The 72,089-nt window shown below is 44.1% G+C and overlaps 1 protein-coding gene across 1 annotated transcript; it reads right to left on the bottom strand.

The window, feature by feature from the left end:
- Nucleotides 38,804-65,721, bottom strand: LOC110430429. The gene is made up of 3 exons (XM_021448105.1): nt 65,534-65,721; nt 65,355-65,443; nt 38,804-39,009 (listed from the first exon to the last, which is right to left on the bottom strand). Exons 1-3 carry the CDS (start codon nt 65,719-65,721, stop codon nt 38,804-38,806), a joined length of 483 nt encoding a protein of 160 aa, XP_021303780.1.

Below are 72,089 nucleotides of genomic sequence, written 5' to 3'. Positions count from 1 at the left end.
CCGGAGGGCGGTACCGCTGGTTAGGCGTTGGAGCACGGAACGGTGGCCTAACTGCCACTGGAGCCTTGGACTGAGATGACCCTGCCCTGGCCTCAAAAGCGCTCTTGCGAGTCTTGGTCGCAGTGTACACAGTGTTATAGTTCTCTTGGGTGAGAGCATCACTGACAAACTCATTTAAAGTTGCACACTTAGTGCGCCCCATAGTCTTCAGCAACTTGGGACCCAAACCCCACTTGAAGCTAGCAATCTTTTTTGTCTCAGTGTTCACAAACTCAGGAGCATACCTAGACAAATGATTGAAAGCATGCAAATACTCCTTCAAAGTTTTGTTACCCTGAGTCAACTGGATAAACTCAGTATGCTTCATCTCCATGACACCAGGAGGAATGAAATGCCCTTTAAAAGCATCATGGAAAAGATTCCAGTCAAGCACCGTGTCGGCTGGAAGAGCTTCCCGATACTGATTCTACCAGATGTCTGCTGGGCCCTGCAGTTGATGAGCTGCATACTCTGCCTTCAAACCTTAAGTCAACCGAAGCAAACAAAACTTTTGTTCCACCGTGTTCAGCCATTCTTCAGCTTCTCTGAAAGGTGGGGGCTTGGTATCCATGAAGTCCTTGAAGCTACTGTACTGGTTAGGAGCTGGCCCTTCATGTGCATTACGACCACCCTGATTCGCCATCCGATTGATGGTCTCAGTGAGCATCCTCTGATTGTCCACCATCATTTGCATTAACTCAGCAGGATTGGGTGGTGGAGGAGGAGGAGGTGGGTTCATGTTTGCACGCTGTTCCGCACCTCGGGTGCCACGAGACATCTGAAAAGACACAGTCAGTGAGCATTGATGATGACAAGATTTGCCGCAGAAGAACTTATATTTATGCCTAAAAGTATTCGAGAGAATAGCTTTATAGAAAAGGCACAATAATTCAATTCCACAAAACAACATCACCAATCCAACACATGACAGAGATATCCGCAATATGCACCACAACGGAAACATCGTCATAACATAACAAACATGTTAAGATTGCACATTGGGTCCATAAAGTTATTACACCATCACAGTACATGCCATGAGTCAAGGTCAAAGTTCCGGATTACAACATGGTTACAAAAGCACCACTACTGACTGGCATACTACAAAAGATCCTCACAAAACACTACTCCCTACACTCCAGGCTCGTCGTCCGAGTCAGCGTCGAAGATCGCCTCTCCATCCTCGTGGCTAACCGGCTCAAGCTCCTCGTCCTCCACATCCTCATGCAAAGGTGGTGCAGCCGCCACTGGTCCATCGACCTCCATACCATCATCATCGGCCACAATCACCTGAGGTCCCACCTCTGGATACACGGGTATAGGGCGAGGAATAGGATGTAGCAAGTTGTTGAGACGGTGAATCTCCACAAGACCAGCCTCAATCTGATCCTGCAGATAGTTCTCCCGCTCAAGAGACTGAACTCGGTGCATCTCCCATGCCCGGCGCCTATTCTCTGACACGCGGAGTGCAATGTCCCTCTCACGAGTGATCTGCACCAAGCGCTCCTGCACAGTCTCCTTCTCTCTAGCTAACTGACTCACCTGATCCTGCTTATGATCTCTCTCTCTAATGGCCTTCACCCACTGCTGCCTACGGTACTCCGCAATGTCTTCCCAGTCATTGCGGTCCTTCTGAGCTTGCTCCAGGAGTCTAGCTTGCTTGCGAAACTTGCGGGCATGCTTTTCGGCCTTCCGTTGCATCTCCTGAGCCTGGCGAACGGCCACCATCACCTGTGCATAGGTGTTCTCTCGCTGACTGATCAGCTTGAGCACAGCCATCATAGCACTCATAGCAGGACTAGAACTCTCAGCCCTCTCTCCCCTGCCTCGAACCAAAGCATAACCATCAGCCTGTTTCCACTCTGCTGTTGTTGGGTCAGCACGGGGAATGGAGGCCGCTGGTCCTCCTGTCAGCTCATCACCACACCTCTGACAGATATCGAGCAGGATAGTCTGGGCTGCAACCTGAGCTGCCTCCCAGGGAGTCTGCCCATCTGAACTACAAGTCCAGCCTATCCATGCAGGCTTGTCCCCATATGGAGGGACAACTCCCTGCACAGCAAACCACTGTATCCCTCCTGTGCTCTCCAACTCCCACCAAGAATACTGAGGTGGCTCAGTATACCCGACAGACTGAAGCACCCTCCAGAGCAAAGTAGGAGTGCCAAACTCACTCAAGAAAGTGTCACTGGAACGGGGTGAAGCGGGTGCGTCCATCTGTGGAAAGGAATAGGAATACCATGGGTAAAAGAGGATTAGTTTAAGCAACATTTATTTAATTAAAAGGGACGACATTGTAAGGGAAGGAGTAGACAGAATGTATGTATGAATGCGACATGATGCATGCACGAACCGTACGTCCTCACAAACTTAGAAAATTAATATTCTAATGGATATACGGTGGCATACATTCGTCTCTCGATACGATAACTATCGATTTACACGTGCGCTGTTAGAGTACCTGCAGAAAACTTCATTTCAGCCCAACAATTCCCAATATATCACTCAAGAAAGCAGTAAACTAAGTGCACATTGCTTGGACATGCCCAACATGCACAAACAATGACACCACAGCTATCCGAGAAATTAAATGCTCCCCAATTAAGTTTCTTTCGCGGTTCCATAGTTTTGACATGTAACCACTCTAGAAAACCACCGCGAACACTCCCCTAGACCGCCGTTTGGACGATCATGCTCTCACAGCTCACACTTACCAGAGCGTAGGTGCGACGTTGCATAATTTAAATCTAGCGACATATGTGGCTAATTCACATATGAAGGCTACCTCCACCATTAGACCACAGGGTAGCATAGTGCGGTCATCACACATCCATACCTCAGTACTGCCGGAGATGCATAAATAAAAACCCCCCAAGTTAGTACTTAAATAGCCACCTATAGTCCTTATGTGGGCAAGGAGGATTCGACCACTGGCATAATTTAAATATTGATTTACACCATTTCATTTTAAAAACTCTTTTGTTTTTAAATACACAAACGCTGCATTTATAATGCTAAACCTGCTCCGATGCCAGCTGTCACAGAACCGACCAAATTATAAGAGTTCAAGTGTAGAAACGATCGACAAGCAATCAAGTTTCCAAACTTGAGCCCATATAATCCCGGTAGTCAATTGAAATCACGAAGGACTTCAAACCAACTCGCAACAAACCAAGATCGTAATAGTTCAACATAAACACAACGAATGTTACATAGTCATTCATTGTCGTCGAAGCGGCACCACATCAGAGTTATTAAGTTATTACAACACAAGTTCGAAGTAGCGGAAGCAAAATAATTACACACACTTGTTCAAAGCTCAGTTCACAAGTTTTTGGTTATTGCCAGAGTCTACACCATCCTTCCAAAAGCAACAGGTATGAGGTTGTTAGAGAATCGTGCCCAACGGTTAGTCCTCATCCCCGGCGGGATGGAGACAGGTCTTGCAGAAACCGTCATAAAAGATGTCATGTGCAACAAGTGGGAATAAACCCTGAGTACGAGAATGTACTCAGCTAGACTTACCCGTCTAGGAAAACATAAAAGAGACCAAGGATCATGCAAGGCTAAGATATAAAAGTAGAGCTGGTTGACTCGACATTTTGCCAAAATCCTTTATTAAGACTACTCAATGTAAGAGCATCATATTTAATTATCATCAGCCTACCACTAGATTAGCACCTGTACTACAACACATCACTTGATTATTACAAGCAATAATAACCATATCAAGTTCATCATATGTTCTTCTTGCTATCATCATTATCATGCACCAAGTTCATTAGTGGATGCTACATTTGCCGCTGCTCTGTCAAGTTCTCACTGACCGAGAGAGACGACGGTTCGAATCGAATTCCTATCCAGCTGGAGGGTTATTCCTAGCACTCACCCAAGCATCCCCCGTCGGAGAGCCAACGGGTCACCTTTGGTACAACTCAGGAATCGCGGCTCCGATCAGCGCCGCACTCCCAGGGCTACCACTCTGCCAGGGAGGTCAGGAATTTTAACTCACCTGCCTTTGGGCTTACGCCAATGGTCCCCCGCACACCGCACTTCATCCGGTAGTGCGCACTTTATACTTGCCGGTCTTCCGGCCTGAGTCATACTACTCGGCTTCGCGGTCAAAACGAGTTATCCGGCCAACTAAGTGTCAGGCATGCGTTCAACATGACAAGAGGACGTACAACAATCGGTCCTTAGCTGCCACAGACGGAGTTACTACAATCTTGCAAAACTCCGCCCGGCTTAAGTCAAATTAATCAGGTTCCAGCCACGATAGCACATATAGACCATCGCGATCCGACATAACCCTATATCGCGCAGGTGACAGGAAATCACCCGACTTCTACCGTTTAAGCATGGCTAAGCTGCTACTCGATCCTAACTCTACAACTAGGGTGTGGTGAGTTATCTGGACAAGGATGGAGTAAAATGCAGCAAAGGTTTCATCACAACTCCTATACTTAATGCACCAATAGATATAACATATTACGTAAACTTTCAAAAGTAAAGAGAGGCTTAGAATGCTCCGGGGCTTGCCTTTCACGAACGAGGCTGGCTCGTGACTTGGGCACTCAACCTCTTCTTTTAGCTCCTCTGGTCCAACTTGCTGGACCTCCACCTCCTAGCTACCCTCCTGGCCTTCGGGATTCGCTTGTAGATCGAAGGAAACTGCCATGTCCGGTGCACCTATTGCATGCTCGGTGAATAAGAAGGTGTGCATACAAAAGAATGAATGCTTGACAACATAAGTAACTCACTGGACACTCATTTATGGAGTACCCCACTATAACAAGTTCTCACAAGTTAATAAGTTACCCTAACCAAAACCTTCCATGCTACTAAAACAGCAAGCAACATAAAGCAGAAGTAGCTCAGTAAACAGATCATAACTAGTGCTAGGCAGATCCAACACACACGAGTGAGGACATTCTGGAAAGCTTATGAAATTGTCTACAAATCATCTTTGAACATCATAGCAAGATGCATAAATTAAACCAGTCATTTAAACAAATTTCCAGGTTCTGTCCCAGAAAAACAGAGAGCACCTATTTCTGGAACCCAACTTGGAACAGCTATAACTTTTAAACTACTAGGCCAAATGATCCCAAATTTAAACCACAGCTAGCTCAATAAGTCTACAACAACTTTGATTTAGACAAGTTGCCCAGAAAACCAAATTATCATTAAGCAAAAGTTAAATTGCTCCCTTGCTGTCCAGAACAGCCTTTAACCCTATAATTAATTATTTGATGGCATAACCAAAACATAAACCATGCCAACCACATGGCTTATGAGCATAAGCAAATCACCAGGTTACCAGAACACTAGATGATAACCTTCAAACATTTACTTAACAAGGCATTTATTAATTAATTCTAGAAAAGAGCATAATTACAAAATACTAGCCAAGGTGCTCAGAAAACTCTACAAAAATTACAGAAACACAAGGATAGCATCAAAGCATCACCATAAAAATTTCAGAGCAATTGCACATACCAAATTAAAGATATGCATTTAACATGTAACTAGGTGCTTATTTCATAAATTGGAAAACATGACTTATATGGTGCCAAACAACAGATTTCAGATTATTTACACATGAGGAATGCCATAAACAGGTTTACTACCAAAGTAGAGCACCAGCATAAGTACCAATTATTTTATATAATTTAATCAAGGAAACAAGCCACATTTAAATCATAAATTACATATCAAAGTTGCATTACTCCAAAAATCATGAAATGTTTATCATATCATTCTAGTATCACACAGAGGCTACCACAAAATTTTCATGGCAAACTAAGCAGTATAACCAGAGATGTGAATTTATTCATGAACAACAAGATTAAATCCTTAATAAATATTTTCCCAGAAAACATGGTTCATTTTATATTTTTATTAAAAACTAGCCGTCTCAAGGAATACCACAAAATTGGTTTCACAATTTTTGGATCTCAGAAACAGGAGATATGATTTTTGCAAGAAAGCCAAAAATCAGGATTTTGAATAAAAGAAAAGGAGGGAAAGAGGTGACACTAACAGTGGACCCCAGCTGTCAGGTTCTTCTTCCTCACGGCCGAGGCGACTTTCGCCGGCGATTTCTCCGTGACGGCGAGGTCTCCGGCCAAACCAAGGGCACCAAAGTGATCGCCAGACTCTAGCGACTCGATTGACCCCCTTTTCCCCACGGCGGAGCCACCGGAAGGGGCTCACCGTCGACGATGGCGGCTCGGCGGAGGTGCTCGGCGTTACACCGGAGCCCTCAGGCCGGTAGAGCGTGACCTAAGACCTTCTAAAGCACCAGCAAACTAGGTGAAGCTTCCTAGGTACGCGGCTTGGCTTGAAACCTCGTGGAACACGCTGGCCACGAGAGCACCCATCTCCGGCGGAAACACGGCGGCGCTGCGCATCGTGTCCGGCGACGGAGAGCTCGGTAGAGCGTCCACGAAGTGGCGCAAACGCAAGCTAGGAACCTAAGCAACCTCTAGGACCAAACCAGAGATGACGAGAGGCTTCACAGGGCTCGGCATTGGGCTCGCCGGAAAAGATGGTCACGGCGACCCGATTTTGGGAAAGAAAGGAATGGCGGCTCACCGGTGGATTTCTCGGCGAGATGATGGGTGGATATTGGAGAGCGGTTCACGGCAAAGCTTTGGGTGAAGTTTGGTGAGCAATGGCGCAGCAAGGAACGCGCGCGAGCTCGCCGGAGTACGCTCGCGACGGAGAGCTCACGGCGGCCGCGTTTCTGGCGAGAGGAGCGAGGCAGAGCGGAAGTGGACGCGTCCACTCTGCTCGGGGCGTCGCCGTGGACGTCATGCGCGCGCTGGGAGCTGACGAGCGGTGCCATCGCCGGCGTATGGGCGACATCTGGCGGACAGGTGTCGATCGGGATATCCACGCCGTCGAGCTCAGTTCTGAATCGAAACGCGCGATCACCGACTGACAGAGCAACTTCGTCGACGATTAGCTCCCAAACCAGAGCGAGTTAGGAGATGACGTAATTGACAAAGTTGGAGTACTAGCCGAGATCTACAACTTTGTCAACTGGAGCAAGAGCTAGATCGGCCTGGATTGAGAGTTATAAAGTTTTCAAAATCGATCGAGCAAACTGGTTTCGTTCCAAGACTTAGAAAATTTTCCAAGTGTTGGAAACAGCCCCAAATTTGCCTTGTGGGTCACTTTTGAGCTATCTGTGATCATTTTCATGAGATGGCCATAAAACAACTTTTGTTCCTTATAAAATTTGCTACAACTTTGCTGTAGAAAGTTTTGACATGCAAACATTTTATGAAAGACTTTTTAAAAGTCTAAGGAAAAGTGGTTTCTAGGGCCTATTTACACAAGTATGACTTAAAGGCATATTTTGGAGAAGTGATCAACATGAACATTGTTCCCAAGGTTAAGTTAAGCATAGATAAACTAATTACCAAGGCATAGAGCACAAACACAAGCATGGTTCACTCAACCATAAGCATAGGAAGCCTATTTAAGCAATTTAAAACACAATTTTGCATAGAATGACATGGCTCAAGATAGATGATGATCATGATATGCTTTGAGTGGATGATGATGTTCATGCTATGCACATGATCAATGCAACCATAACACTGGGGTGTTACAGAGAGTCTTTTATCTTCTCTCCTGTTGGGTAAGTCTAGCTGTGTACATTCGAGTACTAAGGGTTGATCCCACCATGTTGCAGGTGAAGTTTTCAGTCTGCTAAGGATGGTGTAACCGCCGGTGGGCTCGGTGATTCTATATAGTGTTCTCATCTACATGCTTTTGTCCAAGGATGTCACTTATGCTAGCAATGTATTTGGAACTCATGTTATTGTAATCATTTGAAAGCTATGTTGTTTTCTAATCGATTTGGAAATCCAAACTTGTATTATTATTTGTGAACTCTTTTGTAATATTAATTGTGCTGCAAATCTCCGTGTATGTGATGTGTATTTGCTTAATCATGCGATCTTGGTGTAAAGTTGATTTACCGAGGTCCTTCGTGACACTCGGCAGACTACCGGGTTTATATAAGTGATAGTATTGTTGACGGTTCTTAAGTATCAATTTTAATTATCAAATAAACAAGGGAAAGGACTAATATACAAACAACACCTAGAATTAGGGTTTGATCTGACAGAATTCCACGAGTTTTGTTGTTTATCTGTTTTTGCAGGGGGTTATCAGGAAATAGGGAAGAAAGGGCCACGTGTCGGGATTACATAGAGATATTAACGCACCGCACAATTTTCTACCATTTAGAAAACTCCAGAAGCCACTGGAACGAACGGGAAGGCGATCAGGCCCGGGGGCAGGGCGTCCGCCCTCTCCCCTAGGGCGCCCGCCCTGGAGTTGTGCCCAATCACGTCCAACTTTGCGGATCGCGCTCCACCGACCTAAAGGATCAAGGATAACCGTTAAATCAATGTCGGTTTGATCTAACGGCCTACGTTCACCTGAGGGGACTATATAAGCAGACCACCTGGCCCCTGGAGGAGAAAAAGTTCATCATAGAGTTGAGAGGTGCACTCGAAGGATAAGCTTTCCTCTAAATAGACTTAGGGCTTAACATCTAATGTGAGTAGACTAGATCTACTAGATTGAGAGAGATAGAGTCGAGGTGTAGATCGGAGGAAGCCCGGCTTGTCGGTGTCTACTCCGAGGTTGTACCTGCGGGATCAAGTTCTCCTAACCCGAAGCTTGCTCCTAGGATTCTTAAATATTTCGACTTCTAAATACTAGTAAGTTCTTGTTTTATTGTTCTTTGGTTTATGAGTTTACTTTGATCTCTTCGCGTAGAGTTTAGAGTAATCATCTCTAGCGTAGACGTGGTGTTTGGGCTAGGATACTCATAGATATCCCCTGACTAGCTGGACCGTGGTAGTAGCGAGGAACGTGACATTTCCAAGTTACCTTTGCAGCCCATATCCCGTTAGTAGGATCGATAGGGTCTATAGGTGCAGGTTGAACATCCTCTGTGGTGTCTAGATTCTGTGAGCCTCCCCAATAGAACAGTAGATTATCCTTACCACGGTTAGAAAGAGTTGTAGTCTTCTCTATACATCGCTCACATCGAGAAGCATTCTTTGTAGCCTAAAGGTTAGTAGTAATAGACCGGGTTACTCAGATGCACTCTTTCTCCTAGTGGTAAAAAAATAAATACGATACTCTGGATAACCTCCCGGGTGAAGTGCTCACCGATATCCGTGCGCTTGCGGATCAATTCCTTAGTGCGTTCCCAAATATCAACAAGCATTTCTGGCGCCGTTGCCGGGGAGAAAGACGGTTTGCTGAGATAACCTTGAGTCCTACTACTAGCTTGTATCTATACTTTTATCTTTTCTTATCTTTTTATATTCTTTATTTTCTTTATTCTTACCTTATGGAAAACCAAGATTCTAAATCAATCTATCAATTTGCAACACCTTCGAAAACTGACCTTTTACCATGGGAGTCATCACAGCCTATCCAAACATCCCAGTATAGGTTAAGTTCGAGGTTAATTGCCATGATTGAAAACCTATCTTTTTCAGGAAAGGAAGACGAAAACCCTTACCTTCATATTAGAGATTTTGAGCAAACATGTGATTATCTTCGCATTGAAGGCATTTCTGATAAAACTTTATGTTGGAAGCTTTTTCCTTTTTCTTTAAGGGGAGAAGCTAGACAATGGTATAATCAGAAGGTAAGTCAACAATGAGATGAATGGGGAGTTTTACGAGCCAAGTTTTGTCTAGATATTTATCCCCTCGACCGTATCGGCGACCTTAGACTCAATGTCCTATCTTTTAAACAAAAGGATAATGAAACTTTGGGAAAATCCTGCAAACATTTTTCTGATCTTTTAGAATCTGGTCCAAACCTTAATCTTGAAGACCCTGTTCTTTTATTTCACTTTTTTCGAGGTCTTCAGAAAGATTATAAACAAATGCTACATACAATGTCCAGAGGTTCTTTCTTTCGCATCCCTACTGATGATGCTAGAGTGTCCTAGATAGAATCTTGGAAGCTGAGATGGATAATACCCTTCATGATGAAACCCATGAAGCCGAAGTAGACACTCTGCCAAATTCTCCATCTACTTTAGCTATCCAGGTTCTGACAAAGTTGAAGGATAATAAGATCATGAGTGTAGCATTCAAAACATTAGTTAGCTCAGATCGCTCAACCTGCTAGAAAGATAATCTATCTATACGTATGTTTTTTTTATATATCTTCTAAAGATTGAGTGTGCAACATTTTAGCTCATAAGATTAGGAGTGTGGGATCACAAAGGTTGAAGGACTAAACATGTTGAATCGATTGGGTTGGTTAATCTAGAGTTGTAAATCATACATGTTTGTCTCTTTTGTTCATGTGAACGCCAGAACCAAGGAGAAGCTTATAAAAGTGATAGTCAAGTACCTTAAGATGTTACCTTACTTGAAGAGTGATGGTACAATATCACCTTGTGGAAGCTTTCCTTTCTTAGCGTTGCGCATCGTGTTTGTGGCACCCTCCATGGATCATCTCTTGTGAGCTGTGCCTTCCTTGTGTAAATTGTTAAACTTCATGTGTCTCTCTCTTTGTCTCCAATGTGAGTTTATCTCAGGACCTCCCAGGTTGATATTGAAAGTTTTCCTGCAGGGGTTAGTCCAACAAAATATCCAATATCTACTATAGCATACTATCGGCTAAAAAATCAACCTAGACACCATGTCTAATTTGATTTAGGAGGGCATTTTATCCTAAGCATCATGCTTAATTTAAACTCCCTTGGAAGTAAGATCACCAGCCCTAAACTAAGCACCTTGCTTAATTAAGAGATAAATGAAACTACTCCAAACCTAGGCATATACTAAAGCAAATAAAGGTAGCATGAGAGCATTTATAGAGATCTACTCAAGTGGATATGAAGTAGTGTGATTAGTATTTAACAAATTGAGCATGCCTAAAAGGTAGGGACAACCAACATATCAACATGGCAAAGGATGTTTTTATCTAAAGTACTCCCCCAAGCTTGAATTTTGCAAAATTCAAGTTTGGATGAATTTAACTCAATGTTGTATGATGATTGGTTGGACATACCTTGTGCTTGTCATTCATTCGATCTTCTTGCTCCAATTCTGGAAAGCTTAGTGACAAGAATACCTGAAGGAATATTTTTACAATTATCCTTATATGCTCAACACACAAGGTATTGTTGCAAATAATTAAAAGCTCATGTTACAATCTGATCAGTGCTTGTTTTAGTACACTAAGCTTGTCCTTGGGAAACCATCAATTTATGTCGGCGAAGTGGTTTCCCCTCCAACGCTGACCTATATCAAGATCAACTCAACAAGATCTGCAATATTTAATATAGACATATGCATCAACAACCACCCTTTTAAAGTTTTTATAAATAGAAAGGATGAGGGGGTTGGAGATCTCGAATGTGGTGATGTTGGAAAAACCAACGGATTGGGAAGATGTTGCATATGAGCATGGAGTAAATGAAGTGGCTATGAAATAAATTCCATGCTCATTAATGTTTGGAGTGAAATCCATGTGGTATGGTGAAAAAAAGAAAAAGAAAAGGATACGCAGACGACTTGGTTCGAAACTAGCACAACTACTGTTCCCCGGCAAGCGCACGGATACCGATGTAGCCTTCACCCAATATGCAACCATCACCTAGAATTAGGGTTTTATCTGACAGAATTCCACGAGTTTTGTTGTTTATCTGTTTCTGGTGGGGGTTATCAAGAAATAAGGAAGAAAGGCCCACATGTCGGGATTACATAGAGATATCAACGCATCGCGTAATTTTTCATCATCTAGAAGACTCCAGAAGCCACGAAACCGAAGCGGAGGCGAAACTGGGCCAGGCCCAGGGCGCCCGCCCTGGTAGCCTGGGCGCCCGCCCCCCTGTTAGAGCCAAATCAGGACTCTTTCGCTCGGGATATTCCACCGACCTATTGGATCAAGAAAAACATAGTACCACCTCGCCTATCGACCCAAAAACGCATAGAAGGGGATGACTATATAAGCAAGGTCCCCTAGCCCCTGGAGAAGACATGAAGAAATTATCATAGAGACTGAGGGGTGCCCTCGAAGGAAAACCTCTTCTCTAATTAATATTTCTTTTTAGGCTTAGCAATCAATGTAAGGTAGAAATAGATCTTCTAGTTTCTACTAGATTGAGAGAGATAGAGTGGAGGTGTAGAGTGGAGGAAGCCCGGCCTGTCGGTGTCTACTCCAAGCTTGTACCTGCGGGATCAAGTTCTCCTAACCCGAAGCTTGCTCCTAGGATTCTTCAGTAATTCGACTTCTAAATTCTAGTAAGTTCTTGTTTTATTGTTCTTATGGTTTATGAGTTTACTTTAATCTCTTCGTGTAGAGTTTAGAGTAATCATTTGCTGGCGTAAACGTGGTGTTTAGGCTGGGGTACTCATAGATATTCCCTGACTAGCTGGACCGTGGTAGTAGTGAGGAACGTGACAATTCCGAGCTACCTTTGTAGATCACATCTCGTTAGCAAGAAGGATAGGGTTTATAGGTGCGGGTTGAACATCCTTTGTGGTGTCTAGATTCCGTTAGCCTCCCCATTAGAACAGTAGATCATCCTTACCAAGGTTAGAAGGAGACTACGGTTGCAGTCTTCTCTATTTATCACTCACATCGAAAGACATTCTTTGTGCCTAAAGGTTAGTAGTAATAGACCGGTTAGTCAGATGCACTCTTTCTCCTAGTGGTAAAAAAATAAATACGATACTCTGGATAACCTCCCGGGTGAAGTGCTCACCGATATCCGTGCGCTTGCGGATCAATTCCTTATTGCGTTCCCAAATATCAACAAGCATTTCTGGCGCCGTTGCCGGGGAGAAAGACGGTTGCTGAGATAACTGTTGACACTAACTAACACCACTTAGATACTAGGTTGTCATCCCTAGCATGGCGCCAGAGTGTACAAAGGTATTTATAAATGTAAAGGCTCTCTAGAAAATAATCTATTCTATCCGCAAGCGCACAGATAAAACACCTCATTGTAGCATTTCACCAGGATAAGTATTCTAGGTATCGTTATTTATAATTTTGCTCTAGGGATCTCAAGAAGATGGAATTAAATCAAGGGACAAAATCTATCAAGGCATAGACTAGAGATAAACTTGCAAGAACATGATTACTAATGAGAAACTCGTCACACAGTCACTTACTTTAGCAGGGGGTAAACCATAAAGATAATGATAATAAAGTATAAGTTCATAGGTAGATAGCACATCGATTAGAAAATAGACTACTCATAAATGTAGGTGATGTCGGATTAGCTAGAGAATGGATTCTAAGTTATCTACTAACTACTAAGTCATAATCTACTCTAGTTATCTACAAGATCATATATAGCATAAAAGACTCTTCATTCATGTATAAGGAACATTGACAAAGTAAATCAGAACATCGCATGACTTACTCCACAATACCGGTTCTGCCTGTCCTATCAACGGAGGGTGGACTATATAAGAATCAACGAAGCTGTCACTATCACGAACTACCACACGACCCAGCCAATAGGATACATTTGCAGATAAATAACATCTAAGCACCACGCTCACATGTGATCTATCACTTAACTCCCTCGCGACAAGAGCTAAGCGCTTTGCAAACTTATACATAAACTCATTATCAATTAGAACTATATCAAATATAGAACTAGAGCAAACTAAGAACATAATAATTAGAGACATAATGCAATTAGAACAATAGAATTAGAGAAAGATATGAATAATACCAATCTTTATTACCAAAGATCCGAATCCAGAGCGTAGTGCTCTACTTCTCTAATTGCTATCTAATCAACCTCTAAACTTGAAGGATTAGGGAGTAGCTAATTCTAATTCTCTGTGGGAGAGAGATCTAAACCCTAACTTTGATGGCTACCTCTGAATAATGATTTCTCCTCTCCTCCTCCAGGGGCCAGGGGGTCTGGTTTTATAGTCCACTCAAGTGAACGTGAGCCATTGGATCAAACCGACATAGATTGTATGGTTTAGATTGATCCTTTAGGTCGGTGGAGTCTTGCCCCGAAGCAGAGTCCTGATTGGCCTCTTGGCCAGGGCGGGCGCCCAAGGGGGGTGGGCGGCCGCCCAGCTCCCGAGCCCGATTCGCGTCCCGTTCGTTCCCGTGGCTTCTGGATCCTTCTAGATTGAGGAAAATTGCGCGGCACGTAATTATCTCGTTGTAAACATGACATGTGGACCTTCTCTCCATATTTTCTGATAAACCCCTGCAGAAATAGATAAACACCAAAGCTCGTGGAATTCTGTCAGATAAAACCCTAATTCTAGATGTTTGTTTCATATTGATCCTTTTTCATGTTTATTTGATTATTAATTTTAGTACTTAAGGACCGTCAACAAACTCCCCCAAGCTTACCCTTTGCTCGTCCCTGAGAAAATAGCTAAACTTAGACGGATCAGGAGTTGCTTCGATGTTTTCTTTCCTGACAGGCACACATGCTTTTACATAAAAATTCTTCCAGATTAGAGTGAAGTGTTATGGAGTTTGGTACCTGCACTTAAATCTTAAGTAATCAAAAGACAAAATAGTTAAGTCAAGCACTATCCCTCTTGTCTATACTTCACCTTTGTTCTAGAGTTTTTCATAAGTTTTCAAAATAAAACTCAGAGTTCCCAGCAATGATCTCTCAAGTCTCTCTATATGTGGTATTTGTGGATCCTTACCATAATGTCACTTACCTATAGCTAATAGAATATTTAAGTGGAGCTCATAGGAGTGGAAAACAGCTCATACATATGTTGTCTAATCGAGCCATGGATCCAAAGGAACTCAGCATATAATTAAATCAAGATGTGCATGTGTGGTGGAGTAAATGATAGTGATGGTGAAAATGCAATAGTGTTAATAAATCATAGTTCTCATTGCTCCTCATATTGCTATCTCTCATCTTATTTTTGATCTTTGCTTTGGGAGGACATGGGCTATCTTTTTCTTTCTTCTTTCTTCTTCTTTTTTTTCAGGTGGGTAATAGATACCCCTAATTCTACTGTCGGACACTTGTCCATTTTTTCCGCTCAAGTGGGCATCTTTGTACCCCTAATTCTACTTCGGACACTTGTCCATTTTTACCTCTCGTCTCACTCTTTTTCTTTCTTTTCGAGGTTCCCGGGCACTTGCCTCTTTTTATTTCCTCGTATATATTTTTGCATAACCCATGCCTCTTCTGCATTGAATCTTTTTAGAGAGAGAGAATAACAATATTCAGGACAGTGAGTGATAATATTTTTAGCAATTTTAATGATTGATGATGAATGCTGTGGTAGATGTGTGCAAGTGAATATCTTAATTTAACCACATGAAAAGCTCCTAAGGGTCTACACAGCTCGATCAAACTCAATGTAAATATAGTAAAAGATGTTATAGCAAGTATGGCTGTGGTAGGTAGTTTGTTATGCTAGGAACTCATCATGTGACTTGTAAGTTTTCAAAATAAATCTCCAGAACTTAGTGTAGTAGAAACAAGATAAACAGTAGCTCAACTTTATATCATGCCTTTGTCTTACCTAGACTTTAGTTTTATGCTTCCCAAAGATAGTAATTTTAGTTTTAGTAATTCCTGGAAGAATTCTAATATAAAAGCTAGGTACTTGTAAGTAAGCAAACAGAGCAACTATTCATCATTTCCATCATGCATATTTTTGGTCTTTTTATTTTTTTAGAGATTAAACTTAGTAGAAAAATAAAACACACTTATCTACGCACTCTTTTTATTTTGTTTTCATGTTTATAAAGTGCAGTAAATTAAAGCAAGAAAATATTTATTTGGTTTTCTAAGTTTTTTCTTTTAAGATAAATAAAATACTAAGACAGAATAGAATAAATAAGAAGAGCAAATAAAAACTTACTTGATAAATTAGGGAGGAACTCTCCCAAGCTGGATGTTGACGTGGGTCTTACCCGATGTTCCAGAACCGCATCATGGTTGTGATGTTATCGTTCATTGTTGTTGTATCTTGTCTCAGCTCTTGTACCGCAGCGGCATGGTCCTGGTTCCATTTTTGTTGCTCTTCCAGGAGTCTCCATGTTCTGCTTGCGTGTTCTGGATGTCGAGGAGGGTGTTATCGGTACGAGTGAAGAAAGCACCGGCCTCTTGATAGTAGTCATTCGTGAAGGCGAAGGAGGCGTCGGAGTATCGTCCTGCATCAAATTGGGGTGGAGGTCTGGATCCTGAAGCTCCATATGGATCAGTGGAGTACCTGCCCGTATGAAAAGGCGGGTTTGTCCACTGGTGATCTTGGCTCTCCGGCCATGTCTCTTCTGTTGGCTCTTGTGGTTGTGCATGACGAGCCCATGGGTCTCGAAGGACTCGTGGATTGTAATCGCAATAATGCAGGTGCGCTGCTTCTTCTGGTCCAGGGTCAGCTCCATACCAAGTGCGTTCTCGGTGAGTGGTTATCCTTTCAGAAGCCACTCACTGTGGAGTTCTCTGGTTCACTGGTGTTGCTGCAATCTCAATCAAAAAGTTTTGCACAGAGTAGAGGCCAAGGTTCGGGTTAGGTAACCGAATCTTGCCTTTATCATCATATAGCATATACATTATATTCCCCTCTTTCTTTAACATCCGAGCTTGTCTAAATGTGTCATAGCCATGATAAATTCTTAATTCTTCTATGAAGTCCAACAATGAGTTTTCTAGTAAGTGAAGATTAGTGGCTAGACGAGTGATAAGTGAAGTACATCCTACTGGTCCCTGAAGACTAGGTATACTAAGCCAATGTGAAACTAATAGTGTAACAGGTGAAGTAGGTACTTTACTAATAGCAGCATATAAAAGTTGTAAATCTCCTACTCTTACTTTCCTAATATCATCGCGATAGAAAAGATTGTACCCAAGCCATTTGTGGAACATCCTAAGAGTGGGGTGTTCCATGTCACTGGTTCGGGCTTGACTGTAAAAATTATCTCTAGATATTTCTCTCCAAAACTGGTGTCTCTCAAAATTGGGTAAATCGGAGTCAATGTTCAGGATGCATCTTGAAGAGAAACCAAGATGGTCGCTCAGCTCTCTCCAAGATAACATAATTTCCTGTTTAAACATCCGAAAAACAATTCCCCCCTCATAGTATTGTAAAGTGCAAAGAAATTCGAGGGTGAGAAGACGAGAACCCAGCTCAGTTATATTCCAAAAATTTGTCCAACCCATCATCTAAAAAATTAAGTCAAATTCAGTGTCCATACCTGTTTCTCGTAGTAGGATTGGATCGATAGTAGGGGTGTGAATGAAATCCTTGTTCTTCAATTGCTGATAAACTTCCTTCTCTCTTCGGGTCTTCAGTCCAAGGTCTCCTATCTTGAGAAGGACCTTGACTTGCTGGCCTGATGAAGATGATGGAGCTTGTGTGGGTGTCGGGTCGACGCTCATCTCTAATGGCTGTGAGGAGTGTCGGGTTGAACTCCTTGTACCAATGTTCTTGAGAGCCTTCCCTGCATTCTTCACCTTCTTAAACATCCTGCAAACAAAAGTTGGCAAAAACACAACTGGTGGAAAATGTGAGATAAAATGTTAGTGGTCAGCTGTCCGAGTGTCAGTAGTCCAGGGGTTAATCGTTCAAGACAAGTTTCTATTTTGGTAGAGCCTCCCCCTAAACAACTTTTACTTTCGCTTGGACAACGGGATCACTACTTGCTAGGTGACAATCACTCTCTCAAAAGAACTCCAACCTTCCCTTCCACTCTCCTCTTTCTCTCTACTCTCTTCTCTTCACTACAAAAGCTCCTTCTCGGGAAACTGAGATTTGTGTGGTTTTCTGAAGTGCTTGTGTGAAGAGAAGGGGAGCTGGAGGTGGCCTTTTATAGGCTGAGCAGGGGACAGGGCGGGCGCCCAAGGTAGGTGGGCGGGCGCCCACCCATGGTGTCCATCCTGGGTGTGCCTCCTCCACATGCTTCCTTGCTTTGATCTCACGCAGAATAATATTGTGTTGGTGGTGGTTGGACGGTGGAAAGATGTCAAGTGAGTGGAAACATATTGGTGGATGAGTGTGGGTCAAGCTTCTAGAAGATTTATATGATTAAATATAATGCAGGAAAATCTATGAGAATCGAAACTTAATGAAAATGATATTGGAAAATATTTTTGTGCCTCCATAATAATTAATAAATATGGGTTGTTACACACCACGAATATTATTTATATGGGGCTTTTTTTATTATTATTATAATAATGCTATGACTAATGCAAGAATTAATTATGCAAGAAGTTAAATATGAGAAAATTATTAATGCGGATAAATACCGATTTACCTCCCGGTGAGGGTTTGGGATTTTTAGGTCCCCCAAGCTGGACCTCCAAATCTTTTAATCTTCTGAGTTTCCTTCCTCCGGAGATGGTGTCTCCAGTGGTTCTTCATAAACTTCCTTCACTGTAGAGTCTCTCTCTAATCTGGGTTTGAATGTGAAGTGTTCTTCTTGACCGTTTATGTTGAACTTGATTTCTCCTTTTCCGACATCAATGTGGGCATTGGCAGTGCTCAGAAATGGCCTTCCAAGGATGATGGACACTTTTGAGTCAGGACTCATGTCCAGTACTACGAAGTCTACTGGCACCAGGAAATCTCTGATCTTGACTGGAATGTTCTCGGTGATGCCCAACGGGTGTCGAACCGATTGATCCGCTAGTTGTAGGCACATTGATGTTGGTTCTAAGTTTGCATGATTAAGCTTTTTGTAGACTGATGCTGGCATCACACTGACACTTGCTCCGAGATCACAAAGTGCATTGTTGAAGTGTTGGTTTCCGATCGAGCAGTCAATAGTGGGGCATCCTGGATCTTCCTTCTTCTTTGGTGGTTTGTTGAGGATGGCCGCACTACATTCTTCTGTCAGCTTGATAACCTCAGTGGTGGGCAGTGGTCTCTTTTTGTTAAGAATATCTCTGATGTACTTTGCATATGTAGGTACCTGTATGGCATCGAGCAGAGGTATGTTGACATATAATTTCTGAATGACCTCTACAAACTTACCAAACTGCTCATCCGACTGCAGTCCTCTGTTTCTTCTGGGAAATGGCAAATAGTTGGTGTCGTAAAAATCTTTCCTCATTTCTCTAGTTCTTGGTGGTTGGAGCAGATCTTCTGCTTCAACTGGACTTTCTTCGTCCATCACTGCTGGTTGCACTGGTGCTGATGTTCTTTGTTTCTCTTTTGGGTATGGTGGATCTCTGGTAGCTTTACCTCCTCTAGTAGTTATATTCTTTACCGGCTCAATGTTAGTAGCAACAGGCAGTGCAATAGCTATCTTTATTAATTTAAGCTCTACCCTTTTATTAAGAGTGTTTTGCTCATCAAAGGTAGTTAGTAGAAAATCTATTTTATTGTGTATTTCTTTTAGAGATGATTCATTTGTATCTAGCCTTTGTTTAACTTCATCATTAATTTTGGTTTGTTGAGCAATTATCTCTTTTAATGAAAGTTGCTTGAAAGTATTACCTGAATTCATACCTTTGCTATTGGGTTGACTCGAAGTTGGTCGATATTTGTATGCTGTCTCAATGGCCCTTTGATCTTCTTTGAACTTGGCCCTTTGGTCAATCCAATGGAGCAAATTTTCCATCTTAGTTGATAATGCATTTACTTCTTCTGGTATTTCTTCAGTTTGATGACATTGTTGAGCTTTAGCTTGGAACCAGCTTTGGTTTTCTGCTATCTTATCCAAAAGTATCTCTGCTTTTCCAGTTGTAAGCTCCAAGAATGATCCTTTAGCAGATGCATCTAGGCACTCATGAGCCTTCTGGGTTAATCCATGGTAGAAGGTCTGCATAAGTAACCATGTGGCCATTCCATGGTGAGGACAATCTGATATGTATCCTTGAAAACGCTCCCATGCTTCTGAAATGGCTTCTGTCTTCTGTTGTTGGAAACTGACAATATTTTCTCTTAAGGCAGTTGTTTTGCCTATAGGGAAAAACTTTGATAGAAAGGCATCTAACAAGTTCGTCCAGTTGTTGATGTTATCTTGATGAGTGTAGAACCACTTCCTCGCTTTTCCTTCTAGTGAGAATGGAAAGAGGCGAAGCAGTATGACGTCTTTGTCAACTCCGTTGATGTGGATTCTGCTTCCAATCTCTAAGAAATTCTGCAAGTGTGCACTGGCGTCTTCATGTGCCTTTCCACTGAATTGTGTAGCTTGTACCAAACTGATGAGGCTTGACTTGAGCTCAAACTCAGGTATTCCTTCTTCTACTGCAAATCTTGGACCAGTTAGAATGTTGTCAAGACTTGGAGCAGAGAATTCTTGCAAGGTCTTTTGTGCCATAGCTTCAGCAATTGGTAGCTAGCTTCTTCTTCTCTTGACTGCTTTGGTTCTGATGATGAAGAGTTGAATGTACCCAAAGTCAATCCTGTTATACCCTGTATAAAAATATAAACATAGAAAAACAACAGGGTGAACCTGCCAAAGCAGCGGTGCCTTGTTATGATTTCTCACTTAGTAGCTGTTTTATGCAATTTTTTCTCTATAGTCTAGTCTAATATTTTATATGAATAACCTTGATTGATTTTCTGGCTTTCCTTAATATTACCCTTTTGTTCCCTTTTATGACTTATTCCTGAGGCTCATATAATTCCTATAATTCCTATAAGATCCCCTGCAACGGCGCCAGAAATGCTTGTTGACACTAACTAACACCACTTAGATACTAGGTTGTCATCCCTAGCATGGCGCCAGAGTGTACAAAGGTATTTATAAATGTAAAGGCTCTCTAGAAAATAATCTATTCTATCCGCAAGCACACAGATAAAACACCTCATTGTAGCATTTCACCAGGATAAGTATTCCAGGTATCGTTATTTATAATTTTGCTCTAGGGATCTCAAGAAGATGGAATTAAATCAAGGGACAAAATCTATCAAGGCATAGACTAGAGATAAACTTACAAGAACATGATTACTAATGAGAAACTCGTCACACAGTCACTTACTTTAGCAGGGGGTAAACCATAAAGATAATGATAATAAAGTATAAGTTCATGGGTAGATAGCATAGTGATTAGAAAATAGACTACTCCTCATATATGTAGGTGATGTCGGATTAGCTAGAGAATGGATTCTAAGTTATCTACTAACTACTAAGTCATAATCTACTCTAGTTATCTACAAGATCATATATAGCATAAAATACTCTTCATTCATGTATAAGGAACATTGATAAAGTAAATCAGAACATCGCATGACTTACTCCACAATACCGGTTCTGCCTGTCCTATCAACGGAGGGTGGACTATATAAGAATCAACGAAGCTGTCACTATCGCGAACTACCACACGACCCAGCCAATAGGATACATTTGCAGATAAATAACATCTAAGCACCACGCTCACATGTGATCTATCACTTAACTCCCTCGCGACAAGAGCTAAGCGCTTTGCAAACTTATACATAAACTCATTATCAATTAGAACTATATCAAATATAGAACTAGAGCAAACTAAGAACATAATAATTAGAGACATAATGCAATTAGAACAATAGAATTAGAGAAAGATATGAATAATACCAATCTTTATTACCGAAGATCCGAATCCAGAGCGTAGTGCTCTACTTCTCTAATTGCTATCTAATCAACCTCTAAACTTGAAGGATTAGGGAGTAGCTAATTCTAATTCTCTGTGGGAGAGAGATCTAAACCCTAACTTTGATGGCTACCTCTGAATAATGATTTCTCCTCTCCTCCTCCAGGGGCCAGGGGGTCTGGTTTTATAGTCCCCTCAAGTGAACGTGAGCCATTGGATCAAACCGACATAGATTGTATGGTTTAGATCGATCCTTTAGGTCGGTGGAGTCTTGCCCCGAAGCAGAGTCCTGATTGGCCTCTTGGCCAGGGCGGGCGCCCAAGGGGGGTGGGCGGCCGCCCAGCTCCCAAGCCCGATTCGCGTCCCGTTCGTTCCCGTGGCTTCTGGATCCTTCTAGATTGAGGAAAATTGCGCGGCACGTAATTTTCTCGTTGTAAACATGACATGTGGACCTTCTCTCCATATTTTCTGATAAACCCCTGCAGAAATAGATAAACACCAAAGCTCATGGAATTCTGTCAGATAAAACCCTAATTCTAGATGTTTGTTTCATATTGATCCTTTTTCATGTTTATTTGATTATTAATTTTAGTACTTAAGGACCGTCAACAATAACTTGTGTCTTGCTACTAGCTTGTATCTATACTTTTATCTTTTCTTATCTTTTATATCCCTTATTTATTTTCTTTATTCTTACCTTATGGAAAACCAAAATTCTAAATCGATCCATGAGTCTACAATCCCTTTAGCAACTGACCTTTTACCATGGGAATCATCACAGCCTATCCAAACATCCCAGTATAAGTTAAGTTCTAGGTTGATTGCCATGATTCAAAACCTATCTTTTTCGGGAAAGGAAGACGAAAACCCTTACCTTCATATTAGAGATTTTGAGCAAACATGTGATTGTCTTCGCATTGAAGGCATTTCTGATAAGACTTTACGTTGGAAGCTTTTTCCTTTTTCTTTAAGGGGAGAAGCTAGACAATGGTACAGTCAGAAGGTAAGTCAATAACAAGGTGAATGGGGAGTTTTACGAGCCAACTTTTGTCTAGATTTCTATTCCCTTGACCGTATAGCCGACCTTAGACTCGAAGTCCTATCTTTTAAACAAAAAGATAATGAAACTTTGGGAAAATCCTGGAAACGTTTTTTTGATCTTTTAGAATCTGGTCCAAACCTTAATCTTGAAGACCCTATTCTTTTATTTCACTTTTTTCGAGGTCTTCATAAAAATCACAAACAAATGCTTCACACAATGTCTAGAGGTTCTTTCTTTTGCATCCCTGCTGATGAAGCAAGAGTGATCCTAGATAGAATCCTAGAAGCTGAGATGGATAATACCCTTCATGATGAAACCTACGAAGCTGAAGTAGACACTCTGCCAAATTCTTCATCTACTTTAGCTAATCCAAGTTTTGAGCCACAAGAGGAAGAAATTCCACCACCGGACTTCATGCTGGATATAGAATCCGATCTTTTTGCCGATTTTGGAAACATTTCAAACTACCATTCTATTGACAAACCCCAAAACGGCCAGTTTAGCATTTATTTACCAAGTGAATATCAATTGAGAGAGCTTATCTCAGTCATGAGTAGCGAATGGTTGGAGGAATCAGAGCTTTCCTCTGATGTGATCCGTTTGGACACACCCTCTATAACTATACGCTGTGCCTATAATTCTGATCGATCTAATGCTCTTTATAATCCTGTTGTGGGGATCAACATTATGTCTGAATCTTTTGCACTTAAACTATTTAAAAATATTATCTTAACCCCCACAACAAAGGTCATAAAGGAATCTTTGGGATGATTAGTCCCCAGTCTTGGAATTATTAATATCCTACCTCTTACGGTAGAAGGCTCCATGGTTCATTTGAACTTCTATATCTTTGATACATGGGACTTCGACCTATTGTTAGGACAACCTTTTAGAAGACTCCTTTATGAAGGTCATACTGGAAAGCTACACATTTCTTTTGGAAAAACCTTTAAATTCCCAATAATAATTTCACACTCCTTAAACAATAAGGCCGAGTCATATCTTTTGCCTGATCCTATGGAGGAAGTAAAGGCTGCATCTCCAGAGCTTTTAGATGAACCAGACTTAGAAGACGAAACTCCTTTCTTCACTGAAGAAGAAGACGAACCTTCCGAGCCTGAACCCTTGGATGAGTTTGCAGAAACACCTAGACCTCCCATAGAGCTTAAAACTTTACCACCCGGTCTTACCTATGCTTTCCTAAACAATAATCCAGAGTTCCCTGTGATCATTAGCGATAAACTCACTCAGGATCAAACTCTGCGATTAATGACCATTCTTGAGAAACATCACTCGGTTTTTGGCTACTCACTTCAAGATCTTACAGGAATCAGTCCTATGATTTGTACCCATCGTATTCCAACAGATCCTTCTGTTACACCCTCTCGAGAACCCCAACGTAGACTTAACAACACTATGAGAGAGGTAGTTAAAAAGGAAGTTATAAAGTTGCTGCATGCAGGGATTATATATCCTGTGCCGCACAGTGAGTGGGTAAGCCCAGTACAAGTTGTGCCCAAAAAGGGAGGCATGACAGTTATTATGAATGAAAAGAACGAGCTAATTCCGCAACGCACCGTCACAGGATGGCGAATGTGCATAGACTATAGAAAACTAAATAAAGCCACGAGAAAGGATCACTTTCCTTTACCTTTTATACATGAGATGCTAGAGCGGTTAGCAAACCATTCGTTCTTCTGTTTCTTAGATGGATACTCAGGATATCACCAAATCCCGATCCATCCCGATGATCAAAGCAAAACCACTTTTACATGCCCTTATGGAACTTATGCTTACCGTAGAATGTCTTTTGGGTTATGTAATGCACCAGCTTCTTTTCAAAGATGCATGATGTCTATATTTTCTGATATGATTGAAGAGATTATGGAAATTTTCATGGTTGATTTCTCTGTTTATGGAAAAACTTTTGATAGTTGTCTTGAAAACTTAGACAAGGTTTTGCAAAGATGTGAAGAAAAGCACTTAATCCTTAATTGGGAAAAATGTCATTTTATGGTTAGGGAAGGAATAGTGCTGGGACACTTAGTGTCTGAAAGAGGTATTGAGGTAGACAAAGCTAAAATTGAAGTAATTGAACAACTACCTCCACCTGTGAACATAAAAGGAATTCGAAGCTTTCTTGGCCACGCTGGTTTTTATCGTAGATTCATAAAAGATTTTTCATTTATTGCTAGACCACTTACTCTTTTGCTAGCCGAGGATGCTCCTTTCAAATTTGATGATGCTTGTTTAACATCTTTCAATTTATTAAAGAAAGCACTCATCTCTGCACCAATCATTCAACCCCCTGATTGGTCGTTACCTTTTGAAATTATGTGTGATGCTAGTGATTATGCTGTGGGGGCAGTATTGGGACAAACTAAAAATAAAAAGCATCATGCAATTGCTTATGCCAGTAAAACTCTGATAGGAGCTCAACTTAATTATGCAACCACTGAAAAAGAGCTTCTGGCTGTTGTCTTTGCCATAGATAAATTTAGATATTATTTAGTTGGAGCTAAAATAATTGTTTACACTGATCATGCTGCACTAAAATATTTGCTCACTAAAAAAGATGCTAAACCTCGCCTGATTAGATGGATCTTATTACTCCAAGAATTTTACTTAGAAATAAAAGATAAAAAGGGAGTAGAAAATTTTGTTGCTGATCACTTGTCTAGAATGTATTTTAAGAGTCCACAGGAAACCCCCATCAATGATTCACTCTGGGACGACATGCTCTACGGGATTAACAGGTCTGACCCCTGGTATGCAGATATTGTTAATTTTATGGTTTCAGGGAATGTACCACCAGGAGCAAACAAGAAGAAGCTTCTTCAAGAAAGTCGTTCACATATATGGGATGAGCCATACCTCTTCCGAGTATACTCTGACGGCTTACTCAGGAGATGTGTGACCACTGAGGAAGGATGGAAGATCATCGACAGATGTCATTCATCACCATATGGAGGTCATTATGGAGCATTCCGTACACATTCAAAGATCTGGCAGTGTGGATTCTATTGGCCTACAATGTATGAAGACACGAAGCAATATATTAGAAGATGTGGGCCATGTCAAAGGCACGGAAACATAAATACAAGGGATGCAATGCCACTCACCAACAACCTTCAGATTGAGCTCTTTGATGTCTGGGGAATAGACTACATGGGTCCATTTCCTCCATCAAAAAAGTGTGAGTACATCTTGGTGGCAGTTGACTATGTCTCAAGTGGGTAGAAGCATTACCTTGCAAGCATGCCGACAACGTCAGTTCAAAGAGGATGTTTGAAGAAATTATATTTCCAAGATTTGGAGTCCCCAGAGTAATGATAAGTGATGGAGGAGCACACTTCATCGACAAACGCTTCAAGCAATATCTATCAAGACATGGAATCCGTCACAACGTCGCTACCCCCTATCATCCTCAGACAAGTGGCCAAGCAGAGACTTCCAACAAACAAATCAAGAATATTCTTCAGAAGACAGTAAATGAACTGGGAACGGCGTGGAAAGACAAGTTACCTGATGCACTCTGGGCATACCGGACAGCATACAAGACCCCAATTGGAATGTCTCCATACCAATTGGTGTACGGGAAGACTTGCCATCTACCTGTTGAACTAGAGTTCAAAGCACACTGGGCCATAAAGAGATGGAATATGGACCTGGATGTTGCTGGAGATTATAGAAGAATCCAACTATCAGAATTGGAAGAATGGCGAGAGAAGGCATATCACAATTCAAAAATCTACAAAGAAAGAGTCAAGAGGTGGCATGACAAGAGAATCAAGAAGAAGGAGTTCACACCCGGAGATAAGGTATTACTTTTTAATTCCAGGGTGAAGCGTTTCGGGCATGGAAAACTCCGGAGCAAATGGGAAGGACCATTCAAGGTAATCAATTCATCATCCCACGGAGCTATCACACTTCAAAATAGCAAAGGTACGTTATTCAAGGTAAATGGTCAACGTCTTAAATTATTTTTAGAGCCCAATGAGGAATTTGCAGAAATAGACGTAGTCCATTTTTACCTTCCCATGGAGAATTAGAGCCCGACACTTTTGGTCTGATGGTTTTGGGTCATATATATATTTTTCTAAATAATTTCGCATCTAGAAACGCGCTCGGAAAAGTGGGCCCACAGAGGGGCCAGAGAGAGGGCGGGCGCCCAGGTCAAGTGGGCGGGCGCCCAGCCTCTGTTCCCTCTCGGTCCCGACTTTCTCTGTTATGGAAAATGCACTTAAGGTGATCCGAATAATCCCTCGGATGGAAAGTTTTGCACGCACATCGACGGGAGCAACCCGAACAACCCATAGAGGCATCCTTTTGACCCCTATATAAACAGACCCCTGACCTCAGTTTTCAAACACTAAGCCACCAAGCTTTCTCTCCTTCAATTAGAGCTTGATTAGCTCTCCTTCAATTAAAATTTTATTAGTTCCTTGCTACTCCAATGGTCGAGAAGTACCACGATGATTGGGAAGTCGTCCCCTTCAACCTCAACATGTAGCCTGTGGAAGACCCCGATGCCCGTGCTCTCGTCCCGGCCAACACAGAGCGTCAGCTAGAAGCCATGCCATTACACCAACGTAGCTCTGCCCAATCTTACCATGCTCAACCAGTTCTCACCGCACCGCCACAACCCCTACTCCTCAAAGGATCATCATCCAAGACGAAGACCACTATCAAGGTGCCAATCGGCACAAGGATCCTTCCACCTAGACCCAATGAGAGGGTCGTTGGAGTCAAGACCAACCGGAGCGGCGAGATCAGCAGTATTCGCTACACTACAGAGGAGGAAAGGCCTTACTTTGAAGGGATTAGAGCAGCCAAAGTCCGTTTCATCCCTCCAAAGGCAGCCCCAGAGCACTCTCTCAATGCTTTTGAGACACCTCCCAAGCGTCGCAAGACTATAATGGATATTGATGAGGAAGTTCACAGGCTAGATAGAGTTATCATAGACCTCCAGTCCTCGATCAATTCCCTCACTAGGCAGCTCTCTAACCACAACACCGTTATACTAGGCCTTAGGCAGGATTTTGCCAGTGCCAACAAGAAGATCAAGGAATTAGAGCGTCACTAAGTTATCTAGATTAGACCTTGAGGCAATGCATCTTAGTTATCTATCTTTAAATTCGGTTTAGGTTTATTATTATTATCAGTTTGCTATCAGTTTGCTATCAGTCTTTTGTAATGAATGCCTCAAGATTAATAAAGAGTATTACTATTATTATTATGTCTTGTGTGTCTCTACTTTATTTTTGTGCAAGAAAGCAGAAAACAAGTATGGGGGAGATCCCTCGACATGCCAACCACACTCCGACTACACCACTCCATCATTCAGGTACACACTCTGCACACTTTACTTCATACATACATTTATTCTGGATTATGCAGATTACTATTTCCGACATGATAAAATAAAAAGATTAAAATATTTCTAATCATGATTAATCTCAATCTATGATATTTCCTGAAAACTTGCAATTATTATAAAATCATCTTAAAACCCTGTGTACTTAAGTCAATATGGAATATGTGATGGTAGAGTATGAGTTTCTTATTCTTGATATCATTGTTGCTTGGAGAATTTATTTCAAAATATTCAAAATTATAGCTACCATCCTCAGTGTTTTATATGCCTGATAAGACTGAAAATATTAATTATGATTATAAAAGCTATCTGCTCTGTATTGAGTTTGTTCAAAATGAGTTAGACCCTTGTTGAGAGATTTATCATGCTCCCAAGATCAAGACATTATTTCAGTAAGATTCACTCTTCCGAAGTATTATTGCATTAGAGGCATGGGCTATGCAAAAATAGAGATATTTCGAGGAAATAAAAAGGAGCAAGTGCTCGACAACCTCGCAGAAAAAAAATGGACAAGTGTCCGGCAGTAGAATTAGGGGTACCTCAGTATCCACTTAAAAAAAAAGAGAAAAGAGAAAAATGATAGCCCATGGTCCCTCTAATAAGCAATATGCCAGCAAGAGTTGACAAAGTTTTTAATTTTCAAAGTCTTTGATCTAAGAGTATGACATTCCCCTCCTCGGATCCCGTTTTGATCAGGCAATAAATGCAAAGTAAGTATGCTTGAGAATTTTTGCAAAATAAAACAGCCTCAGTGAGATATATATAAAAGATAATGAGTGATCTGAGAGAACCTATGAGGATAAAAAGGTATGCTAACTTTCTTTCAAAAATATACAAAAAACTCCAAGTGATAGGATTGAGAAGACAGAATCTTTACTCTTGATCATAAACTTCCCTGACTATGGTATAAAGTGGATTTTTAACACCCTGCAATTATATAAAGAGAATGTTTTAAAATGTTTACCCCAGATATTTTTCTTAACCATCCTTTTCTCGAGGACGAGTAAAAGCCTAAGTATGGGGGTATTTGTTGACGGTTCTTAAGTATCAATTTTAATTATCAAATAAACAAGAGAAAGGACCAATATGCAACCATCACCTAGAATTAGGGTTTTATCTGACAGAATTCCACGAGTTTTGTTGTTTATCTGTTTCTGCAGGGGGTTATCAGGAAATAAGAAAGAAAGGCCCACATGTCGGGATTACATAGAGATATCAACGCATCGCGTAATTTTTCATCATCTAGAAGACTCCAGAAGCCACGAGACCGAAGCGGAGGTGAAACTGGGCCAGGCCCAGGGCGCCCGCCCTGGTAGCCTGGGCGCCCGCCCCCTGTTGGAGCCAAATCAGGACTCTTTCGCTCGGGATATTCCACCGACCTATTGGATCAAGAAAAACATAGTACCACCTCGCCTATCGACCCAAAAACGCATAGAAGGGGAGGACTATATAAGCAAGGCCCCCTGGCCCCTGGAGAAGACATGAAGAAATTATCATAGAGACTGAGGGGTGCCCTCGAAGGAAAACCTCTTCTCTAATTAATATTTTTTTAGGCTTACCAATCAATGTAAGGTAGAAATAGATCTTCTAGTTTCTACTAGATTGAGAGAGATAGAGTGGAGGTGTAGAGTGGAGGAAGCCCGGCCTGTCGGTGTCTACTCCAAGCTTGTACCTGCGGGATCAAGTTCTCCTAACCCGAAGCTTGCTCCTAGGATTCTTCAGTAATTCGACTTCTAAATTCTAGTAAGTTCTTGTTTTATTGTTCTTATGGTTTATGAGTTTACTTTAATCTCTTCGCGTAGAGTTTAGAGTAATCATTTGCTGGCGTAAACGTGGTGTTTAGGCTGGGGTACTCATAGATATTCCCTGACTAGCTGGACCGTGGTAGTAGTGAGGAACGTGACAATTCCGAGCTACCTTTGTAGATCACATCTCGTTAGCAGGAAGGATAGGGTTTATAGGTGCGGGTTGAACATCCTTTGTGGTGTCTAGATTCCGTTAGCCTCCCCATTAGAACAGTAGATCATCCTTACCAAGGTTAGAAGGAGACTACGGTTGCAGTCTTCTCTATTTATCACTCACATCGAAAGACATTCTTTGTGCCTAAAGGTTAGTAGTAATAGACCGGTTAGTCAGATGCACTCTTTCTCCTAGTGGTAAAAAAATAAATACGATACTCTGGATAACCTCCCGGGTGAAGTGCTCACCGATATCCGTGCGCTTGCGGATCAATTCCTTATTGCGTTCCCAAATATCAACATGGGCCATGTCAAAGGCATGGAAACATAAATACAAGGGATGCCATGCCACTCACCAACAACCTTCAGATTGAGCTCTTTGATGTATGGGGAATAGACTACATGGGTCCATTTCCCCATCAAAGAAGTGTGAGTTCATCTTGGTGGCAGTTGACTACGTCTCCAAGTGGGTACAGGCACTACCTTGCAAGCATGCCGACAACATCTGTTCAAAGAGGATGTTTGAAGAAGTTATATTTCCAAGATTTGGAGTTCCCAGAGTAGTGATAAGTGATGGAGGAGCACACTCCATCGACAAACGCTTCAAGCAATATCTATCAAGGCATGGAATCCGTCACAACGTCGCTACCCCCTACCATCCTCAGACAAGTGGCCAAGCACAGACTTCCAACAAGCAAATCAAGAATATTCTTCAGAAGACAGTCAATGAGATGGGAACAACATGGATAGTCAAGTTAGCCGATGCACTATGGGCATACCGGACAGCATACAAGACCCCAATTGGAATGTCCCCATACCAATTGGTGTACGGGAAGACTTGCCACCTACCTGTTGAACTAGAATTCAAAGCACACTGGGCCATAAGGAGATGGAATATGGACCTAGATGTCGCTGGAGATCATAGAAGAATGCAACTATCAGAATTGGAAGAATGGCAAGAGAAAGCATATCATAATTCGAAGATCTACAAAGAAAGAGTCAAAAGATGGCATGACAAGAGGATAAAGAAGAAGGAGTTCGCACCCGAAGATAAGGTATTACTTTTTAATTCTAGGGTGAAGCTTTTTGGGCATGGAAAACTCCGGAGTAAATGGGAAGGACCATTCAAGGTAATCAATTCATCATCCCACAGAGCTATCACACTTCAAAATGACGAAGGTACGTTATTCAAGGTAAATGGTCAACGTCTTAAATTATTTTTAGAGCCCAATAAAGAATTAGAAGAGATAGACGTGATCCATTTTTACCTTCCCATGGAGATGTAGAGCCCGACCTTTTTAATCTTACGTTTCAGGGCCATGTATATATTTTGCATCTAGAAGCATGCTCGAGGAAGCGGGCCCACAGAGGGGCCAGGCACAGGGCAGGCGCCCTGATGAAGAGGGCGGGCGCCAGCCCCTATCCCCTCTCAGTCCCGATTTCCTCCGTTGCGATAAACACATTTATGGTAAACTAAATAATCCTATAGATGGAAAGTTTTGCACGCACGGCGGCGGGAGTAACCCGAACAAACCCTAGAGGCACTTTTTGACCCCTATATAAACAGACCACTGACGTTAGTTTTCAAACACCAATCGATTCAAGCCTTCTCTCCTTCTTCTATTAGAGCTTGCTTAGTCCCTCGCTGCTCCAATGGCCGAAGAGTTCCACGACGATTGGGAAGTCATTCCCTACGACCTCAACAAGAAGCCCAAGGAAGACCCAGACGCTTACGCTCTTGTCCCGGCCAACACAGAGCGACAACTAGAAGCCATGCCATTATGCCAGCGCAACTCCGCCCAATTCTACCATGCTCAACCAGTTCTCACCGCACCACTGTAGCCCCTACTTCTAAAAGGACCGTCAGCCAAGAAGGAGACCACCATCAAGGTGCCAGCCGGACCCAATGAGAGGGTCGTTGGAGTCAAGACCAACCGGAGCGGCGAGATCAGTAGCATCCGCTACACTACGGAGGAAGAGAGGCCTTACTTTGAGGGGATTAGAGCAGCCAAAGTCCGTTTCATCCCTCCAAAGGCAGCCCCGAAGCACGCTCTCAATGCTTTTGAGACACCTCCTATGCGTCGCAAGACTATAGTAGATATTGATGAGGACGTTCGTAGGCTAGACAGGGTCATCATAGACCTCCAATCCTCGGTTAACTCTATCACTAGGCAGCTCTCTAACCAGAACACCATTATACTAGGTCTTAGGCATGATATTGCTAGTGCCAATAAGAAGATCAGGGAGTTAGAACGCCGCTAAGTTATTTAGATCAGATCTTGAGGCAATGCATCTTAGTTATTTATCTTTAAATTTAGTTTAGATCTATTATTAGCTTCAGTTCATTACTAGTCATTTGTAATAAATGCCTCAAAATTAATAAAGAGTATTATTATTATTATGTCTTGTGTGTCTCTACTTTATTTTTGTGCAAGAAAGCAGAAAACAAGTATGGGGGAGATCCCTCAACATGCCGAACACACTTCGACTACACCACTCCACAATTCAGGTACATACTCTGCACACTTTACACGTACACATATATATTGGATTATGCAGAATATTGTCTCCAACATGATAAATTAAAAAGATTAAAATGTTTCTAATCATGATCAATCTCACTCTGTGATATTTCCTGAAAACTTGCAACTATTGAAAATCATTTTAAAATCCTATGTTACTTAAGTCACTGTGGAATATAAGATGGCAGAGTATGAGTACCTTATTCTTGATATCATTGTTGCTTGGAGAATTTATTTCAAAATCTTCAAAATTCTAGCTACCATAATCAGTGTTTTATATGCCTACTAAACCTGAAAATATTAACATGATAATTATAAAAGCTATCTGCTTTGTATTGAGTTTGTTCAAAATGAGTTAGACCCTTGTTGAGAGATTTATCATGCTTCTAAGATCAAGACATTTATTTAGAAAGATTCACTCTTTCAAAGTATTATTGCGTTAGAGGCATGGGCTATGCAAAAATAAGGATATTTCGAGGAAATAAAAAGGAGCAAGTGCTCGACAACCTCGTGAAAAAAATGGACAAGTGTCCGGAAGTAGAATTAGGGGTACCTCGGTATCCACTTAAAAAAAGAGAGAAAATGATAGCCCATGGTCCCTCTAATAAGCAATATGCCAGTAAGAGTTGACAAGTTTTCAATTTCCAAAGTCTTTGATCTAAGAGTATGACATTCTCCTCCTCGGATCCCGTTTTGATGAGGCAATAAATGCAAGGTAAGTATGCTTGAAAATTTTTGCAAATTAAAACAGCCTCAGTGAGATATATAAAAGATAATGAGTGACCTGAGAGAACCTATGAGGATAAAGGTATGCTAAATTTCTTTTCAAAAATATAGAAAAACTCCAAGTAACAGGAATAAGAAGAAAGGACCTCTACTCTTGACCATATATTTCCCTGACTATGGTACACAGTGAATTTTTACACCCTGTAGGTATGAAGAAAATGCTTTACAATGCTTTAACGCTAGATATTTTTCTTAACCATCCTTTTCTTGAGGACGAGTAAAAGCCTAAGTATGGGCGTGTTTGTTGACGGTTCTTAAGTATCAGTTTTAATTATCAAATAAACAAGGGAAAGGACTAATATACAAACAACACCTAGAATTAGGGTTTGATCTGACAGAATTCCACGAGTTTTGTTGTTTATCTGTTTCTGCAGGGGGTTATCAGGAAATAGGGAAGAAAGGCCCACATGTCAGGATTACATAGAGATATTAACGCACCGCACAATTTTTTACCATCTAGAAGACTCTAGAAGCCACGGGAACGAACGGGAAGGCGATCGGGCCCGGGGCAGGGCGCCCGCCCTCTCCTCTAGGGCGTCCGCCCTAGAGTTGTGCCCAATCATGTCCAACTTCGCGGATCACGCTCCACCGACCTAAAGGATCAAGGATAAACGTTCAATCAATGTCGGTTTGATATAACGCCCCACGTTCACCTGAGGGGACTATATAAGCAGACACCCTGGCCCCTGGAGGAGAACAAGTTCATCATAGAGTTGAGAGGTGCCCTCGAAGGATAACCTTTCCTCTAAATAGACTTAGGGCTTAGCATCTAATGTGAGTAGACTAGATCTACTAGATTGAGAGAGATAGAGTGGAGGTGTAGATCGGAGGAAGCCCGGCCTGTCGGTGTCTACTCCGAGGTTGTACCTGCGGGATCAAGTTGTCCTAATCTGAAGCTTGCTCCTAGGATTCTTCAGTATTTTGACTTCTAAATACTAGTAAGTTCTTGTTTTATTGTTCTTTGGTTTATGAGTTTACTTTGATCTCTTCACGTAGAGTTTAGAGTAATCATCTCTAGCGTAAACGTGGCGTTTGGGCTAGGATACTCATAGATATCCCCTGACTAGCTGGACCGTGGTAGTAGCGAGGAACGTGACATTTCTGAGTTACCTTTGCAGCCCATATCCCGTTAGTAGGATCGATAGGGTTTATAGGTGCGGGTTGAACATCCTCTGTGGTGTCTAGATTCCGTGAGCCTCCCCAACAGAACAGTAGATTATCCTTACGAAGGTTAGAACGAGATTACGGTTGTAGTCTTCTCTATACATCACTCACATCGAGAAACATTCTTTGTAGCCTAAAGGTTAGTAGTAATATTCCAGGTTAGTCAGATGCACTTTCTCCTAGTGGTTAAAATATAAATACGATACTCTGGATAACATCCCGGGTGAAGTGCTCACCGATATCGGTGCGCTTGCGGATCAATTCCTTATTGCGTTCCCAAATATCAACAAGTATGCGCGTGTCAACGTGTTAAACGGGGACAATCATACTTAAACTTATATAAATTGGGCGGTTCTGTCACATTCTTCATCCTCTTTTCTTGTTTTCTTTCGCGCTTTGTCATCTTCTTCTTGAAGCCAAGGCCACATTTGTCACCATAATTTCTTTGAGTCTTCAATATATGCTCAAAGGTGGCTCTTGAGTAGTAGCACCTCTCTAGCTTATTGCTCAAATTCTTCATTTCATTTTTAGCTCATTGTTCTCCTTCAAAATGTTAGTCTCACAAGACACAGAAGTAGAACAAGCATCTAAATGTGAAGAACATGGCATAGATAATAAGTCATCACAAGAGGTGGATACAAGCTTCTTGTCTACATCACAAGGGTTAGTAACAATATGTGATTGATCATTTGACCCAAGTGATCAGCTCTCACTAGTTTTAGTTTCTTCACTAGAAGTTTTCTTAGTGAGAAAAGCATGATCTTTTATTAAGTTATCACGAGTAACACAAAGTTCCTCATGAATCAATTTTAGCTCCTCATGTGAACAAGTAGTAACATAAAGTAGATGCTTTTGTTGTTCACATGTGGTCTTTACAAATGAGTTTTCATTTTTCAATTTACTTGTTTTAGGCATCTCATTTCTTAAAGCTTTGGTGAGTCTACATACAAGCTCAAAATTTGGATCATCACAATCAATAATCACACCTCCAATAGATACCTTGCCGTCACTGTGAGCCATGGAGGAATGTGATGAAGTGGATGAGCTTGTAGAAGCATCACTCTCATAGCCATCATCTTCATCCTCACTTGACCATGAGGTGGAGCAATCCTCCACAACCACCAAGTTGTGGTCATGCTCAATATCCTCACATGCATCCACCTTTGGCACATCATCTCCTGTGGTGATCGCCCCATATTTCTCATTGAGATAACTCCAAATCTCATGAGCAGACTTTATATCCATGATCTCACCAAATATATTATCTTTCATGGATGAATAGAAGATGTTAGTAGCTTGGTAGTCGAGATGTAGACATTTCTCTTGTGCTTGAGTTAGATTCTCTTCATCCAACACATGAGAAAAGACTACATCTACCATCCACCACATTTGAGGAGAAATAAACTTAAAATTGCATGTCATCAAATTTCTCCACTGTGCAAAGTGTGTACAATAAAAAATGTGTGGACACTCAACATCTAGCCCATAAGCCGCCATCCTCTCGGGTCGGTGAAGACCACTAATGAGAGACCTAGCTCTGATACCACTTGAAGGGTTGAAATGGCGGACTAGAGGGGGTGAATAGTCCTTTCTAAAACTTATCGCACCGGCTAACCGCAATAAGTGCGGAATTAAAACTATCGGTCTAGCCAAGACTACACCCCTGTATCTAAGTTCTCTAGCACCTTGTAAAAGATCCTAAACAAGCAAACAAGGTGCTACCTTAGCAAGAGCTCACCTAACCAATTCTAGAAGCAAGGTCACACAAACCTATGCCACTAGTACTTTGCAAACTGGGGAGCTCCTACACAATTAGTAAGAAAAAGCACAAAGCTCCTAAGCTCACTAGCAATGCTCAATAACAAGGAAACCAATGCCAAATTAGAGAGCGCAAAAAACTTGGCTACATTAACTAAGCAATGTGACTAACAAGGTTACACAAACCAAATTAGTCACGCAAGGGGAACTACATCTAGCTACACAAGCAAGAAGGTAACTAGCAAGCTACACAAGCTAACTAATTACAAGAGCAACTACACAAGCACAAACAAGAGAATGTAAATACAAGCTTGTGTTAGGGACGTGCAAACCAACGGGAAGAACAAAGTTGACATGGAGATTTTCTCCCAAGGTTCACTTGGTTGCCACCAAGCTACGTCCCCTTTGTGTCGACCAACACTTGGTGGTTCGGCGGCTAAGAGGTGTTACACGAACCTCGTCCCCACTAGGACATCACAAGAACCTACCCACAAGTGAGGTAGCTCAATGACACGCACGATCCAATAGAGTTGCTCTTCGCGATCCCCGCGGGGTGAGCACCGTACCCCTCAGAATCTCTTCTCCAGAGCACCGCACAATCTCCTTGCGTGCTTCGATAGAGTCACAAGCCACCAAGCCATCTAGGAGGTGGCAACCTACAAGAGTAATAAGCACCACCAGCTTGCAACATGAACACCTAGTGCCACTCGATGCAATCTCTCAATGCAACGCACTAGAATCACTCACTCGCTATTGATTCGCACCCTTCCAAGCACAAGTGAGTTAGAGGCTTTCCTAGCACTCCCCAAGCATGGACACTAAGTCCCAAGGGTGCTCAGCACCAGCTAAGGCTGGCCACCACTTCTATTTATAGCCCCAAGGGCTAAACTAGCCGTTACCCTTCACTGGCAAAAGTCGAGGGCACCAGACTCACTGCAGGGACCACCGGATGCTCAACTCCCAGCGTCCGGTGCTCAAGCGTCAACCACGTGTCACTAGCCGTTTGAACTCGACCGTTACCGCCAACGGCTAACACGCACGCGTGCCTGCACCAGCCACACCGGATGCTCTACTGCTTCACACCGGACGCGTCCGGTGCACACTGGACCCAGGCGCAGAGAGCTCTGCAAACCTGTAGGGTCACCGGACGCACACGAGCAACCACACCGGACGCTCAACCCAGTGCCCGATGCTCAGCAGTCATAAACCACTACCACTCAGTTGCTAACGTCACTCCACATCGGACGCGCAAACAGTAAACGTCCTGCGTCCGGTGCGTTCTGCACGCCTGAGCCATAGATTGTCACCACAACGAACGCTATGGTCCAGCATCCGATGCTGCCAACACCAGCGTCCGGTGACACTCCCGCGACTTTTCCAAACTTCCCACCAGCGCAATAGAAAATATGCGTTACATTTTCTCAAAAACGTCGAATCCCTCTCTACCCTAGGAACTCCACCTCCTTTACAAATGTGCCTACACCACCAAGTGTACACCACCATGTGCAAGCGTGTTAGCATTTTCACAAACATTTCCCAAAGGAGTTAGCCTCTCAAACTTGCCACGCCACTTGATCCTAACACGTATGCAAAGTTAGATCGCTCAAGTGGCACTAGATGACCGATATGCAAACAAGTTTGCCCCTCTTGATAGTACGGCCATCTATCCTAAATCCGGTCATAAACTTCTTTATACACCTATGACTGGTGAAATGGAAAAACCCTAGGTTATACCTTTGCCTTGCGCTTTCCATTCCATCTCCTCCAATGTTGATGCAACACATGCACCAACCAATCAACAAATGATATGATCCATTTCATATCATCACGTGACTGTATTGGTTCATCGATCTTGACCTCACTTGCTCTTCACCGTTTCCTCGATCCATCGGTGCCAAGTCTTGCTCAAGCTTCACCGTCACACATGGTCCCTCGCTTCAAAGCCTCCGACTTGCCCTCCACATTTGCAACTGGTACATTGAGCCAAGCTTCATCTTGATCTTCTCCACCTTGGTCACATGACTCCATGTCATGTCTCATATGCAATGAGCTCCTCCATCATCACATCATCACCTGTGGACTAATCTCCTATGTATCTCACATAAACACTATTAGTCCATCTAAGTTGTCACTCAATTACCAAAACCAAACAAGGACCTTTCACTGTGGTGGCCACAAGCCCCCGAGTGTATATCCTCGAGGAGCTTCCGTCCCTCCTCCACGGTGATGCAGCGCTGCAAGGTCCCTGTCGGGCTTCGTCGGTACAGCTCTTTGCTTTTACCGTAGATCACATATGATTTGGCCCATCGAGCGATACAACGAGCCTCGGCCTGATCTTCTGGTAACTCGCCTGATCTTCTAGCAGTCGAGAAAAGGCGTACGCCAATCGAACGGTTGGCTTTGGTGTCGAGAGGATTGCTCAACCTCCATTGCTTCTACTGCTGTCACGAAAGCCTCGATCGTGTCGACAGGCTTGGGTGTCGGCGCCTCGATGCTAGCTCTCGTGCCGAGATTGACAGATGGCTCGAGCAAATCTCTTGAGAACGCATCTGGTGGGATAGTGCCTCGAGTGGACGCAATCTTGGCAAGCTCATCAGCTGCTTCTTTGTATCATCGGGCGATGTGGTTGAGGTCGAGGCTGTGGAACCTGTCCTCCAGCTTGCGTACTTCTTTGCAGTAAGCCTCCATTTTTGGGTCATGGCAGCTTGAAGCTTTCATAACTTGGTCGATGACTAGATGCGAATCGCCTCGGACGTCGAGGCGTCGGACCCTGAGCTCGATCGCGATCCTAAACCCATTGACGAGGGCCTCGTATTCTGCGACATTGTTAGATGCCGCAAAATGTATTCGAATCAGATACCTTATATGAACACTGAGGGGTGAGATGAACAGCAAGCCCGCCCCAGCCCCTGTCTTCATGAGTGATCCGTCGATAGACCTATGCCTAGACCTACACCGGGGGAGCTAGGTATCGGTCCATTCCGCGATGAAGTCCGCTAGCGCTTGGGATTTGATGGCTCTGCAAGGTGCGTATGTGAGGGTCTCCCCCATGAGCTCAACCAACCATTTGGTGATCCTCCTAGTGGCCTCTCGATTCTGGATGATCTCACCCAGCGGAAAGGACGAGAACACCGTGATCGGATGGCCGAGAAAGTAGTGTTGTAGCTTGCGTCGAGCAAGAATCACCGCATAGATTAGTTTCTGAATCTGGGGGTATCGTACCTTTGTTTCTAAGAGCACTTTGCTAATGAAGTAGACCAGCCGCTGAACTGGAAGCGCGTGTCCTTCCTCTAGCCTTTCGACCACTACTGTCACAGAACCGACCAAATTATAAGAGTTCAAGTGTAGAAACTATCAACTAGCAATCAAGTTTCCAGACTTGAGCCCATATAATCCCTGTAGTCAACTGAAATCGCGAAGGACTTCAAACCAACTTGAAACTAACCAAGATCGTAATAGTTCAACATAACATAGCAGATGTCACATAGATCATTCATTGCTGGCGAAGCGGCACCATATTGGAGTACTTAGTTATTACAACACAAGTTTTGGAGTAGCAGAAGCAAAATAGTTTACACACACATTTCATAAGTTCTTGTTACTGCCAGAGTCTCATCACATCCATCAAAAGCATCAGGGTATGAAGTTGTTAGAGAACCGTGCCCAACGCTTTAGTCCTCATCCCCAGCGGGATGGAGACTGTAACAGAACCGACCAAATTATAAGAGATTAAGCCTAACAGCGACCATTTGCATAGTCAAACCATCAGGCTTAAGCCCATATAATCCCGGTAGTCCGTGAAATCTCGAAGGATTTCAAACCACACATCGCATAACAGCCAAGATCGTAATAAGTTTAGCGGTCGCCATCCACAAGTACATCCAGATTACAACATTCATAAAATACATCGGAGTGCTTAAAGTTATTACAAACCAAGTTCTTCAAGTAGCGGAAGCTTCATAGTTCGAAAATACGGCACACGCTTAGTCTGATACAGTGCCATAGTTCGGTCATTCCCACAAAAGCAAAAGAAGAGACGGAGTGACCATCGCCCTTAGTCTAGTCATCACCCATGGCTGGGTACAGACAGAGGATGCAATAACCATAGTACATTTGACCATCTGCAAAACAACATGGGAGTAGAACCCTGAGTACGAGAAGGTACTCAGCTAGACTTACCCATCATAAACTTAAAATAAAGACTCATCAAGGATCATGAAGGCTATATAGTGGAGTAGCTGACAACTATTTGCCAAAACCGCAGTATTTCACTATCATAACCTACATAAGTATCTCTTCTTTTAGTCTGCTCAAGTTGAAAGTATCATTACCTATTATCTAGGTTTGCACCTGCACTATTACAAGCAAGTATGAGACTATGATAGTACCTCATCATAGCATTTCTTAAAACCATTCATCATTATAACCCAACTGTTCCATAGTCCTTACTACGAGGACAGGGCTCATGTCAAGTGCTCACTATCCAGGAGCGATGGCGATTCGAATCGATTTCTAACCAGCTGGCGAATTTATTCCCCACACAAACCACACTCACTGATCAAGTGAGCTACAGGTCACCGTGTTGCACTATCCAGGACCAATTCGCGGGTTCGACAGGCACCGCCCGTACCCGAGGACCGTTCCGGCGACCGAGGTATCCAAGGTATACCAAGGTTGCGCGCCACGCCCTCGTCGTTCTCCTCAACCATCACCAATACAGCGCGTACATCGGGCCGATTCCCAGCCCGGATAGTGCTCAGGCTTCGCGGTCGGAACGACTTATCCTTCCAGCTAAATGTGGGGCATGCATTCAACATGACAAGAGGGCCGTCAACGATCGGTCCTTAAGCGACACAGGCAGGGGCACTATGGTCAACCCACCATAAGACCCTGCCCGGTCTCCAAATTCATTCCACACTTGGTCATTCTTTTCCCGAGCAACCAATGCTTAATCAAGCAGGTATCCACCTATATCTCGCAGGTGACAGGAAATCACCCGACTTCTACCGGACTAAGCAAGCTAAGCACAGACTCCGTGCCTATCTACATAGGACAAGGTGGGTGAACAAGTAGGGATAACAAGGAGTACACATGCAGCAACGGTATCAGGCAACTCCTATCGCTTAATATGCAATACAGTAGAACAAGTATAGTACTTCATATAAGTTAGCGAGGATAGGGAGACTTAGAATGCTCTGGGGCTTGCCTTTCTCAAAGGTGCTGGGTCGGTGATCTGGACACTCCTGCAGTTCCTCTCCGGGTTCCGGTACTTCCGGAGGTTCCTGCTCCTGAATCTCCTCTGGCTCCTCGAGTCCCACCTCGTTCTCCTGCGAGCCTGTATGATGCATGTGTGCTCATGAGTGGAGTGCAAGATGCCCGAGGGATGCTTGTATGATAAAGTACTAAAGGAATCATGACATGATGCATAGGTGATGTACTTGGTCATGCTTATTACAAGGTAGTCAACATCATCCAAGAACAATTAACTGAATCAAGTATCTATTGCATTCTCTTCTACAAATATTTTTTTAAATGCAACCAGCAACTCCCATGATGCTTCAAAGATACACCAAACCCAACTTATTCCATTCAACCTACATACACAACCATTCATAATTTTCTTTATTCATTTCTAGGCCCATTAAAAATCACATGCAATTCTGTTCATCAATAAATTCCACAAAAATTACAGGAGACTACCAGCTAAGCATAAAGTCTACTGTAAATTTTTCATAATTTTTGGTTACTTACTTTGAGCCACAAATATCACAAAATTAATTAATAAGGTAAGTATAATCACCCTACTGTGATATAAGTGTCAAACAACAGATTTCATATTTTCACAATTTGTCTAATATCATAAGAAACACCCACAAAATTTTCCAGATTTATTGCATGATCCAATTAATTATTAAAAATCATAAATCACTGCCATGCAAGCATTTAAATTACCATAAATTCATTTATACACCAAATGATATGTAGTAATATTTTTCTAGTGAGTAAACACTCATGCAAAGCTAACAAAACAAGTTTCACATTTTTCAGAGCCATATTCTATTTACTATGCATTTTCCAAATTTAACAAAATCATGGATTAAATATATTCACACAAAAAAGTTACTTAATCATGACATGCAAACATACTAGGCTATAGATCTGGAAACCGGGAACACACCAAAATTTATTTTACAAATTTTGGAGCTATATTCATCAAGATATGGATTTTTGAACATTTAAATCATTTCCTGGAAAAACTTTTAAAACGGAAAGCCACCTAAAACGCTAAGCGCACCCGGATTCACACCCTCGGAGTCACTGACAGGCGGGACACGCGAGTCAGGGGACCCCACCTGTCATCCACCCCGTGACCCCGCGGCCAAAGATCGGCCAGAATCTCGCCGCCGGTGAGGTTTCCGGCGACACCGTGAGCACCTACGGCTTCGTGAGAACGAGACGAGTCCAACCGTACCCTCTTTGGCACCGGACGAGCACCGGAACTACCTCGCCGTCGCGAATGGCGGACGCGGCGGCGCTGCTCGCCGTGGTCCGGCCGTTTCACGGCGGTAGAGCGTAAGCTAGCGACGGGAAAAGGTGCGCGAGGCCAAGGCGGATCCAAAGCACCTACGAACGCAAGCAGAGACAGAGAGGAGAGGGAGAACCGTGCGAGCCGAGAGGTCGCCGGAGCTCCGACTCACTCCGGTGAGCTCTAGCGGGCACGCAGGGCTTACCAGCGCGGAAGAGCGCAAGCACGCGACGCGGAAGGACGAGGCGGAGCCGGTGGTGGTCGCGAAGAGGAAGGAGAGGGTCGGAGCTGGCCGGGAGAGGAGCTCCGAGCCGTCGGCGGCTATGGCGTGCGGCAGAGCGGCGAGCGCTGCACGAGAGCGAGCAGAGAGGCGAGAGCGAGCGGTGGAGGGCGCAAATGGGAGCGGGGGCATCGGCGGACGCGACCAGGGGCTCCTGGAGGCCGACCAGGGCTTCTCCTCGCCGTCGCATGCCCGCCACGCGGCGGCCAGGCTCTACCGGCGCGCCACGGCGGCACGGCGAGGCCGTCCGCGCGCGCGGACGCGGGCGCGAGCGCGGGGAGGGGGAAGGGGAAGGCGCGGGCGGGCCAGGCCGGCTTCGGCCAACGGGCCAGAAGTGAGGCCGCGGCCTGCTAGCGCCCCCTTTTCCCTTTCCTATATTTTTTTTTTGAATTTCTTTTCTCAAATTCTCTTATAAATTCATTTTGGCCATTTTCAACTCATTTTCACCACTTTCTCCCAAAGGCAAAGTTGTTCCAAACTAAAAACTCTACAACTTTGCTTTAATAAGCAAAACCAAATTCCAAATAGAATTTGAATTACAAATTAAAACTTAGTTCTAGGTTTTTAAATAAATTCTTTTTGGATATTTTGTATAAATTCCATTTCTCAAATTCCATAGCTCCAAAAATTACACAAAAATATTCTAAATTCTTCTTACACATAAATCAACCTAGTTTGAATATTTCACAATTTTAGGAGCAAGCATCATATTTTTGACATATTTATAACTCATGAAGTGAAGCACATAAAATCATAATTTGAAAAGAGTGTCATGCTCATGAGGCTTATGCTTGATGGGAATGCTTATGCATGACTTTGATGAGACTAAGTGCATGCTTAACACCTAGGGTGTTACAGCCCTTCCCCCCTTAGGGAAATCTCGTCCCGAGATTTTGGGTTACTAACCATTTCTTATGAAATTTTGGATAAACTGTTTTTAAGTAATCCTCTGTTTCCCAGGTGGCATCCCTATCGTCATGATGACTCCACACCACCTTGTATGTTCGAACAACTCTGTTTCGGGTTACGCGTTCCTTGGTATCCACAATTTCCACTGGCTGCTCTTTATACTCCAAGTCTGCTTTTAATTTGATCCCCCTAGGTTCAATTCTTTGCTCCGGCACCTTCAAACATTTCCGCAGTTGCGACACATGGAAGACCGGAAAGATCAAGCTCATCTCTTCAGGTAACTGAATCTTATAGGCTACTGGGCCTTTCCTCTCTAGCACTTGGTACGGTCCCACATATCTGGGTGCAAGCTTGCTTCGAACTCGGAAACGTTGAACTTTCTTCATGGGCGTAACCTTGAGGTACACATAATCACCTACGTTGAATTCAAGTGGTCTTCTTCTCTTATCCGCATAACTCTTTTGTCGTGACTGTGCCGCTTGCATATGCTGCTATATGATCTGCACCTTTTTCTCGGCATCATTCACAAAATCGATACCATAGTATCTTCTTTCACCAGGTTCAACCCAGTTTAACGGAGTTCTACATCTTCGACCATACAAAGCTTCAAACGGGGCCATCTTGATACTCTCTTGATAACTATTATTTTATGAGAACTCGGCCAAAGGTAACCATGATTCCCACGATCCCCTGGATAATAGCACACAGGCCCTCAGCATATCTTCTAACACTTGATTTAGCCTCTCAGTTTGGCCTGAAGTCTGGGGATGATAGGCCGTGCTTCTTATCAGACTGGTCCCCAAACTCTTACGCATGCGCTCCCAGAAGTGAGCGGTGAACTACGGTCCTCTATCTGATATGATGGCCTTGGGAATACCATGCAACTTGACAATCTCAGCCATATATATATCGGCATACTCAAGAGGTCGGTAGCGAGTCTTCACAGGAATGAAATGGGCCGATTTGGTCAATCGATCTATGATTACCCAAATCGAGTCATTCCCCTTCCTTGTGGTTGGTAAACCTGTGATAAAGTCCATACTGACCTCTTCCCATTTCCACTCTGGAACTGATAACGGTTGTAACAGACCTGCAGGTTTGATATGGATGGCCTTAACTCTGCAACACGTGTCACAACGGGCCACATACGCAGCTATTTCTTTCTTCATCTTGGTCCACCAAAAGTGGGGTCTTAGATCTTGATACATTTTGCTACTGCCAGGATGAATAGAGAGCTTGGAGAGATGGGCTTCATCCATGATGCAATTCTTCAATCCCCGATCTTTCGGGACTACTAACCGATGTTGAAACCACAGTACCCCCTTCTCATCAACTCGAAACTGAGTTTTTGGGTCATCTTTGATCTTTTCTTTGATGTGGAAAATACCCTTGTCGGTTTTCTGACCTTCAATGACTTGACTCTCGAGTGAACAACGGAGTTGTATGTGACATAAGACTTCAGGATGCATGAGATTGAACCCATCTTCAAACAACGGTTGAACCACCTGATAGTGCGGTTTACGACTCAAAGCATCTGCTACTACATTAGCCTTGCCCGGATGATAGTGAACTTCCAAATCATAGTCCTTGATCAGCTCTAACCACCGTCGTTGCCTCATATTTAGCTCGGACTGAGTGAAGATGTACTTCGAACTCTTGTGATCGGTGTAAATGTGACACTTATTTCCTAGCAGATAATGTCTCCAAATCTTCAAGGCATGCACCACTGCTGCTAACTCGAGGTCGTGCGTTGGGAAATTGACTTCATGCTTTCTCAGCTGTCGGGAAGCATAAGCTATCACCCTGCCATCTTGCATCAACACACATCCCAGGCCACTCTTCGATGCGTCACAAAACACATCAAAAGGCTTCTCTATATTGGGTTGCGCCAGAACGGGAGCAGTGGTTAGCAACTTTCGCAAGGTGCGGAAGGCTAACTCACACCCTTCCGTCCAGACGAACTTATGATCCTTTCGTAGCAAACTTGTCATTGGCTTAGCAATCTTGGAGAAGTCAGGTATGAAACGACGATAATACCCGGCCAGACCAAGAAAACTTCTAACTTCCGAGACAGAAGTTGGTGCCTTCCAGTCCATAACTTCCTGCACTTTTGATGGATCCACAGCAATCCCTTCTTCACACAGAATGTGCCCTAGGAAAGGAACTTTCTTTAACCAGAACTCACACTTGCTGAACTTGGCATACAACTGATGCTCTCATAATCGTGTCAGCACGATTCTCAGATGCTCGGCGTGATCTTGTTCATTTTCTGAATACACCAGAATATCATCAATAAACACCACAACAAACTTATCCAATTCTGGCATAAAGACTGAATTCATCAGATACATAAAGTATGCAGGAGCATTTGTCAGCCCAAAGGACATGACAAGATACTCATACAACCCATATCTGGTGGAAAAAACAGTCTTCGGGATATCTTGCGGACGAATCTTGATTTGATGATACCCAGACCTCAAATCTATTTTAGAAAACACTCTGGCCTTGGATAACTGATCAAACAGGATATCAATCCTTGGCAAGGGATACTTATTCTTGATTGTTCCGGCATTGAGTGGACGATAGTCCACGCACATGCGCAACGATTGATCCTTCTTTTTCACAAACAACGCTGGACAACCCCATTCCGACGAGCTTGGCCGGATGAACCCTTTATCCAGTAATTCCTTTAGCTGATTTTTCAACTCAGCGAGTTCGTTTGGGGGCATCCGGTACGGCCTTCTAGATATTGGTGCTGTACCCGGTATCAACTCGATTGCAAACTCCACTTCCCTATCTGGGGGAAGTCCTGGTAAATCCTCAGGAAACACATCAGGGAACTCACATACCACGGGTATGTGTTCTAGAGGAACTACCTGTACTGCACATGAAAGTCTGGCGAAGTCCAACCGTCTAGGTAGCTTGACCTGAAGCACACCCTTCCCTTGCGGGTCTCTAAGGGAAAGAGTTCTATTCCCGGCATCTATAACCGCGCCCCAGTCAGTCAGCTTGTTCATTCCAATGATGACATCCAAAACCAGTCCTGGCATAACCACAAGGTTTACACGAAACCTCCGGCCACTGATATCCAAAGTAACTCCTGTTACTGTTTTATTAGTCAACACATCGGCTCCGGCTGAGCTGATGCGATAGCCATAACCTAACTCAGTAACTGGCTGGTTATGCTTTTGTGCAAATGTTTGGCTCATGAATGAATGCGATGATCCAGAATCAAACAAAACAACTGCGAGATGTTGGTTGACAGGAAACATACCAGCTGTTACCGGTTCTCCTTCCGGAATTTCCTCGATCGAGGTATGATGCACACGAGCTGGATAGGTTGGTTGTTGCCTTTTGGGGTAGGGACATTCCTTAGCAAAGTGCCCCATCTTGTGGCAGTTATAGCATGGACCTTTGGGCGCATTGTTGGCGGCAGGTGCTGCGGCCTGGATTGCCTTCAGCTTGGCAGGGGCTATCGCCACCTTGTACGGCTTCTGCTGTGTTGGATGTCCGGTGTTCCTTCTCTGTGGCGGTCGGAATCTAGCACCTGGGGTAGGAGGACGATACGGCTGTCGCCCTGCCACTGGTGCCCTAGACTGGGATGATCCGGCTCCAAAAGCCCTCTTACGAGACTTGGATGCACTGTAGTTGTTGTTATTGTTCTCTTGGGTCAGACAGTCACTGATATAGGCATTGAAAGTAGCCCTGGCCCCTGTACCCATGGTCTTCAGCATCTTTGGATTCAAGCCCCTCTGGAAACTAGCAATCTTCTTGGCCTCCGTGTTCACAAACTCGGGGGCATAGCGAGCGAGATTATTGAAAGCGTGTAGGTACTCCTTCACAGATTTCGTCCCCTGGGACAGCCTCATGAACTCCCCAACCTTCATTTCAACCACGCCAGGAGGAATATAATTTCCCCGGAAGGCGGTGGTGAAGCAGTTCCAGGTGATTGGGGTCCCCTCTGGGTAGGTGGTACGATGGTGGGACCACCAAATCCCAGCAGGTCCTTGCAACTGATGTGCCGCATACTCAGCCTTAAGTTCTTCGGTCATCCGAAGAAGACGAAACTTCTGCTCCATGGTGTTGATCCACTCATCTGCTTCAAGCGGTTCCAAAGCCTCCTTGAAGATTGGTGGCTTGGTATCCATGAAGTCCTTGAACGAACTGTACTGGTTGACTTCACGGCCGCCCTGGTTATCCCCACTACGGGTGTTGTCAGCTATGTTGCGCAGAGCTTCTTCCATGTTGCGCTGCATCTGTTCCATGTTGCGTTGGCTCCCCAGAAACTGCGCGAAAAACACGTCCGCAGTGTACGAAGGAGGCGGTGGTGGTGGCGGTGTTGGTGCTCTGTCCTCATTCCGTTGAGCCCCACCTCCGGATGTACCTGCTCCAAGGCCCGGATTGCTGTTACCCCCGCCACGTGTTTGCACCATCTGCATACGCCAATGATAAGCAATCGTTAGGAGTTGCCATCAATGGTAGAAAATGCGTAAAATCGTGCCGTACTGAATTTACTGAGGAAATAAATTCACACAATAAACAAAGGCACAACAACTCATCATCCACGCACAACATCACTAATAGATTACTTAACATTCACGCAACAAGGTTCGCATACATCCAACTTGCCAGCATACATACACTGGACTTTCAGCATTAACTCATAAGTCTTACATAGCCCAGATCCAAAAGTACACGACATGCCATGCAACATACATCACAAAAGAAGAAGGACTAGCTCTAGAGCCCTAGCATCTACTCGCTATGGTCACTGTCCATGCCGGAGCCATCCTCATCCTCATCACCACTAGCAGCTGCTCCTATCTCGGGATCCACGTCCATCTCGTCCTCAGAGTCTAGCTCAGCTGCTCTAGGCAGGTGGTGAGGGTGGAGCTGGTTATGCAGCTGGTGGATCTCCTCATGCAAGTTCTCATTGTACTCCTCAGCATTAGCTAGCTGCTGCTCTAGCTCCAGCTGTCAGGCCCTCAAAGTGTCCTCCTCGTGCCAGGCTTCATTCCTCTGTCCAAGCACATGGACTAGCATGCGCTCGCAGTTCCTGTGAGCAGTAGTCACCCTGTCCTTCTGCTCCCGTACTGCAAGCAGGTCCTGACTCAGCTCACTGTTCTTCTGGACTGCCTGGTCTCTCTCTCTGGTCACACGGGCCAACTCTGCCTGTAGCCTCTCAACCTCAGAGTCGAACTCACGCTGCAACTGACGCTTCTCATCCTGGACGGTGAGAAGATACCCGGACAAGCGACCCAAACAACGCTCTAGGCCTCCATAGGTCTTCATCAACGCGTACATGGCACTCATAGCTGCACTGTCACTGTGCTGGTCCTCATCCGCACTCCTCTCTAGGGCATTTACCTCGGACTGATCCCACACCGAAGTGTAGGGGTCACCCCGGGGAAACACCCCAGCGAAGGCGTGGGCCAGCTCCTGTGGAAACCCCTCCATGAGGTCCCTCAGCACTGCGAAAGCTGCCCTGCTGGCACCGTGGAAAGGCGTGACACCTCGGGACTCGTACACCCAGCCGCCCCAAGCAGGGTCTCCTCCACTGGTAGGGACAACTGCCTCGATCCCCACCAGGGTCTCGTCACCAAGCGGCTCCTTATCCCAATAGTAGCGAGGCTCCCTTCCTTCAGGATACCCCATCGAGCTGAGCACCCTCCAAAGCAAAGTGGGCATCCCAAACTCCTCCAGGAACTTGCTCTTATGTCGTGAGCTCCTAGCTGCCAATGGATGGCGAGGGGCCCGCCCACCAGTGGACTTGCGAGCGGTGAGCCTAGTGCGTGCCATCTGCTGCAAATGGAATACCGTGGGTAAGAGCGAGGATTACCTTTAATTATTTTATTTAGAATTGGGACAGATTAAATTAAGGGGGAAAGTAAGCAATGATATGAAATGAACATGATGCATGCACGAACTTACGATCTCACAAACTTAGAAACAAAGGTTAACACTAAGCGGTATATGCGGTGGCATACAACGTTCTCTCATATCGTAACTAGCGTTCTAAGCGAGAACGTGGTTAGGGTACCTGCAGAAAACTCATTTCAGCCCACCCACAATATGATCATGCAAAGCAAGAATTTAAAACCATGCACTTCACATACACAGACACCCGTCCATGCATGTGGCGGGTCACTACCCACATCATCGCCCTATTGACGGCATCGCCTCTCAGGACGGAATTCCCAACATGCGGTATTGTTCCCAAGACACACAAAACATGTGTGCATGACACAGTACCTAGCAACACTCCCCTAGACCGGCAGTGTATCCGATCATGCTCTCACAGCTCCCACTTACCGTGGCATAGAGGAAAAGTGATCCATACATTACCACTCAAATGAATGGCACTCATACTATTGCACACCGTATGAGCGACGAAATAGAAATATGATGCATTCACCCCCAAGTCAGTACTTAACTAGCCACCTTAGAGTCCTTAACTGGGCATAAGGGATATGACCATGGCACACTAGATAGTTTTCCAAAACTTAGTTTAACACCTTGATCTTTATTAATTACTAAAATCCTTCATTAGACCGGTTTCGATTTTATTTAGAACGTACTTATGAACAGTAACTCGCTAAACCTTGCTCCGATGCCAGCTGTAATAGAACCGACCAAATTATAAGAGATTAAGCCTAACAGTGACCATTTGCATAGTCAAACCATCAGGCTTCAGCCCATATAATCCAGGTAGTCCGTGAAATCTCGAAGGATTTCAAACCACACATCGCATAACAGCCAAGATCGTAATAAGTTTAGCGGTCGCCATCCACAAGTACATCCAGATTACAACATTCATAAAATACATCGGAGTGCTTAAAGTTATTACAAACCAAGTTCTTCAAGTAGCGGAAGCTTCATAGTTCGAAAATACGACACACACGCTTAGTCTGATACAGTGCCATAGTTCGGTCATTCCCACAAAAGCAAAAGAAGAGACGGAGTGACCATCGCCCTTAGTCTAGTCATCACCCATGGCTGGGTACAGACAGAGGATGCAATAACCATAGTACATTTGACCATCTGCAAAACAACATGGGAGTAGAACCCTGAGTACGAGAAGACTTACCCGTCATAAACTTAAAATAAAGACTCATCAAGGATCATGAAGGCTATATAGTGGGGTAGCTGACAACCATTTGCCAAAACCGCAGTATTTCACTATCATAACCTACATAAGTATCTCTTCTTTTAGTCTGCTCAAGTTGAAAGTATCATTACCTATTATCTAGGTTTGCACCTGCACTATTACAAGCAAGTATGAGACTATGATAGTACCTCATCATAGCATTTCTTAAAACCATTCATCATTATAACCCAAGTGTTCCATAGTCCTTACTACGAGGACAGGGCTCATGTCAAGTGCTCACTATCCAGGAGCGATGGCGATTCGAATCGATTTCTAACCAGCTGGCGAATTTACTCCCCACACAAACCACACTCACTGATCAAGTGAGCTACAGGTCACCGTGTTGCACTATCCAGGACCAATTCGCGGGTTCGACAGGCACCGCCCGTACCCGAGGACCGTTCCGGCGACCGAGGTATCCAAGGTATACCAAGGTTGCGCGCCGCGCCCTCGTCGTTCTCCTCAACCATCACCAATACAGCGCGTACATCGGGCCGATTCCCGGCCCGGATAGTGCTCAGGCTTCACGGTCGGAATGACTTATCCTTCCAGCTAAATGTGGGGCATGCGTTCAACATGTCAGGAGGGCCGTCAACGATCGGTCCTTAAGCGACATAGGCAGGGGCACTATGGTCAACCCACCATAAGACCCTGCCCGGTCTCCAAATTCATTCCACACTTGGTCATTCATTTCCCGAGCAACCAATGCTTAATCAAGCAGGTATCCACCTATATCTCGCAGGTGACAGGAAATCACCCGACTTCTACCGAACTAAGCAAGCTAAGCACAGACTCCGTGCCTATCTACATAGGACAAGGTGGGTGAACAAGTAGGGATAACAAGGAGTACACATGCAGCAACGGTATCAGGCAACTCCTATCACTTAATATGCAATACAGTAGAACAAGTATAGTACTTCATATAAGTTAGCGAGGATAGGGAGACTTAGAATGCTCCGGGGCTTGCCTTTCTCAAAGGTGCTGGGTCGGTGATCTGGACACTCCTGCAGTTCCTCTCCGGGTTCCGGTACTTCCGGAGGTTCCTGCTCCTGAATCTCCTCTGGCTCCTCGGGTCCCACCTCGTTCTCCTGCGAGCCTGTATGATGCATGTGTGCTCATGAGTGGAGTGCGAGATGCCCGAGGGATGCTTGTATGAGAAAGTACTAAAGGAATCATGACATGATGCATAGGTGATGTACTTGGTCATGCTTATTACATGGTAGTCAACATCATCCAAGAACAATTAACTGAATCAAGCATCTATTGCATTCTCTTCTACAAATATTTTTTTAAATGCAACCAGCAACCCCCATGATGCTTCAAAGATACACCAAACCCAACTTATTCCATTCAACCTACATACACAACCATTCATAATTTTCTTTATTCATTTCTAGGCCCATTAAAAATCACATGCAATTCTGTTCATCAATAAATTCCACAAAAATTACAGGAGACTACCAGCTAAGCATAAAGTCTACTGTAAATTTTTCATAATTTTTGGTTGCTTACTTTGAGCCACAAAAATCACAAGATTAATTAATAAGGTAAGTATAATCACCCTACTGTGATATAAGTGTCAAACAACAGATTTCATATTTTCACAATTTGTCGAATATCATAAGAAACACCCACAAAATTTTCCAAATTTATTGCATGATCTAATTAATTATTAAAAATCATAAATCACTGCCATGCAAGCATTTAAATTACCATAAATTCATTTATACACCAAATAATATGTAGTAATATTTTTCCAGTGAGTAAACACTCATGCAAAGCTAACAAAACAAGTTTCACATTTTTCAGAGCCATATTCTATCTACTATGCATTTTCCAAATTTAACAAAATCATGGATTAAATATATTCACACAGAAAAGTTACTTAATCATGACATGCAAACATACTAGGCTATAGATCTGGAAACAGAGAACACACCAAAATTTATTTTACAATTTTTGGAGCTATATTCATCAAGATATGGATTTTTGAACATTTAAATCATTTCCTGGAAAAACTTTTAAAATGGAAAGCCACCTAAAACGCTAAGCGCACCCGGATTCACACCCTCGGAGTCACTGACAGGCGGGACACGCGATTTAGGGGACCCCACCTGTCATCCACCCCGTGACGCCGCGGCCAAAGATCGGCCGGAATCTCGCCGCCGGTGAGGTTTCCGGCGACACCGTGAGCACCTACGGCTTCGCGAGAACGAGACGAGTCCAACCGTACCCTCTTTGGCACCGGACGAGCACCGGAACTACCTCGCCGTCGCGAATGGCGGACGCGGCGGCGCTGCTCGCCATGGTCCGGCCGTTTCACAGCGGTAGAGCGTAAGCTAGCGACGGGAAAGGTGCGCGAGGCCAAGGCGGATCCAAAGCACCTACGAACGCAAGCAGAGACAGAGAGGAGAGGGAGAACCGTGCGAGCCGAGAGGTCGCCGGAGCTCCGACTCACTCCGTTGAGCTCTAGCTGGCACGCAGGGCTTACCGAGCGCGGAAGAGCGCAAGCACGCGACGCGGAAGGACGAGGCGGAGCCGGTGGTGGTCGCGAAGAGGAAGGAGAGGGCCGGAGCTGGCCGGGAGAGGAGCTCCGAGCCGTCGGCGGCTATGGCGTGCGGCGAAGCGGCGAGCGCTGCGCGAGAGCGAGCAGAGAGGTGAGAGCGAGCGGTGGAGGGCGCAAATGGGAACGGGGGCTTCGGCGGACGCGACCAGGGGCTCCTGGTGGCCGACCAGGGCTTCTCCTCGCCGTCGCATGCCCGCCACGCGACGGCCAGGCTCTGCCGGCGCGCCACGGCGGCACGGCGAGGCCGTCTGCGCGCGCGGACGCGGGCGCGAGCGCGGGGAGGGGGAAGGGGAAGGCGCGGGCGGGCCAGGCCGGCTTCGGCCAGCGGGCCAGAAGTGAGGCCGCGGCCTGCTAGCGCCCCCTTTTCGCTTTCCTATATTTTTTTTTGAATTTCTTTTCTCAAATTCTCTTATAAATTCATTTTGGCCATTTTCAACTCATTTTCACCACTTTCTCCCGAAGGCAAAGTTGTTCCAAACTAAAAACTCTACAACTTTGCTTTAATAAGCAAAACCAAATTCCAAATAGAATTTGAATTACAAATTAAAACTTAGTTCTAGGTTTTTAAATAAATTCTTTCTGGATATTTTGTATAAATTCCATTTCTCGAATTCCATAGCTCCAAAAATTACACAAAAATATTCTAAATTCTTCTTACACATAAATCAACCTAGTTTGAATATTTCACAATTTTAGGAGCAAGCATCATATTTTTGACATATTTATAACTCATGAAGTGAAGCACATAAAATCATAATTTGAAAAGAGTGTCATGCTCATGAGGCTTATGCTTGATGGGAATGCTTATGCATGACTTTGATGAGACTAAGTGCATGGTTAACACCTAGGGTGTTATAGAGACAGGTCTTGCAAAAACCATCATAAAAGATATCATCTGCAATAGGTGGGAATAAACCCTGAGTACGAGAATGTACTCAGCTAGACTTACCCGTCTAGTAAAACATAAAAGACACCAAGGATCATGCAAGTTTGAGTATAAAGTGTAGCTGGCTTGACTCGACAATTGCCAAAAGCTTAAGCGATAACTACACCATTGTAAAAGCATTGTATTAATCATCATTAGCCTACCACTAGATTAGCACCTAAACTAAGCACATCACTTGATGATTACAAACAATAATAACCATATCAAGTTCATCATATGTTCTCCATTGCTATCATCAACATCATTATCAAGAACCATTGTACTTAGTGAATACTATGTTTGCCGCTGCTCTGTCAAGTTCTCAATATCCGAGAGAGACGGCGATTCGAATCGATTCCTATCCAGCTGAAGGGTTATTCCTAGCACTCACCCAAGCATCCGCCGTCGGGGGTTACCTTTGGTACAACTCAGGAATCGCGGCTCCGATCAGCGCCGCACTCCCAGGGCTACCACTCTGCCAAGGAGGTCAGGACTTTTAACTCACCTGCCTTTGGTCTTACACCAATGGTTCCCCGCACACCACACTTCCTCCGGTAGTGTGCACTTTATACTTGTCGGTCTTTCGGCCTGAGTCATACTACTAGGCTTCGCGGTCGGAACGAGTTATCCGGCCAACTAAGTGTCAGGCATGCGTTCAACATGACAAGAGGACGTACAACGATCGATCCTTAGCTGCCACAGACGGAGTTACTACGACCTTGCAAAACTCCACCCGGCTTAAGTCATTTTAATCAGGTTCTTTCCCACGATAGCACATATAGCCAAATCGTGATCCGACACAACCCTATTTCGCGCAAATGACAGGATATCACCTGACTTCTACCGGTTTAAAGCATGGCTAAGTAGCTACTCGATCCTAACTCTACAACCAGGTAGTGATAGGATATCTGGACAAGGAAAAGGATATAATGCAGCAAGGGTTTCATCACAACTCCTATACGTAATGCATCAATAGATATAACACAATCAAGTAAGCTTTCGAAATTAATGTGTGAGACTTCAGATGCTCCGGGGCTTGCCTTTCACAAACGAGGCTGGCTCGTGGTTAGGGCACTCGACCTCCTCTTCGGGCTCCTCGTGTCCGGCTGGCTGGACCTCCAATTCCGGATTGATCTCCTGGCCTTCGGGGTTCGCTTGATGGAGCTCGAACGAAGTTGTCGTTTCCGCACCTATTGCATGCACGATGAGTGAGACATGTGTGCATAATAGATGAGGATGGATGCTTGGTAACAAGATTAGAACCTCACTGGACACTCATTTACGGAGTAACTCCCAAAATAAGCTCACAAAAGATGACTAATTAACTTAACAAAATTCACTAAGTTAAACCACAAACAGCAAGCATCACATAACAGGGCGGGTCACGGAATAAATCATAACTAATGCTTTACAGATCCAATACACATGAATGAGGACATTTTGGAAAGCTTATGAAATTGTTTACATTTCATCTTTAGACATCACAGCAAGATTCACGAATTAAACAGGGCAATTAAACAAAGTTCCAGGTTCTGTCCCAGAAAAACAGACAACACCTACTTCTGGAACCCAACTTGGAAGAGCCATAACTTTTAAACTACTGGGCCAAATGACCTCAAAATTAAACAACAGCTAGTTCATAAAGTTTACCACATCTTTGATTTAGACAAGTCTTTCAGAAAACCAAGTTATCATCAAACAAAGGTTAAATCATTCCCTTGCTGTCCAGAGCAGCTATAAACCTTTAATTAATTATTTGGTGACATAGCCAACACATATATAGTGCCAACCAAAAGGCTCACAAGCACAAGGATAGCATAAGATTACCAGAACATCACATGTTGACCACTAAACATTCAATAACAAGGCATTTATTAATTTAATTTCATAAAAGGACATAATTATAAGATACCAGCAAAAGTGCTCAGAAAAATCTACAAAAATTACAGAAGCACAAGCATGGCATCTTGACATTTCCATACAAATTTCAGAACAATTGCACATGTCAAACTTAAGATAAATAATTAATATGTAACAAGGTGCTTATTTCATAAATTAAGAAGCATGGCTTAGATAATGTCAAACAACAGATTTCAGATTATTTTCACTCAGAGCCTACCATAAAATTTTCACATCAATTGGAGCAGTATACCAAAAGATATGAATTTTACACTTAAATAACAAGATTAAATCATAACAATTATTTTTCACAGAAAACATGGTGCATGTTATATTTTTATTAAAAACTAGCCATCTCATGGATCAACACAAAATTTATTTCACAATTTTTGGATCTCAGAAACTGGAGATATGATTTTTGCAAAAACAGCACAAACCCTAATTTCAAACAAAAGAGAAAGAGAGACTGACAGGGGGATCCCGCAGGTCAACGGACCCCACCCGTCAGTGACCCAGAGCAGAGGCGAGGCTTGACCGCCGGAGATCACGTCAACGGCGAGGTCTCGACGACGGCCAAGAGCACCATCGTGCTCCTTACTCCACTCCGCGATGATTAGTACCAGAAACCCTAACTCTGCTGCACCCTAGGGACCTTGCCCTCACGAATGGCGGCACGGCGGTGGTGTGCGGCCAACCGCCGGCGTCTCTGGTCGGAGACCGGGCGAAAGAAGATCCGGACGAGCACCAGCACGACTCAGCGAAGCTTTGGGACAAGAACAAGGAGAAATGGTGGACTACAGAGCCCTGGCCACGACACCGGTGACCACGGCAGAGCTCCGGCGAGGTAAGCTCGCGACGGAGAAGACAATGCGGGCTTACCGAAGCTCGGCAGCCGCAGCCAACGCGACGACGGTGACGCGGGGAAGCTGGCGGAGCACTGGGTAGAGTCGCTCGGCCAAAAATGGTGAGACGCGAGCGCGCGAGCTCACCGAAGCAGCGGCGGCGACGCAGAGAAGACGATGAGCGCGAGAGAGAGAAAACCAGAGGGAAAATGGCGCTGTCGACGCGACCGGGGGCGCTGTGGCGACCTGGAGGATGCGCTGGGACCTGACGAGCGGGACCAACGGCGACGTACGGATGCCACGAGTCCAGACACGCGGCATCACCGGCGAGCTCCTCCCCCCCACTGATGCTGCCTCCATTCAGTTACAGTGCCGACTGAAACTCGATTTTGGATGACGATTATCTCCTAAATCGATCGATGATTTTGCTAGCTAATTGCTCCACGCAGTAGAGCTACATGAGGACTTCAACTTTGATTACAAGATCAAGACTTGATTCGGCCTGGATTTCAAACTGGAAGCTATCCAAACCACCCTCGAGCAATCTGGTGCAATCCCAGACATAGAAAAATTTCTAAGTGTTGGAAATGGCCCCAAATCTGCCTTGTGGGCCACTTTTGAGCTAGATGTGGTCATTTTCATGAGATGGCCTTAAAACAACTTTTGTTACTTATAAAATTTGCTACAACGTTTCTGTAGAAAGTTTTGACATGTAAACATTTTATGAAGCACTTTTTAAAAGCCTAAGCAAAAGAGGTTTCTAGAGCCTATAAAAAGAAGTATGACTTAGGTACTTAATTTGGAGATACGACCAACATTAACATTGCTCCAAAAGCTGAGTTAAGCGTAGATAAACTAATTACCAAAGCATAGAACATAAACATGAGCATGGCACAAGCAAACACAAGCATAGGAAGCATATTTAAGCAAGTTAAATCACATTTTTGCATAAAATGACATGACCCAAGGTAAGTGATGATCATGATATGTTTATGAACATGATGATGCTCATGTTATGCATGTGAATGATGCAACCATAACACTGGGGTGTTACAGCCCTCCCCCTTACAAAAATCTTGTCCTGAGATTTGGAAGCTTACTAATTTTCGAAGAAGGTTTTGTAAACTTCTCTTAAATAGTCCTCTGTTTCCCAAGTGGCATCTTCTTCCCCGTGGTTACTACATAACACCTAGTAGAACTTAACCACACGATTACGAGTCACCCATTCCTTGCGGTCAACAACTGTTATAGGTTTCTGCTCATACACCAAGTCAGATTTCAACTAGATATTCCGAACTTCCACAAGTTCCTTCGGAACACGAAGGCATTTCTTCAATTCTGATACATGAAAGACAGGAAAAATAGCTCGAAGCTCAACCGGTAGTTGAACTTTGTATGCTACATTCCCTTTTCTCTCGAGAACCCGATAAGGCCCCACATAACGAGGTGCAAGCTTTCGCTTGACTCCGAACCTTTGTACTCCTTTCATCGGAGACACGTTGATATACATGTGATCACCGACTGCAAACTCAATCGGCTTCCTTCTCTTATCAGCATAACTTTTCTGACGAGCCTGAGCAGCTTCCAGATGTTGCGGGATGGTACGGACTTGCTGCTCCACTTCGTTCACGAAGTCGATGCCATAATACCTTCGTTCCCTTGTTCCACCCAATTCAACGAGGTTCGACACTTTCGACCATACAGGGCTTCAAATGGAGCCATCTTGATGCTCTCTTGGTTACTATTGTTATAAGAGAACTCAGCTAACCGTAACCACGTTACCCAAGAACCTTTTGAAGAGAGAGCATATGCCCTCAACATGTCTTCTAGGATTTGGCTATCACGTTTAGTTTGGCCGGCCGTTTGAGGATGATAAGCAGAACTACGAACCAAGTGAGTACCAATTTGCTCATGGAGACACTCCCAAAAGCGGGTAGTGAACTGTGGTCCACGATCTGATATGATAGTTCGAGGCACACCATACTGACGGACAATGTGCTCGAAGTACAACTCTGCATACTGATGTGGACGATAATCAGTGTGAACTGGAATAAAACGAGCAACCTTGGTCAAACGATCTACAATCACCCAGATAGAGTCATAACCCTTAACAGAAGTTGGGAGTCCAGAGATAAAATCCATACTAAATTCTTCCCATTTCCAACCAGGAATTGACAAGGGTTGAAGTAAGCATGCTTTCATGTGAACTGCCTTCACACGACAACAGTTATCACAACGAGCAACAAAAGCAGCAATCTCCTTTTTCATCTTTGTCCACCAAAACAGAGGTTTCAGATCCTGATACATCTTGCTACTACCAGGATGGATGGACAACTTGGATGAATGAGTTTAGATAGAATCTGATTTCGTAGATCACGGTCTTTTGGGACCACAAGCCGATCTTTGAACCATAGAATTCCGTTCTCATCGACTCAGAAATGCTTGGTTTCTTCTTCTTTCATTTTCCTCTTTATGTGGTGGATGCCTACATCCGTTTGCTGCAACTCGATGACTCGATTGCGAAGAGAACTCTCCAGAGCAATCTGGTGGAGCACAAGCAGGGGCATAAGATGTAACAATGATGGATCTTCCATCTGAACTGAATGACAGTGTGCTTTCCGACTCAAGGCATCCGCAACCACGTTTGCCTTGCCCGGATGGTAGTGCACTTGAAGATTATAATCTTTAATCAACTCAAGCCACCTTCGCTGTCGCATGTTCAATTCAGGTTGAGTGAAGATGTACTTGAGACTCTTATGATCGGTGTAGATATTACACAGATTACCCGACAAATAATGCCTCTAGATTTTTAAAGCATGAACAACTGCCGCCAATTCTAAGTCATGAGTAGGGTAATTGACCTCATGCTTTCGAAGTTGGCGTGAGGCATACGCGATAACACGACTGTCTTGCATCAACACACAGCCTAGACCGATACCAGACGTGTCACAAAAGACATCAAAAGGCTTCTCGATATCGTGTTGAGCTAGGACAGGAGCTGATGTCAGCAATGTCCTCAACTTGTGGAATGCCTCTTCACACTCAGGAGTCCACACAAACTTCTCATCCTTCTGAAGTAGGCGAGTCATAGGCTTGGATATTTTTGAGAATTCCAGAATAAAACGACGGTAATACCCAGCCAGACCCAGAAAACTCCGAACCTCGAGCACCGAAGTCGGAACCTTCCAATCCAGCACTTCTTGCACCTTAGCTGGATCCACTGATATGCCTTGTTCGGATAAGACATGGCCTAAGAAAGGTACTTTCTTTAGCTAAAACTCGCATTTGCTGAACTTAGCATAAAGTCAATGCTCACGCAAGCGCGTCAACACTACACGCAGATGCTCTGCATGCTCTTCTTCATTGCGAGAATATACCAAAATATCATCAATGAAGACCACCACAAACTTGTCCAATTTGGACATGAACACCGAATTCATGAGATACATGAAGTGAGAAGGTGCATTTGTAAGACCGAAGGACATGACGAGATACTCATACAACCCATACCTCGTCGAGAAAGCTCTCTTAGGTACATCTTCAGGACGGATCTTGATATGAGGATACCCAGATCGCAAATCAATCCTGGAGAATACCTTGGCTTTGGACAACTGATCAAACAATATATCAATGCGAGGAAGAGGGTACTTATTCTTGATGGTCACCGCATTCAGAGGACGATAGTCCACACACATGCGGAAAGACTGGTCCTTCTTCTTCACAAAGATAGCCGGACAACCCCAAGGAGAAGAACTAGGATGGATGAGACCCTTCTTTAACAACTCATTCAGCTGGGTCTTAAGCTCAGCTAGCTCATTTGGTGGCATTCTATATGGTCTTCTAGAGATAGGAGCAGTACCTGGGAGCAATTCAATTTTGAACTCCACATCTCGATCTGGAGGAAGCCCAGGCAAATCATCAGGGAATACATCCGGGAATTCACACACTACCGGAATATCCTGGATGGCCCTAGATGTAACAGCATTCATCGTGCTATGGATATGAATATCTCGAGAAGTTGCACTAAGAACGCCTCTTTGGTATTCGGGTCTCTCAACATCACTACACGAGTGGTGGTGTCGATAAGAACTCCGTTGCCACTCATCCATTTCATACCCAGAATTACATCTATAACAACACCGGGTAGAACAACCAGATGAGCAAGAAACTGACGGTCTCCTATTTCCAGAGTTGCCCCCAAACCACTTGATTTGTAGAAATATTATTCCCAGCAGCACTAATGTAATAATTGCCTTTATCAAGCATGACTGCCTTGAGATTATGCTTAGACACAAAGTTTGAACTCACAAAAGAATGCGATGCTCCCGAATGAAAAAGCACAAGTGCATCCCATTGGTTAACCAGAAACTTACCAGCCGTAACTACCTCACCAGTAGGGATTGCTTCCACAGTCGTATAGTGAACATGCCCCTGGCGGACATTCCCTTGGTTGCCCTTCTTTGGCGGGTATGGACAGTTGCTTTGCCAGTGTCCCGTCTGATTACAGTTCCAGCACGGACGGTTGGCAGGTGGAGTCTTGGCATAGCTAGGACAAGTGTTGCCCCTAGGAAAAGCAATGCAGTATCCCTTACGGAACCCCGTCTTCACCTGATTCTTCTTCGCTGGAGGGCGATATCGCTGGCTAGGAGTTGGAGCATGATACTGGGGCTTAGCTGCCACTGGAGCCTTGGATTGAGATGCCCCTGCCCCGGCCTCAAAAGCTCTCTTGTGAGTCTTGGTCGCAGTGTACACAGTGTTGTAATTCTCTTGGGTAAGAGCATCACTGACAAACTCATTGAAAGTTGCACACTTAGTGCGGCCCATAGTCTTCAGCAACTTGGGGCCGAGACCCCTCTTGAAGCTAGCAATCTTCTTCGACTCAGTGCTCACAAACTCAGGAGCATACCTTGATAGATGATTAAAAGCATGCAAATACTCTTTCAGAGTTTTGTTACCCTGAGTTAACTGCATGAACTCAGTATGCTTCATCTCCATAACGCCAGGAGGTATGAAATGCCCTTTGAAAGCTTCACGGAAGAGATTCCAGTCAATCACCGTATTGTCCGGAAGAGCCTCTCGATACTAATTCCACTAGATGCCTGCTAGACCCTGCAGTTGGTGAGCTGCGTACTCGGCCTTCAAGCTATGGCAGAACCCCCTATGTGTTTGGGCCCACCGGCACCTGTCATTGTCCCAAAGACCTCTGACGGTGGTGCCGAGGATCCTTCCACTTTAGAAGTCCGATGAGCATCTCAGGATGCTCATTCCACCGCTACCTGGGGCGTATCAACCAGGCTCGTCCTGACCACCAGCGATTGTCAATTAACGAAACTTTCTTCTCCTCGCCCTTACATGATGGCAAGTGGCCACCTTAACACCAGGATCATTCGTTGCGAAGACATTGCAGTATCACAGACGACACAAGACCAAAATAATATTTCAGAGTAAAACAGCGGAAGTATTACATAACTTATTTTACAAAAGGAGTTCTTCCAAATAGCAGAGTGTTACTACAAACCAGGTCCAGCGGAGCAACTTAAACTTTAACACAGAGATTACAAATTTACAGACCCTGCCCATGGGTCACGCTCACTCTTCTTCGTCGTCACCCTCGACGACGGTCACAGAACAGGGTCCGAAACAAGTCGGCTCCTGAGCTTCACCTGCAACAGGGGTTGTAAAACCCTGAGTACGGGAGTACTCAACAAGACTTACCCGGTAGAAAAAGAGGAGAAGTTAGGGATGCAGGCTTAGGGTAGACAAGGGGTGGCTGAGCAAGGAGCCAAGGTGATTTGCGGAAAAGCTTACTAATAGTGCATCCTTGCTTTCAAGTTTTACCCGCGAATTCCTCTCCTGAAGAGGCCGAGGAGTTCGAAGAAAGTCTATCTAGTTGCCTCCCACAGACAAGTCTGTGAGTTCCTAGTCCTAAATTTAAGTATTATACATCCAACGGCCATAGCTTCATGTCACTCTGAGTCCGGGAATTGGGATCCGAACCTCATGAGACATTTCCCCTTTCTCGTTTTATCACTTAGTTGCATAATTAACTACGATGAGGGTCGAAGGAATTGAGTCTCCCAATCGGGGAGCAACGACGATTCGAATTGCTTAGCAATCCAGCTGGAGTTCCTAACCACCCGACATATGTAGAACCAAATCTTGCATATGTCAACCCAAAGCAAGCTCTCCCCAAATTTGACCAGGTTCGCGGCACCCGAGAGCATAGTACTCCACCATCCTACAGCCGATCTAGATGTTTCCCGGTCATCTCAGATCCGTAAGGTGGGTACACACTACTCTCGCCATCGCTCCACGCCCAGTGCGCGAGTAGCTGTTCGCGTCGAGGGATTACAAGATCGGGCTTACCGATGGCAAGTGGCTAGTACTATAAATTCTCAACCCAGAAGGCCATCAACGGACCGGTCCTTAACCGACACAGTTGGAGACACTACTTTAAGACTCCATTCTTAAAGCAAGTCTACCGACCGGTCTCAAGTTGAAACATCATTGATCATAAGTGTATTCCACAACAACCCTTCAAACTTTCTTGTTTGAAAACCTATCTAGTAGCAGGGCTAAGCATCACTACGCAGTTTTTAAAATAAAACAGGTGCCAAGGACAAGATAACAAATATCAAGGTAGTAAATGGGGCAAGTAGGTTAACCCAATTCTTGACTACCTAATGCAGCATTTTCAATTCATAAGTGATAAAAGATTTAAACATTCAAGGAGGGGTTAATACATCCGGGGCTTGCCTTGGTTGCAGGGCAGAGAGGGTCCCTCGGAGACTTCCCAAGTCTCGGATCCTACTTCCTCAAACGGAGCACCGACCTCGGGGTTCGGTTCAACGGTCGCTCCTTCGGTCACGTGCACTATACGCAAAATGATGAATGCTCATGATATGCATATGACAAATATGCAAGAAGGACCAAGTCGAGTACAACTTGCCCTCTCGGTGCAACACAGAATAAACAATAATTAAAGTTGTTTAACATCTTAGTGTCTTTACCCAAGGGTTTGCATCTGTAAAATTTAGTATTTTTCTTAATTCATAAATATCTTAAATTAACTAATTATTAATCCTATTTACCTTAATTACTTCTTAAGTAATTATTAATGACAGCAATTAAGCATTAAGACCAGACAATAATTAAATGCCAAAGGTCATTAGGGTTAATGACCTCAGGTCATCACATAATCCCAAAATCACTCAAACCCTAATTTTTAGAATTTAACTAATTATTACCTAATTATCCTAGAAATATTATTTAATTACCAAATAGGGGTTTAATAATATTTTATTCAAACATTATCCAAATGCCACCAAATTTTGTGCGGAGCCAGGGAATAATATTCAGAGACTCCCAATAAATTTTGGTGATTTTTTGACATATCAATAAATTATTAAAATTCATAGAAGTTTCATTTATTAAACAAAAGAGGCAATTTTCATACACATGTAAACTATCAGAAAATAAAATCTAATATTTTTCTTGGGTTCTACTTATTTCAGGGAATCTATACAAAAATTTCCATGATTTTTGGATCAACACAAGATTTATTACACAAATTCAAATATAAAGCAAAAACTGCATAAAAAGAAAAAGAAAAACACTGCGCAGCGAGCCGCCGAGAAATCGGCCCGCAGGCCGGCCCGCTCCCGCTCGGCCCACGCGGGCGCTACGCGCGCTTTCTTCCCCTCACGCGGTCACTGACGGGCGGGTCCCGCCCGTCAGATCCTCCTCCCCCTTCTCTCTCTGCAGGACGCTGACGGGGAGACCCCACCCGTCAGCTCCTTCTCCTTCACACGCGGCGGCACTGCCGCGGCTTCGGTCGCCGCTAGCGAGGGTCTCAGCCCGAGTGCGCGTGCGCATCGGCTTCGCCTCGACTTCGCGACCCCGTTGACACCCTCTACTCACGCTCTACCCTCTCCCTTCCACTCTGGCCACGCAAACGGCGGGCGGCCGCCATGGCCGACCACGGACCGGCCACTAGGGCTCGGTAGAGCGTAAACAAATGGAACAGGGAGCTTCGGGGAGAGTTCAGGAGCACGGTGCTCACGTCACCACAGTAGGAGAAGCAGTAGAAGAGCTTGGCGACGGTGGCCGTGCGGACGGGCGGGTATTCCGGCTCCGGCGAGCTCGTTCCGGCGATCCTGTTCGCGTCCAAAGCGAAAGAGCGAGCGCATAAGTTGCAGGGGCGGAAAAGGAACTGGAAACAACCGCGAGCATGGTGTGCCACTCACTGGAACAGCGCGGCCACGGAGGGGGTTTCACGGCGGAGGTTTTTGCCGGAGTTGGAGAAGACCGAGGAGCACCGGCGATTGAGTGGGTTAGGGAGTGAGCTCGGGGGTGCGTTAGGTTTGCAAGGAGGTGGCGAAGATGGTGGTGCGCTCGGGTGGCTTGGAAAGGGATCAAGGGGGACGAATTTCATGGTGGCGCGGATGTTGCTCGTCGGCGTTCGTGGGAGCAAACGGAGGCGTGTCGGCCGGTGGAGAGACTTAAATCGCGAATGGAGAAGACGCTCGGCTTCCACGTCACCTGGCGACGCAGGCAAGCAAGCAGGCTGCGTGCCTGCATGCGCGCACGCAGCGCTGCGCGCGCGGTGGCCGCACTGGACAGGGGCGCCGTGATCCATATCGGATCACTGTAGCTGACCCTTATCCCCTCTTCTCTGTTTTTTGTGAAATTCGGCCAAAATTTGAACTACAGTCAAAAACCCACCAAAACAAAAGTTGTTCAGAATTTTATAAGCTACAAATCATATTTTGGTGACCAGAGCCAATTTTGAGTGGAACATGGTGAATTTGACCAAACAGTTTGGAGTTCAAAATCCAATTTGGGGAAATTCAAATTTTTGAATTGGAGCAGATCAGGGTTTCCAAAATTACTTTTGATTTTTCCAAACAACTTGAAAAACTCCCAACATGAAAGTTGTTCAACTTTTTGAGCTCTACAACTTTCATGTTGGTCACTTTTTAAAATTCCAAATAAATTTTGAATTGGAGATTCAAATTGGAAAAGGGGACACTTTGTGGAAATCTGTATTTTCAAAATTACTTTGAATTTTGTATTGAAACTTTAAAAACTCAAAACACCAAAGTTGTACATCTTGACAAGATCTACAACTTTGCTTCTGAACTCAAGTTCAAATTTTGCTTAGTTTTTAAATTGTGAAAAAGGGGGCAAATCTAGGGTTCAAAAATCAGGGTTTCCCCCCCTAATCTTACGGAAATCTGTCACCCTAGGGTTTTAGCAACCAACACAAGCATCAATATACAAGATAAACACCCTTCAATTCCCTAAGCACATTCAACCAAATTAAACTCATTTTAAGTTGATGCATCAAGGTGTGCTTAACAACTATGCTGTGCAATACTGATGATGCCATGATCCGAATTTCAGTAACCGTATCATCAGGGATGTTACAGCCCTTCCCCCTTAAAGAAATCTCATCCCCGAGATGTAAAGCCTTAGGGTACGTAATGGAAAAGGAAATTTGTCAAAACTCTTTCATCTTCAACTTTCTCATAAAACAAGAAGCGGGGGAAAGATTACTCCATTATAACATACATGTACACTAAGTATATGACTTCCGCTACCCTTTTCCTTCACTAGAGTACACTTCCCATTTATTGGGTGTTGTCTTGAAGAGAAGCGTGGAACTCAGGAAAGTTCTCCATTAGGTAATCTTCAGACTCCCATGTGGCTTCCTCTTTCGAGTGTTGGCTCCATTGTATCTTGTACCACTTGGTAGTTGTTCTTCGAGTAACTCTATCTCTTTGGTCCAATACTCGGATAGGATACTCCGAATAAGTTAGATCCGGTTCAAGTTCCACATCTTCAATATCTTGAACTCGGTCTGGTACCCGAAGACACTTCTTCAATTGAGACACATGGAATACATTATGTATCCTAGATAATCGTTTGGGCAGCTTAAGGCGGTAAGCTACCTGTCCACATCGGTCAATGATTGGAAATGGACCAATGTAACGGGGCGCTAACTTGCCTTTAACACCAAAACGATTTACTCCTTTCATCGGGGATACCTTCAAATACACATGATCACCTTTGGCGAACCTTAACGGTCGACGTCTTTTATCGGCATAGCTTTTCTGTCGGGACTGAGCAACTTTTAAGTTATTTTGGATTTGTCTAACTTTGTTCTCAGTCTCTTTCACTAAGTCAACCCCAAAGAACCATCTTTCTCCGGGTTCCGACCAGTGTAGCGGAGTTCGACATCGACGGCCATACAGTGCCTCAAAGGGAGCCATCTTGATACTTTCTTGGTAACTATTATTGTAAGAAAACTCTGCTAGAGGCAAGCAGTCATCCCACTTATCCGGAAAATTCAGGGCACAAGATCTTAATAGATCTTCTAGGGTTTGATTTACCCTCTCTGTCTGCCCACCTGTTTGAGGGTGGTAGGCTGTGCTGTATAAAAGTTTGGTGCCCAAGGATTCATGTAAGCATTTCCAGAACTGGGAGACAAATTGTGTGCCTCTATCTGACACTATTGTCTTTGGGACCCCATGCAGACTTAGGATACGATCAAAATAAATCTTAGCATAGGTGGAGGCAGGATACAATAGCTTTACAGGCAAGAAGTGTTCGGTTTTGGTGAGACGATCCACTATGACCCAAATTGAATCAAAGCCTTTGGCTGTCTTGGGCAACCCTACTATGAAATCCATACTTATATCATCCCATTTCCACGCTAGAATAGGCAAAGGTTGCAACTCTCCTGCGGATTTCAGATGAATAGCTTTGACCTTTCGGCAGGTATCGCATTGGGCCACATAGCGAGCTATTTCTATCTTCATTTTTGTCCACCAAAACCTTTGTTTTAGGTCCTGATACATCTTATTGCTTCCCGGATGAATAGAATACCTCGTGGTATGAGCTTCATCCAGGATTTGTTGACGTAGCTCAGGTACCTTTGGAACCACTAACCGGTTCTTGAACCAGATTACTCCTGCATCATCCACCTTAAAGTGTGTGGGTGCTCTATTTGAAATATTCTCTTTAAGATATTTCATACCTTTGTCTTCCTTTTGTGCCTCTATGATTTGAGCTTCGAGATTGAAATCAATCTTTAGATTGGCAAGGCTTCCTTGGGAAATCATTTCTATCCCCAGGTTCTCTAGCTCTTGGCACAAAGTTATATCTTTAGGCGTCACTGTTAAGCAATTACAGTGAGCCTTACGACTGAGGGCATCAGCTACTACATTCGCCTTGCCAGGGTGATAATGCACCTCAAGGTCGTAATCTTTGATTAGTTCTAGCCACCTCTGCTGGCACATATTAAGCTCGGCTTGAGTAAAGATATACTTTAAGCTTTTGTGATCGGTATATAAATGACATGTATTCCCCAACAGATAATGGCGCCAGATCTTTAATGCATGTACTACGGCGGCTAGTTCAAGATCATGGGTCGGGTAATTTTCTTCATGTGGTTTAAGCTGTTTGGAAGCATGTGCAATTACTCGACCCTCCTGCATTAGCACACAGCCTATCCCAATCCCTGATGCGTCACAATACACATCAAAGGGTTTTTCAATATCTGGCTGGGCTAAGACAGGTGCAGTTGTCAATAACCTTTTCAGAGTCTGAAAGGCTTGCTCACACTGAGGTGACCAAACAAATTTTGTTTGATTCTTGAGCAAGGTCGTGATTGGTTTGGCGACTCTTGTAAAGTCCGGGATGAAACGACGGTAATATCCCGCCATACCCAAAAAACTACGGACCTCATGTACCATAGTCGAGGGTTTCCAATTCAACACGTCTTCTACTTTACCTGGGTCTACAGCGACTCCCTCCGCTGATAATACATGACCCAGGAAATGAACTTTGTCCAGCCAGAACTCACATTTGCTGAACTTGGCATATAGCTGATGCTCCCTAAGACGGGTCAGCACAATTCTCAGATGTTGAGCATGTTCTTTCTTGGTCTTGGAATAGATCAAGATGTCATCAATGAAGACGACCACAAATTTGTCTAGTTCTAGCATGAAGACAGAGTTCATCAAGTACATGAAATGGGCCGGTGCATTGGTCAACCCAAAAGACATTACCAAGTATTCATACAGCCCGTAACGGGTTGTAAAAGCTGTCTTGGGTACATCTTCCGGCCTAATTTTAATTTGGTGGTACCCAGATCTTAGATCAATTTTTGAGAATACCTTAGCCCCGGCTAACTGGTCAAATAGTAAGTCAATACGGGGTAATGGGTACTTATTTTTAATCGTCACCTCATTCAGGGGACGATAATCGACACACAGCTTTAACGTTTGATCTTTCTTTTTCACGAATAAGGCTGGGCAACCCCATGGAGAAGAACTGGGCTGAATAAAACCTTTCTGCAACAGCTCTTGTAGTTGGGTTTTTAATTCGGCCAGTTCTTTCGGTGCCATTTTGTAGGCCCTTCGAGATATTGGGGCTGTCCCTGGTTTCAATTCTATACTGAACTAGACATCCCAGTCCGGTGGCAGACCTGGTAAGTCTTCAGGAAATACATCCGGAAAATCTCGAACTATCGGGATATCGTTGACTGCAGACACATTAGCGGCATGAACTTGCCCAATTGTCCGCTTGGGAGTAGCTAACTGGATCAGAAGGTAAGATTTCTCATTGGGCAATGGGATTTTAATGGTTCGATGCAAGGTATCAAGCACAACCCCTCGTTGTGCCATCCAATTCATGCCTAGTATGACATCAATCTCCTCGTCTGTAAGAACAATCATGCTAGTGGGAAAATTACGCCCACCAAATTCGATGGGTATCTGGTGAACCATCTCTTTAGAATTCAGCCGTCCTCCTGGCGACTGTATATAAATATGATCTTGTGTTTCCCCAATGGGTATGCCATGCTTTAACACAAAGGTGCGATTGATGAATGTATGAGATGCACCAGAATCGAAAAGCATTAAAGCAGGATGTTTCGCAACAGGAAACGTACCCATCATTACTGGTTCACCCTCCGGAATCGTCTCCACCTCCGTATGGAAGACTTGTCCCATTTTCTTTTGTCCTTTCTGAGCCCTAGTCCTAAATTGACTCGGCTGGGGTTGGCCCATAGGTGGCCTTTGGAAAGTGGTGTTGGTTTGGCGGGGGTAGGGGCACTCTTTGGAAAAATGCCCAGGCTTACCACAATTGAAACAAGGGTAATTGTGGTTGGGCGGAGCAATAGGGCGAACACCTGGGGCGTTCGGCTGGCGTGGTGCGATAGTGATGGCAGTAGGTCGAGGATATACCTGCTGCCCTGGTCTATATTGTGGAGGGGAAAAAGGACCACGATAAGATGTCGGCGCTGGAAAGCGTCCGTGTCCTTGCGGATGATAAATGATTCTCTTGCACTTTTGACCGCGACCAGAGAAGGAGGAAGAAGCAGCCTTCTTCTTGGCTTCTTTGTGCTTTCTATTCTTTTCTTCTGAGGTGATGACAATATTCTTCTTGGTCATCATGGTCTGAAGTTTGGTATTTAGACCACGCATGAAGCAGGCTTTCTTCTTTCTATCCGTGTTCACATGGTCTGTGGCATATTGAGAGAGATGATTAAATTTTGCCACATACTCCATGACACTTTTATCGCCTTGCTGCAAGGCGAGAAATTCTTCGGCCTTCATGGCCATGAGCCCTTCAGGGATTTAATGGGCACGGAACGCGTCCTTAAACTCGGTCCAGGTGACCTGGTGTCCCGGAGCTTGGATAGCTAGGAAGTTCTCCCACCAGGCACCTGCAGCTTCCCGAAGCTGCTGAGCTGCGAACAGGGGCTTCTGAGTTTCCGAACACTGAATCAAACTGAACTTGTGCTCCATGGTCCGGAGCCAGTCATCAGCTTCTAACAGCTCATCAGCCTTAGTGAATACTGGGGGCCTTGTCTCGGTAAAGTCCACGTACCGAGCTTCTCCGTCCCATTGTGCGGTGCCCTGAAGTTTGGGGCGGGGTGTGGTTGGCGTTGTGCTATCTCGCGTAACAAGCGAGCGTTGTCAGTAGTGGCACTCAAAAGAACAGCAATGGCATCAGCCAAAGAAGGTGGAGCAGGTGGAGGGTTGGGGATATCATCCCCTCCCTAAGATGTCCCGGCTCCATCAGATCCTCGTGTACGCATCGGCATCTGCTACAGGAGTCATAGGTACTTGTTACCACATGAAATTCATAACTTAGAACATATCTTACGTACTTCCATTTATTCATCAAACATTAGTTCAACACACCAGGAACAAACGAGTACAACTTCTTAAACTGAAAGAAAACTTTATATTACAAACCCGACCCCACTACGGCCGACTAGGAATCCTACAACGACGTTGCCCGCGGCTTCACCGAACTAGTCGGTGTGGCCAGAGCTGTAGCCCGGGTCATCATTGCCATCGTCAGGATTACCCCCCGGGTTGTCATCACCGGAGTCAGATTCCTCTTCATCACTGAGGCCTTGATTGGGTTCCCCATCGTCAGCCAACTCTCCATCTGTGTCCATCTCTCCTTCACCTGGAGGTGGATGGAGCTGGTACTATAGGTCGAATGCAACATCACGATATTGCATTGCCAAGTTATTGACGGTATCTAAATGATGTGCCAGCTCCAGCTTCTCCAACTGGAGCTGGTCCTCCCGTTGCCACGCAACATCCCGCTGCACGGTGACCGTGGCCATCAACTTCACGTACAGATCTTTAAGGTACTTGGCCTTGCCCAGCTTCGCATTCATCCTAGTCAGCTCATGCCTGTGTGCGCTCCTGGCCTCTTCTTCTCGAGTAATAGCGGCATTCCTCTCCTCCACCATACGGGACAGCATGGCCTCAC

Source organism: Sorghum bicolor, chromosome 9 (assembly GCF_000003195.3).
Source record: "Sorghum bicolor cultivar BTx623 chromosome 9, Sorghum_bicolor_NCBIv3, whole genome shotgun sequence".
Classification (NCBI taxonomy): domain Eukaryota; kingdom Viridiplantae; phylum Streptophyta; class Magnoliopsida; order Poales; family Poaceae; genus Sorghum; species Sorghum bicolor.
The sequence above is the reverse complement of the archived record's forward strand: the minus strand, read 5'-3'. Positions and strand labels throughout refer to the sequence as shown.

What these genes read in the sequence shown, in the direction of transcription:
- LOC110430429 (XM_021448105.1), bottom strand. Translation starts at nt 65,721, where the DNA reads ATGAAATTCGTCCCCCTTGATCCCTTTCCAAGCCACCCGAGCGCACCA. An exon ending in TCCGTGGCCGCGCTGTTCCA is followed by an intron (nt 65,444 to 65,533) that starts GTGAGTGGCACA and finishes GGACGCGAACAG; the next exon opens with GATCGCCGGAACGAGCTCGC. An exon ending in CTACTGCTTCTCCTACTGTG is followed by an intron (nt 39,010 to 65,354) that starts GTGACGTGAGCA and finishes ACAATGTCGCAG; the next exon opens with AATACGAGGCCCTCGTCAAT.